This window comes from Schistocerca cancellata, chromosome 7 (assembly GCF_023864275.1).
Source record: "Schistocerca cancellata isolate TAMUIC-IGC-003103 chromosome 7, iqSchCanc2.1, whole genome shotgun sequence".
Lineage (NCBI taxonomy): Eukaryota > Metazoa > Arthropoda > Insecta > Orthoptera > Acrididae > Schistocerca > Schistocerca cancellata.
This window is the reverse complement of record NC_064632.1, coordinates 358,628,099-358,700,187: the sequence shown is the minus strand read 5'-3', so window position 1 is coordinate 358,700,187 and position 72,089 is coordinate 358,628,099. Positions and strand designations below refer to the sequence as shown.

The 72,089-nt window shown below is 43.4% G+C and overlaps 1 non-coding gene across 1 annotated transcript; it reads right to left on the bottom strand.

Annotated features, from left to right (window-relative positions):
* Positions 1-35,437: 35,437 nt before the first annotated feature.
* Trnat-ugu (transfer RNA threonine (anticodon UGU)) lies at positions 35,438-35,512 on the bottom strand. Its single transcript has one exon. It is a non-coding gene; the product is annotated as a tRNA-Thr (tRNA).
* Positions 35,513-72,089: the final 36,577 nt, after the last annotated feature.

Sequence of the window (72,089 nt, the reverse complement as noted above, 5' to 3'; positions counted from 1 at the left end):
GGAGTGGCCGTCCGGTTCTGGGCGCTACAGTCTGGAACCGAGCGACCGCTACGGTCGCAGGTTCGAATCCTGCCTCGGGCATGGATGTGTGTGATGTCCTTAGGTTAGTTAGGTTTAATTAGTTCTAAGTTCTAGGCGACTGATGACCTCAGAAGTTAAGTCGCATAGTGCTCAGAGCTATTTCCAATCTACATTTTATATCCTATCTACTTCGGCCATCAACAGTTACTGTACTAACCAAATAACTCATCTAATACTTTTAGTTTCTCATTTGCTAATCCAATTCACTCAGCATCGCATGATTTAATTCGATTGTCTCCATTACCCTTATTTTTCTTTTGTTATGTTCCTCTTATAATCTCTTTTCAAGAAACTATCAACTGTTCTTGCAAATCCTTTGCCGTCTATAATAGAATTACGATGTCACTGGCAAACCTTAAAGTTTTTGTTTCATCTCCCAGAACTTTAACCACCATTCCCAATTTAGCTGTCCTGTATTTTGCGGTCAGTACGAAATTGCGGTAGAAGGCAGTCAGGAGAACGGAAGTGCACTGGGGCTCACGAAACAGTGCAGCAGAATTCTTCTAATCAGCAGAGAGAGCGCATGGATCGGCAGGCGATGTGCGATGTGCAGCTGGATTGAAAATTTAAATGGATGCATTTTCCTCTCTCTCTCTCTCTCTCTCTCTCTCTCTCTCACTCTCTTTATGAGAAACCAGCGTCTAAGCTAAGGTAGCGTCGAGTGTACCGTAAGAATTGAGTAAATTCATCGTCTATATTCTTTCTTAAGAGTGCACTGACATCAGCAGAATCTCCAGATGTGAGCATGTGTTTTTGTTCTCCAAGAATGGGATGTACGCGAGTACAGAAATCATCAGGATTTGACAATTTCAACAAAAAGTTAACACCTAAAACTGTAGTTGGTTACTACAGAAGAGGAGAATATCCGACGCGTAGAAAAATGCAGGGTGACCTCCGTGAAAAAGTAACTATTCTCGCTCTCAGTTCTTCGTCTTCTCGCTGACTTTGCTTTGGTTTGCAATTCAGAAAGTGTAATGATGGACGAAAATTTTTAATGGAATGCAGAGACATTGCAACAGCGAAGTTTTTGTGTTCATTTCACTTACTGCATACTGAGAACAATACGCTTGCTGTATACCTTGATAAAGCATAGATTTAACAAAAGCATACGAAGAAATCCACTATACTTTGCTCGAAATCAGTTCAAATAGTGCTCTGAAAGTACCTGCAGTTACTTTTGTACATTGTAGCACCAAAGAAACTGGTATAGGCATGCGTATTCAGATACAAATTATGTGCAAACAGGCAGAAATCGGCTCTGCGGTCGGCAACGCCTATATAAGACAACAAGTGTCTGGCGGAGTTATTAGATCGGTTGCTGCTGCTACAATGGCAGGTGTTAAAGATTTAAGTGAGTTTGAACGTGGTGTTATAGTCGGTGGACGAGTGATGGGACGCTGCATTTCCGAGGTAGCGATGAAGTGTGGATTTTCCTGTACGACTATTTCACGAGTGTACTGTGAATATTAGAAATCCGGTAAAACATCAAATCTCCGACATCGCTGCGGTCGGAGAAAGATCCTGTAAGAACGCGATCAACGACGACGGAAGAGAATCGTTCACCGTGACAGAAGTGCAATCCTTCCGCAAATTGCTGCAGGTTTTAGTGCTGGACCATCAACAAGTGTCAGCGTGAGAACCACTCAACGAAACATCGTCAATATGGGCTTTCGGAGCCGAATGCCCACTCGTGTACCCTTGATGACTGCACGACACAAAGCTTTACGCCTCGCCTGGGCCCGTCAACACCGACGTTGGTCTGTTGATGACTGGAAACATGCTGCCTGGTCGGACGAGGCTTGTTTCAAATTGTATCGAGCGGATGGACGTTTACGGATATGGAGACAACCTCGTGAATCCATTGACCCTGCTTGTCAGCAGGGGACTGTTCAAGCTGGTCGAGGCTATGTAATGGTATGGGGCGTGTGCAGTTGGAGTAACGTGGGACCCCTGATACTTCAAGATACGACTCTGACAGATGACAGATACGTAAGCATCCTGTTTGACCACATGTATCCATTCATGTCCAATGTGCATTCCTACGGACTTCAGCATTTCCAGCAGGACACTGCGACACCCCACACGTCCAGAATTGCTACAGAGTGGCTCCAGGAACAATCTTCTGAGTTTAAACACTTCCGCTGGCCACCAAACTCCCCAGATATGAACAATATTGAGCACATCTAGGGTGCCTTGCAACGTGCTGTTCAGAAGAGATCTCCATCCCTTCGTACCTTTGCGGATTTATGGACAGCCCTGCAGGATTGATGGTGTCAGCTGCCTCCAGCACTATTTGAGACATTAGTCAAGTCTATGCCACATCGTGTTGCGGCACCTCTGCGAACTCGCGGGGGCCCTACACGATATTGGGCAGGTGTACCAGTTTCTTTTGCTGTTCAGTGTATAACAAATGTTAGCGTTTTGGGTGATGAGTATAGTGGCGAAGGGTCTGTAACAAATCCAAGTAAAAGTATTCTCGATCATATTAAGACGAGCCGTCGGAACAAAAATCCTAGCGGCGTTCTACCAATCTCTAGAAACAAAATTGCGTTGGTAGATGACACGATACAGTAATGATGTCTCTGATGTTACCAAAATTAATTTTACCGTTTTCTTACCAACTTTCTCGCTGGAAGTTTATACGAGATCCAACAGAACTCAAATTCAACAGCGACGACATTCTTCGTCACACAGAGTAAACAGTTTCACACTTGTTACGGTAGTTTATTTTTTTATCTGGAAATACTTTTATGTTTACACGATAAAATGTGTATCACAAGCGTCTATAAACTTTCAGAATGGTTACAAATTTTTTCAGTCCAAATATGTTAAGTGTTTTTTTCCACGGATCCAAGCAAAATATTATTTTTCGTTAAAATTTCTTGTCACGTTCGTTTTTATTTCTTTCGTAACTACTGGCAAGAACTTTGTTTTGGAAAACACTACATCTTATTGTAGACTAAAAGCAGAGAAGTGTAATATTTTTCATGAATTTTTACTAGCATTTGAAATTAGCGCTAACTGGCAGTGCTGTAAGACGGTAAGATGACCTTGATATGCCCATTTTTATTTCGGCCATTTCAGTTTTCACTGCACATATAAATGGCATCTAAAATAATGTAGGCAGTTGTCCGACGCTGTTCGATAACTACAACATCATATTCATGGATATCGAATCGTTAGAAAATTAATGCGAAACAGAGGAAGATGTGCAAATAATTATCCTAAACTGGCCGGCGATCCCCATTATGTATTTGATTTGATGCAGCTTTCCAAGCTATCCTATGCTGTGCAAGCATTTCCATCTCTGCATAGTTACTGCAACGCTTACCCATTTCAATCTGCTTTCTGTCGTCAAACTTTGCCGTCTCCATGAACAAGTTTTACCCTCCACAACTGCCTACTTTTCCAAATTAACTATTCTTAATGCATCAGGATGTATTCTACCAGCGGATACCTTATGTTAGTCAAAGTGTGCCATAATTTTTGTCTGTGATTCTGTTCCGTACCTATTAATTAGTTATCCGATCTGCTTGTCAAATCGTAAGTATTCTTTTGTAATGGCACATTTAAAATGCTGTTCTTCTCTTTTCTTTATTGTTTATCATCCAAGTTTCAATTCTATTTAAGGTTATACTCCAGGCACTTTGAGAAAAGACTGTCTGATACTTAAATTTCTATCGATTGTCGCAAATCTCTTTATGAGGAAAAATTTCCTTTTAATACCTATACTGCAGTATGTATAAGAATACTAAAGAACGTTGATACTGGAGAGAAATCAAACAAGACAGAAGAATGATGGCGCTACTCCCACTCACCACAGGCAGCGTATTTACTTCAGCTAGCCTACAGCCGTAGAAACTGCAGTTTCAGTTCCCATCGCAAAGAAGAAAACCAAGAATTGGTACCTCCTAGTGTTTTTGGGACACAGATCGCAAGTCACATGGCGGACTACTACTGAATCCCGTTTCTTCTCTCTGGTCACTCTCCGGAATACAGTAGGTGGTCTCTGTCTGCAGCAGAGGCGCCACAGTTGTGTCTCGTACTGAACAACGACGGAAACCTGAAACCGGGCGGGAGACCGCGAGGTCAATGGGGAGCGGACTGCCTCTCCGCAGGGATCCAAAGGAGTTGCACAGAGCAGGCAAAGCACTGTGAAGTGCGTGGCAAAGGGTACTTCCCACTGTGCAGCATACAGTGTAAAGACCAGGGCCCGCAAAATTACAGACTAATATACTTGACATCTGTTTGTTACAGAATTATTGAACGTATTCTGAGCTCGAAAATAATAAAGTTCCTTGAGATAGAAAAGCTTCTATGACAAGTCAGCACGGATTTAGAAAGCATCGCTCGTGCGAAACTGATATCACACTTTTCTTGCGCGACATCCTGCGAACCATATGTAAAGGGCGACTGGCAGACTCCATTTTTCTAGATTGCAGTAAAGCGTTCGACCCAGTGCCCCACTGCGGACTGTTGGTGAAGGTTCGAGCATACAGAATAGGCTCTCCGGTATGTGAATGACTGGAAGACTTCTCTAGCAGTAGAACTAAGTACTTGTTGTAGCTGGGATTCATAGTCATAAAGAACTTTTTGAAGGACATCATCTTTACGCCAGTGACTATTATAAGTTTTTATTACGCACTATTGCAATTTCGGTCTTAGGCCATTATCAAGTTCTGATATTACGGCTTTAAACCATGTCGACGTAATTTAAGCTGACACATTTGTATGTCGTTGTCAGTCCTGTTAAATACATTCGTGTCGCTGTTACACATGCGAGCACACGTATTCAAACATCGTAAAACAACAAAATCTGTAAATGCACATATTCGTTAACCCATCACTAGTCACACATGCATTAGGCCACAGCTAAACGTGAATGTCGTATGACTAGGGCCTCCCGTCAGATAGGCCGTTCGTCGGGTGTAGGTCTTTCGAGTTGACGCCACTTCGGCGACCTGCGCGTCGATGGGGATGAAATGATGATGATTAGGACAACACATCACCCAGCCCCTGAGCAGAGAAAATCTCCGACCCAGCCGGGAATCGAACCCGGGCCTTTAGGATTGACATTCTGTCGCGCTGACCACTCAGCTACCGGGGGCCGACAGACCACAGCTGCAGACTGCTGTTTGCAGGCTACTCAGTAATAAACTTTCTCGAGACAGAAAAGCTTCCATCACAAATCAGCACGGATTTAGAAACCATCGCTTTTGCGAAACAGACCACACCACGTGCAGTAGTCTGCAGCTGTGGTGTAATGCATGTGTGACTAGCGATGGGTTAACGAATATGGGCATTTACAGATTATGTTGTTTTACGATGTCTGAATACGTGTGCTCGCACTGTGTAACGACGACACGAATGTATTTAACAGGAGTGACAACGACATACAAAGGTGTCAGCTTACGTTACGTTGACATGGCTTAAAGCAGTAATATCAGCACTTGATAATGGCCTAAGGCCAAAATTGCAATAGTGTGTAATAAAAACTTATAACAGTCACTGGCGTAAAGATGATGTCCTTCAAGAACAAAGCATGTTGTCCTCGACGGCGAGTATTCATTAGAGACGATGGTATCGTCAGGAGTGCCACAGTAAAGTGTGATAGGACCACGTAAACGAACCGACGGATAGCGTGAGCAGCAGTTTGCGACTCTTCGCTGATAACGCTGTATTGTATAGAAAAGTATCGTCGTTGAATGAAATTTTGACGATGCAGCATAATTTAGAAGAATTTCTATTTGGTGTGGTGGATGGCAGCTTGCTCTAAATGTAAAAAAAAATTGAGTTCATCCAAGTGAGTAGGAAACACAGTCCTGTAATGTTAGGATACAGTATTATTGGTGTGCCCCTTGACAGTCACGTCGATTAAAAATCTAGAAATAACATTGTAGAGCGATACGAAATGGAACTAGCACGTAAGGTGAGCATTAGGGAAGGCTAGTAGTCGACCGGTTTATTGGGTGAAATTTAGAAATGTGTACCTTACTTATAAAGGATATCGATATAAAACACTAGTGCGACCCAGTCTTGAGTACTGCTTGAGTGTTTGGGATCCCCAACAGTTTGGTTTAATGGAAGACATTGAAGCAATTCAGAGGCGTGCTGCTAGATTTATTATTTGTAGGCCCGATCAGCACGCGAGTTATGTGAAAACGCTCCCTGAACTCACATGGGAATAGCTGGAGGAAAGACGACGTACTTTTCCCGAAACGATATTGAGAAAATTTAGAGAACCGACGTTTGCAGTTGACTGCCGCCAGTGGACATCTCGCGTCAGGCCCGTGAAGACGGAAGAGAAATAGGGTTCGTACGGAGGCATATAGGAAATCGTTTTTCCTTTCTTCATTTGCAAGTGGGACAGAAAAGGGAATGACTGGTGGTGGTACAAGGTACTCTCTGTCACTCACTTTATATGGTTGGTAATGTAGTGTGGATGTGGACGTAGAAGAGGTTCTTCACGTTTCCTTCGCATGTGGAGCGCGGGGTGAATGGCTGCTTAATTGCCCATGTAATAAGTATAATTTTGTCCCCGCGGTCATTACAGTAGCGATACTTAGAGAGCAAACAAACATCTTTAGATTCTTCCCTTAATAGTGGTTCTTAAAAATTTTTAAGAAGGCTTTCGTGAGATAAGTTGCCTCCACTACACACTCCCGTGAGTCAAACAAACCTGTGACCAATCGTGCCGCCCGGCTTTGTAAGTCATCTGTAAGCATCGTTCTCTGGAGGCTGACCGCATTTTTCCAAAATCTTGCCAACAAACCGACCTCTGCCTTTCCCGCGACTGAGCCTGTGTGACCATTTCATTTCATGTTCCTACAAATTGTTCACCCAGACATTGGTACGAGCTTACCGATTCCAGTTGTTACTCATTAGTATTGTACTCGTTGGATAGTACATTTTTTCGTTTTGTGAAGTGACAGTTTGACATTTCTGAACATTTTAAGTAATCTTCTAGCTTTTGCACCACTTTGTAATTTTGTCCGGATCTGGCTGCATATTTCTGCAATTCTTTAAAAACAGCACGTTATTATAGATAACCGCATCATCTGTCAAAAGGCTGATGTCGCCATTAATAGTGTGTGCCAGGTCATTAATACACAATATGAACATCAATGGTCCAAACGCACTTCGATAGGGCACGCAAGAAAAATGATTTACTCTGTGTCCAAGACAAAACTATGCGTCCTCCGTACCAAGTAATCCTCATGCCAGTCACAAATATCATTTGATACCCGATATTAACGTACGTTCGTTAATAAGTGTGGTGTGGTGCTAAATTGCAACTATCTGTTTTCCTAAATCCAAGGCTTTCACACTGTCAACAGCGTATGCACGTTTCCAGAAATCAAGGAAAAATCAGGACACTGCAAAAAATAAAATTCTAAATATTACGGAAGTAAGTGAAAAAATGTGCGATACACGCAACAGGAAATTGAGTTTCGTACGAAACGTTTATGTTCCAAATTAGAACATGTTTGTGAATGAAATGCGTGCCTCAGTTATGTAATTGCACACTAAAAACGTCAACAAGGAAATGTTCATCACGTGAGCAACAATGCAGCTCATATATTGACTATCTGTCCTTTTTGTCACCCAGTTTGGAGTTTCTGAATCCTGTGGTCATTCTTGCGAAGCTGTTCTCAGCGCGACAAGCATTATTGCGAGCAGCCACACGCCCTCAGAACACTCTTCCAAAGCGGCAGAAAGTATTTTAGTAGAGCGGAATCACGCATTGTAACACCGTTTTCAATCTGAATGTTCCAGGATTCAGAAATTCTGTTATATTTAGCACGGGTCACGGCCGATGGTCGTCCTGCCACCTGAGCGGAAACTGTCAGGGACGTGCGATGTTATCTGGAAGTGTCGCCCGCCAAACGTTGCGACACCGGGCACGGAAAACAGGTCATACACTCCGCGAGTTGCTAGCACCATGGCCACAGTAACTCTGTTTCTGAGCGATGGTGCCATTTCCTTAAAGTGATGGGCTCCTCACTTCACATATATGTCACCTTTCGGCTGAAAGGAGGTCTGTATCGAACGAAGGGAATACCGTGATTCCATGGAGAAAATCCCCGTGATTGCCGACACCTGTTATCTTCTTGTCTGCCAGAAAGCAGCCGCTACTTTTTATACGTCATATAATGCAGTGCCCATTTAATTAAGTAGGTGGTGTCTTTTAATCACTCCAAGGTCTGATATTTCCACTTCAATGCAGTTATTCGCGATTATTTGAGATTCCCCCCCCCCCCCCCAAATCTCCCCCCCCCCCCCCCCCCCACAGCCACCCATCCACACCCCGGAACAGTCACTCTACATCGTATATCTATAAGGAGTACATGATACGTGAAATGTTATATAGCACATTGAAAGTCGAGGTCAATCCCAATCGCATTAAATGTATATCTTTTTTGAACTCATGCCACAGTAATACACAGTTTGTGAGAAGGTATTTTCTCCATCGATTGTAATTGTTATTTATTTTCCGCTATTGACCAGGTTCGAGTATTATGCCATTTTCAAGCTGTAGTTGATGTTCATGAACACAAGCCACCAAGGTATCCAACAACATACGTTTGGCGTGCAGACAGATTTCTGACGACAAGCAGTCATGCGTACAATTGATATTTAGCGTTTTTTAGGGAGCTGTGAATAATTTGGGTGCCTGTACTTGACCTGTTCGCTTCAGTAAAACTTTAAGAATTTAAATCTAGCGATATAGATAGTCCACACAGGTATGAGTGCTTTGCACTCACACATAAACGTTTTCACAAGTCCATTTTCATATAGCTTTGATATGGGCAAACGCGACGTTCGGTAATTATTACACGTGTGTCGCCGCAATCTCAGTCGAAGCGTAAGACCATTAGTGTAATGCCACTATCATCTTGCTCTCTATTCAGGTCAGTTTATTATGCAAACAATTGTTCTTTTTAATGCCCAAACTCACAGTAACATCGTTTAGTTGCAGATCGCGAGCTATACTGTTGTATAAATAACGTTCTGTAAAACCCACGTCTGCAGAAAATAAGGTAATAATCACAACAGACATAAATTGATCTTATGTCTAATTTCGTTAGAATAATTGCTACTTAAAACTAAATAAAAGTACCCAGTGATCGCAAAGGTGTAAGGCGTTTGGGCATTGCAAAGAGCACTCATTTGCACATAACATATAGACCTGAATTCTCCTCCAAACGCTGCGGCTGTTCTAGCTTCCAAACCAAACAATGATGATCTTAGTGATACTTAGAAGTGGAGCGGAGATTACGACTCTGGTAAGCTTCCTAATCAGTAGGATAAAAGAAAAACTATACCAACAAAATAAAGACAATAAATATTTGTTGTTGACCGAAATGATTTAGTCCGAAGCTGGGGAAGTGCGCCTGTAAAGGGCCCACCCCTAAGTGTCAACTGAAGAAATTATCGATAAAGTTCATAGTTAAGTGATAGAAGACGCTTGCATTAAGACTCGTGAGATTGTTGAACTGTTAAACGTCTCACATAAAAGGACACGCAACATCCTTTATCAGTTACTGGATCGGAAATAGCTGAGTGCACGAATATTTTTGTCTCTCTTGAATTACAATCAGAGGGCTTCGGCGTCATTACGTAACTGTAGATAAAAAGTTGATCTAATATTACGTACGGAAGACAGACTTGCTGTCGAGGCAGTGGGTTTACGAAATTGAGAGTGCACCGATAAAAACTGCTGATTATGTTTCTTCGTCGGGATAAGTTTTAGCGTTTGCTTTTTGGACACACATGGTATTGTCTCAGCGCCCATAAAGTTTCACTTCATACAGGACAATGTGCCTGAGCACATATCAGCCGTGGCGATGACATACACTGCCAACCAGCTGGAAACCCGAGAACTTTTCATCACCACACATGACTTATATTTTGATGTGGTTTCTTATGCACTTTATTCCCTACATTTAGGATTATGTAACTTCTTGTTCCTCAACTTTTAAAAGTACCTTGTAGACAAGAAACTTTAGTTGATAGGAGAGGTTATCTGTGCTGTAAACGAACCTTATGCAGAGACTAAAGCAAAGTTCATTTCGTGAGCAAATGAAAAGAAGTTAAGAAGAAAATTGAATTTCCATTCAGCCAGTGCGCAGAAGAAATTAACTTCAGAAATGAATTACTGGTTTTGCGGAAAAATATTTACAAGGTTTTTACCAAAGTTACCAGTGCGTCCTCATTCAGGGGATATAAATTTGCTTTAGACACCCACAAGCAGCAGAATTTGCTGAAATGTCGCTCCAAACACGCCTGGTAGTTTCCGGTTACGTCGCTGAGCCGCTATATTCAGCCGATCGTCATTCGCTCACATCTTTTGTCTAGTTCACCTGTCAATCGCACACACACGTGGAGGCCCGAAGTTTCTTGCCGGTTAATCGGACTGTCAGCCACGGAGAAATTTCGTCGCAGTAACGCGCAAACTGTTCACAAACTGTGCTATTTGGGTAATACTGCCACCCTTGGCCTGAAATATGATAGTCGTCGACATTTCCTGCCTGCCTGTTTTCATCCACGACAGCAGCCATTGTGTGCAGAAATTTGATTACGGTCGATGTGAACGTAGTAATACGTCTATTAGCAACGCCTGTCACTTATTAGTTACAAGGAAAGTACCACAAATCGAACGGCTAAAAGCGAATAAAATTATTTAAAAGTACGTAGATGTGTCCAGTCTACTGCCCACTAAAATTATTTCCGCAAAACTCGGCACTTGCGTATAGTCACAGTCTGAAGGTAAACGACTGCAGAAGTACTAGTCGCTGACAGTTACCACCACTACATTCACTACACCCATAAATGATATATTTCGCGGAAACCTAAAGATTTCCTTAAAACAATAATGTTAACCAACACATGTAGTAATCACAGGAGTACCATAATACTATATTCTTCCGTTAATCGTCATCGAAGTGCAAATGAGGAGCTTCAGTAATGTTAGTAAAACACAGTAAAATGAAACAGCTCATGGCAACTATCTGAACAATGTCATCATTGTGGATTTGGTATGTCACCACTAAAGTGAAATGGGGATGCACTAAAAAATATGTTGCGCTTATAAAGTGTGCATTCTGCTCCATTTATCCCTTCGTTCCAAATCCACTTATGCACCCCGAAGAGAAAAGGAGAAATTTGGAAAAGGGTTTAAATTTCGGGTAGAATAAATAAAAATTTTGAGGTTTGTTGCCAATGGAATTGTACACCGAGGTGACATACGTCATGGGATAGCGATATGCACATATACAGATGGCGGTAGTAACGCGTAAACAACGTATAAAAGGCAGTGCATTGATGGAGCTGTCATTTCTATTCAGGGGGTTCATGTGAAAAAGTTCCTGGCCTGATTATGGCTACACCACGGGAATTAACTGACTTTGAATGCGAAATGATAGTTGGGGCTGGACGCATGGGACATTTCGTTTCGGGAATCGGTAGGGAGTTCAATTTTCCGAGATGTGCCGAGAATACCAAATTTCAAGCGTTACCTCTCACCATGGACAACGCAGTGGCCGACGGCCTTCATTAAACTACCGAGAGCAGCAGCGTTTGCTTAGAGTGGTCACTGCTAACAGACAAGCAACGCTGCGTGAAATTACCCCAGAAATCAGTGTGGGAGGTAAGACGAATGTATCCCTTCGGACAGTGCTACGAAATTAGGAATGCAGCTGACAACCGACGAGAGTGCCTTTGCTAACGGCACGACGTCGCATGCAGCGCCTCTCCGGGGCTCGTGACCATATCAGTTGGGCCCTAGACGACTGAAAAGCCGTGGCCTGGTCAGATGAGTCCCGATTTCAGTTGGTAAGAGCTGACGGTAGGGTCTGAGTGTGGCGCAGACTTCACGAAGCCGTGGGCCCCAGATGTCAAAAAGGCACTGTGCAAGCTGGTGGTGGTTCCATAATGGTGTGGGCTGTGTTTACGTGGTCCTTTGGTCCAACGGAACCGATCAGTGACTGGAAATGGGTATATTCTCAGCTACTTGGTGATCATTTGCAGCCATTCATGGACTTCAGGCTCCCAAACAACAATGAAATTTTTGTTGATGAAAATGCGCCACATCATCGGGCCAGAATGCTCGCGATTGGTTTGAAGAACATTCTGGGGGATTCGAGCGAATGATTGGCCACCCAAATCGCGTGACATGAATCTCATCGAACATTTATAGGATATAATAGAGAGGTCAGTTCGTTCAGTTCGTGCACAAAATCTTGCACCGGCAGTACTTTAACATTTATTGACGGCTATAGATGCAGCGTGGCTCAATATTTCTGCAGGGGACTTCCATCGACTTGTGGGGTCCATGCCATGTCGAGTTGCTGCGCTACGCCGGGAACAGAAAGTCCGACACGATATTAGGAGGTATCCCATGACCTTTGTCTCACCTCAGTGCAGTTCTGCCATAGACGGCAAAGGACTTTTAAGATCAGTCGAACGGAGTGGACAGTGTCCTGAATAAAGTTCGCTATATGAATATCAAGTAAAGTAAGGGTAATGGAATATAGTCGAATTAAACAAGTGATGCTGAATGAATTAGATTAGGAAATATGACACTAAGAGTAGTAGATGGGTTTTGCTATTTGAGCAGAAGAATAACTGACGATGGCCATAGCAGAAAGGAAATAAAATGCGGACTCTCAGTTTCAAGAAAAGCATTTCGGAAAAAGAGGCATTTGTTACAATCGGACACACATTTAAGTGTTATAAAGTTTTTTCTGAAGGTATTCGTCCGGAGCGAAGTCTTGTATGGAAATGAAACGTGGACGGTAAACAGTTCAGACTGGATGAGAGTAGAAACAGTTTAAATGTGATACTACAGACGAATGCTGAAAGTTAGAATGCATAGATGGAATAACTATGAGGTGGTAATAAGTCGACTTGGAGAGGAACGAAATAAATAGCACAACTTAATTTGATAGGACACATCCTGGGGCATTTTGGAATCTTCAGTTTGGTAATGGAAGGAAGTGGAGGGAGCGGGGGAGGGGGGGGGGATGTAAAGGTGTATAGTGAGACCAAGGCTCGATTCAGGCAGTTATAGATTCGAGTGGATGTAGGTTGGTTGGAGCAGTTATGCAGAGATGAAGACGCTTGAACAGGATAGGCTAGCACGGAGAACTGTATCAGATCAGTCTTCAGACTGTACACTGAAGACCACGACAACAATATCGACGACGACGAATGAGGGAAGAATGCACGACAACACAGCAACTTCTATTTTGGGAAATATTAACCTGTAAGTACCCCACGAATTAAAATATATTGCTTCAAGCAAGTGTTTATCTTTTTGCGAGATAAATACCTCATTTGTGACTATTCTGATCCTGTTGTTCATTACTATCTGTTCAAAAATGGTTCAAATGGCTCTGAGCACTATGGGACTTAACATCCGAGGTCATCAGTCCCCTAGAACTTAGAACTACTTAAGCCTAACTAACCTAAGGACATCACACAGATCCATGCCCGAGGCAGGATTCGAATCTGCGATCGTAGCGGATGCGCGGTTTTAGACTGAAGCGCCTAGAACCGCTCGGCCACTACGGCCGGCGAACCGCGGAGTGTATACATCGAGTAGTATGGTTAGAAAATTTACTAAATAATGGCGAATGACGTTTGTCATGAAAACACTGAACGATCTGTTAGACAATCTTGCAGTGAACTCAGAATCTATGTGTGCTGCTGATCCCTTTAATGGTGCATAGTGATTAGCGCTGTCTTCCTGTTGTGTAAAGTGACTCATTATAGGTACATTTATTTGAATAGCACAATACGGTAGCAGTCATGATCATACCTGCGATGATACGCCTTTTCCCAACCTGAAAGCAGCTCATCCTTCCATTGTGATGCGACCTATAGCTTGACACGGGATCAGAAATCGCGTTACGAATAGGTATTTTTCGAATAACTGAGGGTTTTGCAACAGTAGAAAGCCACATGGTAGAGGATAAGAATTCTCGGACCACTTGGTAATCTGGTCCTTAGATTCCCAGTTGATACGTAACCAGCTACACTGTCGAGGCATATTCCTTCTGGCAGAGAAGGTAGCTCCCATCCGTTTGACATTTTAGCTGTGATCGAATTAAGAAAAAAAAAAGAAAAGAAAGTAGAGTCTCAACGAGCCCAAGTCATTTGTTGCTTGACTACAAGCGCAGACTAGTGTCTTGTTTGTGTTTCAACTATGTACTTTGAAAACGGAAAAAGGAAAGAAGATTAGATTTCAACGTGCCGTCGCCAACGAGGTATATGATGATGAAACACGAGCTTCCTTGCTACGGTCGCAGGTTCGACTCCTGCCTCGGGCATGGATGTGTGTGATGTCCTTAGATTAGTTAGAGTTAAATAGTTCTAAGTTATAGGGGACTGATGACCTCAGATGTTAAGTTCCATAGTGCTCAGAGCCATTTGAACGAGCTTCCTCCGATTTTTGAACAAACCATCCCTATATCTGCCGGAAACAGCGCAAATCTTAAATCAGAATAGCTAGAGGATGGCTCTTTCTGACTATGGCCTTTGAGCTTGGTTGCTCAACTTTTTCGGCGGTAGAGTTTGTAAGCAGAGAAAATTAGTCATTAGCGAGACAAGGCATTAGCACAGTTGGAAAGCGGCAGAGAAAGCAGTTCACAGTGAGTATATCGAGGGAATAAGACCAGCATTCGCTCGAAAGGGATCGAGGATTTGAAGCCTACGCCACGAGTCTAAGAATCCAGTGCCCTGACCAATACGACACCTCGCTCCGTACAAGTAGATTCCAACATGTGGTGTTCTCAAATGGGTAATTGTAATGAAACTGAGTCATGGCCTAATGCAAATAATTGACGATGAGTTATTGTAAATATGATGCATTTGTGTTTAATCGCATTGTATGTTTCCCTGTTTATATGTCTAATTCAACTGACGCAAGTGAACTTAAATAATTAAATATTATTTAATTAACAGTTGATTTTAATACCCACGTTTACTAGCCAATCATAGAATCGAGTACTATCAAATTGAAGCTGTAACAAATAGAAAACAACACTCATTTAAGGTGCTGTCCTTGTACGTAGTGCTACTTAATACTACGTTAAAGGTGATTGCAGGAATTTTGATATTTTCCTTTTCACGTTTGATTATGATGGAATGCTGTTTAGAACGAATAGTACCTAATACAATGATAGCCTGTACGAATCATATGTTTACTGTATCGCGCTTTTTAATATCATTTAATCTTTCCAAAGCTACTGGTTTTGATGATCTTGACACTATGAAACAATATGCACGAGGGTCGACGAATCATCTAATCTGATGTATCTGTTTTTGCTCCTTTACTCCTTGTTCGTGCTATGCGTATGTTATTTAGAAAAAATATTATATGTTTGACAATCCAGTGTGGAGCTGTATCATTATAATTGGAGCATGTTCTCAGTATGTGGACGAGATTGATGTGTAATTACATTTCTGGGAGACCTGAGAATCGAAGGATGACAGCTAGTTACTGTCCAAACTTGTCATCAAATAAGCTATTTCACATCAATCTTGGCTTATAATGTTATAAATTACAACACTACATCGCCCCAACAACATGCGTAAATTATAATGCATAAATTATTCCCATCTATAGCATTTTTTAAAAAATATGATCCAAGTTTCTCACAACATGCCTTTCAACGTAGCGCCACTTTCATATTTATTAATACACATTCCATAGTGCCAGCTCAAAGGCCGAGACATGCATTGACGAAACTGTTACTCGTCGCAAATAAATAAGAATCACATAGGCTTCTAAGAGGCCGGCCTGTAATCTGTACCGTTTTGTCCAGATACCGCCAGTATTGCCCCCATTTTTTAAACGAGACATAGTAATTATTGGCTCGGCACAAGTGGAGTGCAGTAACATTCGCGGCGACTTTGATCAGTAGTTCACGCATCTGCCACAAGAGCTGTATCTTATCGAGAACGTCACGGCTCCAGCGCAAACCTCAAACAGTATGACAGTAAAATTGAAACGTCCCCGCCACTTTATCATTTCGGAAAATAACTGTTGTGCGTTACGCTTTGACCGATGCCTGTAACTACACTTCAGAAGTATATGACCTTTCCAGATGACGTAAATTTTGAATGCGACTTCAATGGGGGTGGACAAAGGCACACCTGCGACTCTACAGATTAACATAATTCGTTGTTAAATTAATTTATTAATCCGGTAGAGATGTTATCATCTTTTTTATTTTAATAGATATTCTAAATTGATAGTGAAACGTTTCTAGTGGTGATAAGAGACTCCGAGGTGCCTCAATTTCGCTGCTTTGCTATACTGCGCGCTTGCAGTTATGATACTGTCTTGAATGCATCGTTTACTACTGTACCCTAACTCGAATAGCTAAAACCGAATAAAAGTCAATTTAAAATTCGAAAATGTGTCTATTCCAACATCAATCGAGGTAATTTATCTGTAAAACTGTGCATTAGCGTACAGTCGTTTGAAGTTTGGGAATCTAAGGACTTAAGACCCAAAAGTCAGTAAAGAAAAATGCTGTGTAAAAATTATGACCATCAGATTCACAGGCGATGTTATCATATGCAGCACTTGATGATGATGATGTCCCATACTTCGAGGAGCGTAGGGGACGATGCGGGAGACACGCACCGCTGTACTAGGCAAGGTCCTAGTGGAGGTGGTTTGCCATTGCCTTCCTCCGGCCGTAATGGGGATGAATGATGATGATGAAGACGACATAACAACACCCAGTCATCTCGAGGCAGGAAAAATCCCTGACCCCGCCGGGAATCGAACCCGGGACCCCGTGGGCGGGAAGCGAGAACGCTACCGCTTACAGAGACATATTTTCCAAAACAGACGCTGCTATGTTGTCGCACGGTCGTGTCTTATTTGCCATCAAAATGTAAAAGTGGAGTCTCAACTACTGAATGAAACACAGCTGAAATGAACAGTTGGCAGCAAAGATTTGGATGATGTGATCACTATGGCTTGTGGTATTGGACTGCTGCAGTGCATATACTCCGAAAATCATGTAGTACGTCCACACACAGCTCTTGTCAGTGGCCCCTATCCATTCTTTTTCATTCTGCTGTGTTTTAATCCCATCACTGAAAAAAGTGAGTGGTCACTAGCTGTCGAGCCAGCCAGTCTGTTTAACCACACCTTTTTCTATATGAATGGATCATCACGTACGTAACTAAATACCTGCAATGGATCGTTTGCTTTTACGTAACCCTTTTTATACGAGTAATTCATTTTTATAGCTATTTCATCAAGTTCCCATTATGCAGGATGTTAAGGGTGTGAGCCAGATATTTCTATTGATGAATGGGAAAATGTGCTGAACAACATTACATCAGTATTTACTTCATTTGCAGACTAATAATTATAGTTATTACGAGTAGTATGTTTTTAGGTTGGTTGGTACCTCCAAGTACGTATGAAGCAAGCAAGCCATTAATGTTTATTTTCTCCTTAGCAACAGCTCAGGTATTGAAGCGTGGACGCAAAACCGTTAGTCTATAATGACAGGCGTAGACCACTTCGTGGCACAGTTACGACAGCGCGCATTTACGACCGTGCAGAAAACATCAGAAAGTAACTTAATGTTATGTCTTCACAGGAAGACTCTTAGACGCAGAAAAAACTATGAAGCGGGTACATATTAAGATACCAGTGATATAACAACATCCGTATCTATACCCCTAACACCCTGCATTGTTGTAATCTAGTTCTCTTCCGGCGGGCGACAGTTCCGGCATGGTACTTTCATTGTCACTTGTTTCTCCTACGAAATGTGTGTAATGTAACTGTTACTCATTTACCCCTTAAAAGTAACTTCCACCTAATACTAGACTTAGGGGCGCTTGCTGCAGATGCTTTTTTTCCCCCTCAGCTAACCGTATTTCAGCGATTTCTGCCCTCCTCTTTAACGTGTTCATTGAGTGACACTCGTCGACAGCCGCTTCTGACACATCACGCGCAGTTGACACAGTTAACGGAAATCAGGACGCGTTAAAAAACGTCCCGCCTGTCGGTCTTTCCTGCCACTCTTGAAAAGTAGCCAAACTGTAGACAGGCGACGAGACTGATACATGTAGTGTTTTTACGCAGAACAGGAAGAGCGTTACAAGCAACACGATGGCGTGCTAATGAACACACTTAAGAATTGCTAAAAAATCATGGTTGCACACCGCTGTATTAATCAATTTATCACACAACCAGTTTCAATCGAAATACGGCACAATTAGTCATTACAGAAACAATCGTAAGTGTAATATTCAACAGTCATAACTTATTAAGAATTCGACATTGTGACATCGTAATCACATATGTAACATCCTGTAACTACCATCAAACAACATGTCACACGGCAGCATCGCCATTCAACTAAAAATCAGGAGCACACATACCTCTTTGGCGAAGCACGTGACAATACTGATGTAAAACTTCCTGACAGATTAAAACTGTGTGCACACAGTTTTAATCTGTCAGGAAGTTTTACATCAGTATTGTCACGTGTGCACACAGTTTTAATCTGCCAGGAAGTTTCATATCAGCGCACACTCCGCTGCAGAGTGAAAATCTCATTCTGAACACTGATGTAGCATGTGATCCTCAGTCATGAATAAATCGTCAAAGATGGTAGACTGATAGGAAGAGCTACTGCACAGAACCAAAGAACACGCTATAATTTTTGATCACTGGTCGTTCTTCTTAAACGTAATATTGTATATAATGTAATCTGACTATAGCTATTACGCAATTTTTTTTTAAGATCTTAACAGAATGGGGTGGTCAACAATTGTGTTGATATAGTGATGTCTTCATGTTTCCACCGGCTCCTATTTATTTTGCGATTGATCCAACGATAGAAAGTACCATATTTCGAGTTGGTACCTGTAATTAAAAATTAGAGAATGCTCTTTGGTTGGTGTAGTATCTCTTCCTACCAGTCTACCATCTTTGATGTTGTATTAATGGCTGAGGATCACTTGCTACATCAGTATTGTTTTATGCTTCGCCACAGGTGTGTTATACGCTCTATGTGCTCCTGCTTTATAGGTATACGGCCTTGTGAAGGGTGGTTATGGATTGTCACACAGTCTTAAGTTTCATAGGTTATGAATATTGAGTACAACATTTGCGATTGTTTTTGTAACGACTAATTGTATCTTATTATGGTTTTTCGTTGTATGTAGTCACCTGAAGACTGTTTATGACTGAAACTGATTGTGTAGTAAACTGATTGATACCGCTGTAATGACTTCAGCAATTAGCAGCACCGGGTAGCCACGCGGTCTTACGCGCCTTGCCACGGTTTGCGCGGATCCCTCCGTCGGAGGTTCGAGTCCTCCCTCGGGAATGGGTGTGTGTGTTGTCCTTAGCGTAGGTTCGTTTAAATTAAATTAAGTAGTTTGTAAACCTTGGGACCGATGACCTCAGCAGTTTGGTCCGATACGAACCACAAATTCCCAACATTTTTTACAAGCTGTAGATCATTACCTAAATAAAGAGGACTTCAAACCACTTTACGGCATCAGGCATGTCCGAAGAATCTCAGCACGTCCTGATAATGCCATGATAATTCTACGACTATCACCTGGATAGTAAAAATATAACATATCATATAGGATTAAACGTCTTCTAAATAAAAAATATAACTGTAACGTCTCCTTTTCTACAGACAACAGTTTAAAGAGAAATCTTATACATTCAGTAGAAATTGCTAACGATTGGTTTTCTAATTCAGGTGTATACAAATTAACCTGTAGTAACTGCCCCTCATATTATATAGGTCAAACAGGCAGAGCTGTTAAAACACGATATAAAGAACATCTATTAGGAAAAAAAGGAGCTAATGTTCACAACTCTACTTTTGCTGAACACCTCTGGATAGCCGGCCATACGCCTAAACAGTTAGAAGACACGGTTATCCTACACAGACAAGTAAAAGGACGGAGACTAGATCTGTGGGAAGAGCTATTTATTTTTAAACATCTAGAGCTGAAAGACGGCAATATACTCAACGATCAGTTGAACCTTGCCTGTAGACAATTTTTTGAAGGCTTTAAACCCGTATTATTTAATTCATAACATTAATGTTGATAACCTCAGTAGTCTTTTTCCTCAGGAAGCTATAATGCACTTTTATATCTCTAAGCTCACTACCTTTTATGCAATGTGATTTACTCATGATGTATGGCTGCCACTACACCGGCCCTCATGTAATTCTCGCTTATCTTAAAACCTCGGATCCCAGTGAATGTGTAATAACTAAATAGTGGACCAGGTTTCGTAATTTATGTCTTAAGATGCCATTACTGTTTATTCTTAAAGTTTTGATTTATATACGTTCTATGTGCTTCACTAATATGGTAATATAATTTTATTTTGGCTGTATATGCCACTGCATGTAACTCATGGCGTATGCGCCACCTGCCTTTTTGATGTATGTTTCTACGTTATTGTTTCTAAGGCTCCCACATTGTTATAATGGGAATGTTAAATGCCTTCCTTTTATTCACTGTCACTCCATATAAAGACGCAACTAATATTTATATTTTACATGTTGCTTCAGTACGCCAATCGGCACATAGTACGCGACCTGAGCGCCACCTGCCCTGGCCGCAGTGCTACCACGCAGGCCGATTTTACTCAGTTGCTTATACGCTCTCCGACTTCCATGTACTTAATTTATCTGACAAACCCTACTCTTAGGGCTATATTGTATTTGAACTAATGGAGCTATGGAGATGTTTGTAAAAATTGCAACGACGTATCACGCCATGTTAATGTAATACTGTAAGTACAAGAAATTTATCTCATATTTTGTAACACAAGATCCTTGTAATATATGTTAAACTCTAAACTTGACCTATGTGTATACCTTTCATATAAAACATGATGTTCATTTTCCTCAGGCCGTTTTCTGAAGAAGATAGGTTTAAACCTATCGAAACCTAGGTAAAGATTACTTTATCCTTTGCAACTGGTCGGCTGTTTTTCATCTTATTACGTGGAACCGTTGCTGTTACGCAGCTATGTTTAAAATAATGAAATATAAATACATTATTTTCTTAAGCTGACTGCAACGCCATTGCAAAAGCTGTTATTTCTAAATGAAGGTAAAGAAAAAAAAACTTTGTGCACTCGGAGTATAGTACCTTAAGACATACAAATTCAACGAACGAAACTTCTACAGAGCGTTTACCTAATTTTACCTACATTTACCTAAATCTTTGTGGGGAAGTATTACTTCTGCTAAATAATGACTGCATTATAGGTAGGTGTTGCTGTTGCAGTATTCAATCAGAAAACTACACTCCTTGAAATTGAAATAAGAACACCGTGAATTCATTGTCCCAGGAAGGGGAAACTTTATTGACACATTCCTGGGGTCAGATACATCACATGATCACACTGACAGAACCACAGGCACATAGACACAGGCAACAGAGCATGCACAATGTCGGCACTAGTACAGTGTATATCCACCTTTCGCAGCAATGCAGGCTGCTATTCTCCCATGGAGACGATCGTAGAGATGCTGGATGTAGTACTGTGGAACGGCTTGCCATGCCATTTCCACCTGGCGCCTCAGTTGGACCAGCGTTCGTGCTGGACGTGCAGACCGCGTGAGACGACGCTTCATCCAGTCCCAAACATGCTCAATGGGGGACAGATCCGGAGATCTTGCTGGCCAGGGTAGTTGACTTACACCTTCTAGAGCACGTTGGGTGGCACGGGATGCATGCGGACGTGCATTGTCCTGTTGGAACAGCAAGTTCCCTTGCCGGTCTAGGAATGGTAGAACGATGGGTTCGATGACGGTTTGGATGTACCGTGCACTATTCAGTGTCCCCTCGACGATCACCAGTGGTGTACGGCCAGTGTAGGAGATCGCTCCCCACACCATGATGCCGGGTGTTGGCCCTGTGTGCCTCGGTCGTATGCAGTCCTGATTGTGGCGCTCACCTGCACGGCGCCAAACACGCATACGACCATCATTGGCACCAAGGCAGAAGCGACTCTCATCGCTGAAGACGACACGTCTCCATTCGTCCCTCCATTCACGCCTGTCGCGACACCACTGGAGGCGGGCTGCACGATGTTGGGGCGTGAGCGGAAGACGGCCTAACGGTGTGCGGGATCGTAGCCCAGCTTCATGGAGACGGTTGCGAATAGTCCTCGCCGATACCCCAGGAGCAACAGTGTCCCTAATTTGCTGGGAAGCGGCGGTGCGGTCCCCTACGGCACTGCGTAGGATCCTACGGTCTTGGCGTGCATCCGTGCGTCGCTGCGGTCCGGTCCCAGGTCGACGGGCACGTGCACCTTCCGCCGACCACTGGCGACAACATCGATGTACTGTGGAGACCTCACGCCCCACGTGTTGAGCAACTCGGCGGTACGTCCACCCGGCCTCCCGCATGCCCACTATACGCCCTCGCTCAAAGCCCGTCAACTGCACATACGGTTCACGTCCACGCTGTCGCGGCATGCTACCAGTGTTAAAGACTGCGATGGAGCTCCGTATGCCACGGCAAACTGGCTGACACTGACGGCGGCGGTGCACAAATGCTGCGCAGCTAGCGCCATTCGACGGCCAACACCGCGGTTCCTGGTGTGTCCGCTGTGCCGTGCGTGTGATCATTGCTTGTACAGCCCTCTCGCAGTGTCCGGAGCAAGTATGGTGGGTCTGACACACCGGTGTCAATGTGTTCTTTTTTCCATTTCCAGGAGTGTAGTTTGTCGCACCTCTCCACGCTTGTCCATCCTGTGGAAGTTCCTTCATCTCTGCAGAACCTGCAGCTTAAAATCCTCTTCAACCTGTTTATTATAACCAAGCCTTCGTTTAACTCTAAAGTTTGTACTAGGACTGTTGATATTTTTTAAAATATCAGGAATCCGATATATCAATATTTAAAAGGATTTCATGGGATCTCGATATAACGAATAAGCGTATCAATACATCGACGGAAAAAATATCAGCTGCACATTGTAAGCATACTGCTGGGTTTAGAGTGTATATTCAAGTATTGATTTATTATTAGATATTCTGTACATCAACAAACTAGCAGCCTGCTTATTCCCCTTAGAGAAAGAATTCAAAGAAAAACGATGCAGGTTCACACTTGGCGATAACTAGTTTTGCTGACAATGGTGACTGCATCTAAGTAGCGCGATAAAAGGTGTCCGACGGATCCGTTGTTCGGTTCCGTCACATATCGGATTTATTTCGAACACTTCATTTCGATTTCCCTGTTATTTAATTTCTGTAAACGCCAGCCGTCTACCAGTTGTAGTGTCAAAACTGCGTGGTGAAGTTAAACGTTGCAGATTCTGTCGGTAGCGCCGAGTGCCGGTTACGTCAGCATTACTCCTAACACGTCTCCGCCCACCGCAAAGACCAAGCTTGTCATTCAGATTTTTGTTCATCATTTTCAGCAGCTATTTTTGAAGAACGCCGATGTGAAGAAACAGCACACTAGTTGCGTGGGGAAAAAAAAAGAAAAAAAAATTCTTCACGTCAGGAATCTTGTTATTCCATTCATACCAACCCCTGCCCCCAGTACAATCAGATACCTTCTTTGTGCCGCCACCTACACTTGCTTCACACAGACAAAGAGAAAGACTGGACGTGATGACAGTTCAAAAAGCAGTAAGACTCCTTCACACAGTGAAAGTAAAATTATGTTCTACTACAATTACGAATATTTTCCGAAAATTGCGAAAAATATAATATAAAATAAAAATATTGAGTCTCGATATTACCGTTTCGATGTATCGATATTTTACAAAAGCCCTAATTTGTAGTTTCCGCAATTCCCACCTTTACCAAATTGACTATTCCTTACGGCCTCGGTACACGTTTTCTCAGTCGGTCGCTTCTAGTCTTGTTGTGTCATAAACTTCCTCTCTCTCCGATTCGATTCAGTACCTCTCCGTTAGTCATTCGATCTATCCCTCTAACATTCAAAATTCGTCTATGGCATCGGATTTCATAAGCTTCTCTTCTCTACTTAAGTTTTTCCATTAATTCTACCCAAGAACTAAAAAGATATAAATCCTGATAACATTGTAGTACAACATTACTTCGAGGTGACTAACTGTGCCGACCGTTGTGGCCGAGCGGTTCGAGGCGCTTCAGTCTGGAACCGCGCGACCGCTACGGTTGCAGGTTCGGATTCTGCCACGGGCATGGATGTGTGTGATGTTCTTAGGTTAGTTAGGTTTAAGTAGTTCTAAGTTCTAGGGGACTGATGACCTCAGAAGTTAAGTCCCATAGTGCACAGAGCCATTTGAACCATTTTTTGAGAATCTTTCATCATCCCTGATGTATTCTGCTTTTTTTTACGTTTATTATTTAAGAATGCATAGTTGAAGGTTATTCGTGGTCACTGACAGTCAACATAAAGCTAAAGATCCTTTCATCATGAAATGGTGAGTTATGTTGTTGTAGTTCCTTTTTCGCACTTTACCTGTTTGAGATTTGAATATATTCTCAATATTTTACAGACGATGCTCTAATTTTATTAGCGTTATCAAGAATTTTTTCGGTCTGTGCCCTGCAGTGCTCTGATGGAATGAAAGTAGTTACGGTCATCTGTGTGTTTACAATCTTTTATTGATTTTACATGTTCGAATGTGTATGTAAGTGGTTTCGATAAACAATGTTCTTAAGAACAAGCTCAATGAATTCATTAGTATTTCTTGAAGTACTTCCACATAACACCGTCCCGTCCGGTTGAAATTAAGTAACGAACAGCCTGCTCGGTCAGTCATTATGTCTTCTAGCGAACTGCGCACGTCGTCCGCTGACCACATTTTTTGGTGTGCTGGAAGTTCATAACGTCTACAATTAAATGTAGTGAACAGTCGTTTAGGTAACGTGCCCATCGATAGTTATTACCAGAACGTTACTTTTGTTCTGTTCATAAAATTCAGTTATGAATATTGCAGTATCTTCAAAAGCCGTTTTATTAACGTACGAAGTACGTGCCCGTGTCTCCCGTGGCTGGGGCTAGCATACAACCAAACCCTGACGCCGCACGTTCTGACTTAACGCTCGCGTGCAATATTGAAGTAATACCTGCGTTCAAAAGTATTTCAAAAATGACTGTGTTGTTCACGAGGTTTTCATGTTGTTGTTGTGGTTTTCAGTCCTGAGACTGGTTTGATGCAGCTCTCCATGCTACTCTATCCTGTGCAAGCTTCTTCATCTCCCAGTACCGCAACCTACATCCTTCTGTATCTGTTTAGTGTATTCATCTCTTGGTCTCCCTCTGCTATTTTTATCCTCCACGCTGCTCTCCAATACTAAATTGGTGATCCCTCGATGCCTCAGAACATGTCCTACCAACCGATCTCTTCTTCAAATCAAGTTGTGCCACAGATTTCTCTTCGCTCCAATCCTATTCAATACCTCCTCATTAGTTATGTGATCTACCCATCTAATCTTAAGCATTCTTCTGTAGCACCACGTTTCGAAAGCTTCTGTTCTCTTCTTGTCCAAACTAGTTATTGTCCATGTTTCACTTCCATACATGGCCACACTCCATACAAATACTTTCAGAAACGACTTCCTGACACTTAAATCTATACTCGATGTTAACAAATTTCTCTTCTTCAGAAACGCTTTCCTTGCCATTGATAGTCTACATTTTATATCCTCTCGACCATCATCAGTTATTTTGCTCCCCAAATAGCAAAACTCCTTCACTACTTTAAGTGTCTAATTTCCTAATCTAATACCCTCAGCATCACCCGACTTAATTCGACTACATTCCATTACTCTCGTTTTGCTTTTGTTGATAGCAGGTGGAAAATGTGAGCTGCTTTTGACATAGAGATTCACAGTTTAGGAGCGTCAGTAAACTAAGGTATGTTTACAGAAGTAGAAAAACCTAGGTCCTGAGGAATATGAAAACAACCAGGGAGTTATGACGCTGACATGATCTGAAACCTATATAAATAATTTAGCACTGTTTAAAAATTACCATTTGAAACCTTCAATTTGGCCAGATCTCAGTGTCGTGTCTTACAGTTTCAACGCATTTAGAACAAATGCATTCAGTACACGTGTAAACAATTTCCTGTCGTTTCATTCCCCTACGTAGGGTTCACACACTAACGGCACATTTAAAATGCACATGATAGCCCTAGAGGGGGCTTAAAACCCGCCTTCGTAGCCGAAGTCACTAAAGCACACTGTGCGATGATGCCCGACTCGGACGTACACGGGTTCGAGTCCTGATGGTGGATGAAATTTTCACTGCCAGTATGTGGGAAGCAGAGGGGAGAAAAGATAGTGACGTAACGTCCCTTACAGCCAGTCTTTGCGACAGTGCCCTGGATTAAATCCCAAACCTCTCCACACTGTCTCACGAAGCGAGGGCATGTGACGCTGTTGATCCGTCGGATGAGGTCGTTGAGCTGGGCTCCTGCCTTGGCACCATTGGAGAGGAGTAGGCTACTTGCCGGCGCCAGATTTCACCCTCTCATCATCATCATCATCATCATCATCATCATCATCATCATTATCATCCAAAACAAACATAACACTACACTATATACGCATACATTACACTCACTCACACTCTACACATACACGTACGACACAACTTAGACATATCCGCAAGGGACGGGGTCAGTGTGCGCGGGAGAACGCGGGAGAAGAACGCCCTTTCCGACAGTGGGCTGAACTCACTCCGTGGGATATCCCAGCCAACAATGCCATACGTTATTTACATTTTACGGCGCTCAAATACGCGTCTTCCGCTTTTTGAGGCAGCTCGGTGCCCGAACTGATTGTATCAGCTTCTGCATTAACGTGCGCGAAAACTGGCTGCCGTAGACGTGGGAGATACGGCCGTAGACGTGGGAGATACGCTGACGATTTGCTCGTTTTCTCCCGCTTGCCCTTCAGCAAGCGGCCGCATAGATGGTAGAATCATTTTGAGCCTACTTGTGCCCTGTTAGTTTTCGTCAGTCGCTCCGCGGCTTGCGCGTGACGCAACATATCGCATGTCTGCAAAGCGGGCCGTGACTTGTTTCCTTTTGTATGTTATTCGGTGTTTGTTAACATATTAATGTCGTCTTTGCAGGAAATGTTAGCTTTTGGCATAATATACTTTGCCTGAAAAAAAGTGAGGCACTCAAAGAGGGGTGGAGGAAAAAAAATGAAAAAAATTGTGTGAATTCCTAAGGGGACAAAATGCTGAGGTCATCGGTCCCTAGACTTACACACTACTTAAACTACCGTATGCTAAGAATAACACACACATCCATGCCCGAGGGAGGACTCGAACGCCCGGCGGGAGGGTCCGCGCAATCCGTGACATGGCGTCTCTAACCGCGCGGCCACTTCACGCGGCAGAAAATATTACTTCACGGGTTGAGAAGGTATGTGAACTCAACGATTACAAAATCGAGTGAAATATAATTACAAAGAGCTTCGCAACATGGGTCCACTTATCACTGTCACGTTGCACCCCCTCTGGCATGGATGCATGCATTGGTTCGATTGGGAAGGGTGTCATGAAGCCATTGTATCCTCTCCTGTTCCAAGCTGGCCCACACCTGTTGTGATTGGTTCTTCACTTCTTGAATACTGACACCATGACAGCGTTGACGTCCGAGCTGGTCCTACTCGTGCCCTATTGGAGACAAATCTGTGGATTTTCCTGGGCACAGGAGTACGCCAGCATCGCGCAGACAGTTCATAGAGATATGCGCCATGTGGGGATCAGCGGTGTCCTGCCAAAAAATGGCACCGTCATACATGTCACATGAGAGGTAATACACGAGGACCGCCGGCCGCGGAGGCCGAGCGGTTCTTGGAGCTTCAGTCCAGAACCGCGCGACTGCTACGGTTGCAGGTTCGAATCCTGCCTCGGGCATGGATGTGTGTGATGTCCTTAGGTTAGTTAGGTGTAAGTAGTTCTAAGTTCTAGGGAACTGATGACCTCAGAAGTTAAGTCCCATAGTGCTCAAAGGCATTTTGAACACGAGGACCCAGGATGCCCGTGACGCACCACTGTCCCATCAGACTTCCCTCAGTCACACCACCGTAGAAGAAGTAATACCCTATGACTCTCCACACCGCAACGCCAGAAGTAACACCGCCCTGCCCTTCCGAAATATTGGAAAAACGGGACCTCTACTTAGGTCTCCGTCGCGCTCTTAGACCTCCGGTTTGAACCGTGTTTCATCACGTAACACAACGTGACGCCATTTGTCCACAACCTATGATTGCCGGTCACGGGACCACTCCAAACGCTGTAGTTTGTTTTGTGGTTCTAATAGCAGCCTCCGTATGGATCCGTAATATCTTAGTCCGGCTACTGTCGCTAGTCTTTGACCAGTGGTGCGGGATGACACAGGATGTTGTTGCGAGTCCATTACTTGTTATTAGATAACAGGCACAGATGTGAATGGGTTACGATGTGCTTGGTGCACAATACGACGATCTGCCCTTTTGGTGGCCACAAGTGGTCGACTTGAACGATGGCGACTAGTATTCCTACCCTCCCGTTCCCATGCAGTCGTTTATCATCGAGCGACCATCACATCTGAATGACTCATAAATTTGCATATTGCGCGATTCAACCAACCGGCCAAATAAAGACCCACAATATGGGCTCTTTAAAACTATGTAATACACTGATAATGCTGTCTCATACGAGTACGCAGCATCTCTTGGTCCTTCAGTGATGTTCAACATCTGACTGTTAATGCCCCTATGCAGGGTGATTCACGAAGGTATGCAGATATTTTAATATGTAATTCTACAAGAAGAACTAAAGAAAAAAGTTCATATAAACATAGGTCCGCAAGTGTTTCGTTACGGGTAATAAAAGATTTTGCCTGAAATTTAGCAACTTCGTTAATGTGAAGCCATCACGAAGCTATACGAGGTTAAATAAAGCACAATTTCCATTTATTTTGTTGTTATTGATCTGGTGAATCTAATAAAACATGTCCCAGACGTCTATCTGCAGTAGGTTTCCAGAACATTCGGGGAAGCAAAGATGTAATTTCGTAAAACTTTCAATTTACACTCCTGGAAATGGAAAAAAGTACACATTGACACCGGTGTGTCAGACCCACCATACTTGCTCCGGACACTGCGAGAGGGCTGTACAAGCAATGATCACACGCACGGCACAGCGGACACACCAGGAACCGCGGTGTTGGCCGTCGAATGGCGCTAGCTGCGCAGCATTTGTGCACCGCCGCCGTCAGTGTCAGCCAGTTTGCCGTGGCATACGGAGCTCCATCGCAGTCTTTAACACTGGTAGCATGCCGCGACAGCGTGGACGTGAACCGTATGTGCAGTTGACGGGCTTTGAGCGAGGGCGTATAGTGGGCATGCGGGAGGCCGGGTGGACGTACCGCCGAATTGCTCAACACGTGGGGCGTGAGGTCTCCACAGTACATCGATGTTGTCGCCAGTGGTCGGCGGAAGGTGCACGTGCCCGTCGACCTGGGACCGGACCGCAGCGACGCACGGATGCACGCCAAGACCGTAGGATCCTACGCAGTGCCGTAGGGGACCGCACCGCCACTTCCCAGCAAATTAGGGACACTGTTGCTCCTGGGGTATCGGCGAGGACCATTCGCAACCGTCTCCATGAAGCTGGGCTACGGTCCCGCACACCGTTAGGCCGTCTTCCGCTCACGCCCCAACATCGTGCAGCCCGCCTCCAGTGGTGTCGCGACAGGCGTGAATGGAGGGACGAATGGAGACGTGTCGTCTTCAGCGATGAGAGTCGCTTCTGCCTTGGTGCCAATGATGGTCGTATGCGTGTTTGGCGCCGTGCAGGTGAGCGCCACAATCAGGACTGCATACGACCGAGGCACACAGGGCCAACACCCGGCATCATGGTGTGGGGAGCGATCTCCTACACTGGCCGTACACCACTGGTGATCGTCGAGGGGACACTGAATAGTGCACGGTACATCCAAACCGTCATCGAACCCATCGTTCTACCATTCCTAGACCGGCAAGGGAACTTACTGTTCCAACAGGACAATGCACGTCCGCATGTATCCCGTGCCACCCAACGTGCTCTAGAAGGTGTAAGTCAACTACCCTGGCCAGCAAGATCTCCGGATCTGTCCCCCATTGAGCATGTTTGGGACTGGATGAAGCGTCGTCTCACGCGGTCTGCACGTCCAGCACGAACGCTGGTCCAACTGAGGCGCCAGGTGGAAATGGCATGGCAAGCCGTTCCACAGGACTACATCCAGCATCTCTACGATCGTCTCCATGGGAGAATAGCAGCCTGCATTGCTGCGAAAGGTGGATATACACTGTACTAGTGCCGACATTGTGCATGCTCTGTTGCCTGTGTCTATGTGCCTGTGGTTCTGTCAGTGTGATCATGTGATGTATCTGACCCCAGGAATGTGTCAATAAAGTTTCCCCTTCCTGGGACAATGAATTCACGGTGTTCTTATTTCAATTTCCAGGAGTGTATTTTGTTTTCCCAGAATAGATTCATGGCAAACGGGAAGCTTCATTACCAAGAACATGGTTATCTGACGCTACATCATCGTACGTATTCGTATCGGCACTGTGGGTGATTTACTATCCCAACTCACCATCGTTGTTTGTCACCACCTACTGTATGAATACTTATTTCCATGACTGTATGGCTCCGGAAGGCTAAGAGAACAGCATCCAGTGCAGCGAGGGCAGGACGAACGCGTCAGTGCGTCGGCACTCGGCTACAGCAGGTTCCGGCCCCGGCATTTTGGCAGGCGGGCGTGCCAGCCCAGCCCAGCTGCTGTCAGCGCGCCAGACTCGTGGCGACACCCGCGGCCGCTCCTAGCAGGCAGCTGCCCATCACGTGCGAATCTACATCTACATCTACATCTATACTCCGCGAGCCACCTTACGGTGTGTGGCGGAGGGTACTTATTGTACCACTATCTGATCCCCCCTTCCCTGTTCCATTCACGAATTGTGCGTGGGAAGAACGACTGCTTGTAAGTCTCCGTATTTGCTCTAATTTCTCGGATCTTTTCGTTGTGATCATTACGCGAGATATATGTGGGCGGTAGTAATATGTTGCCCATCTCTTCCCGGAATGTGCTCTCTCGTAATTTCGATAATAAACCTCTCCGTATTGCGTAACGCCTTTCTTGAAGTGTCCGCCACTGGAGCTTGTTCAGCATCTCCGTAACGCTCTCGCGCTGACTAAATGCCCCATGACGAATCGCGCTGCTTTTCGCTGGATCATGTCTATCTCTTCTATTAATCCAACCTGGTAAGGGTCCCATACTGATGAGCAATACTCAAGAATCGGACGAACAAGCGTTTTGTAAGCTACTTCTTTCGTCGATGAGTCACATTTTCTTAGAATTCTTCCTATGAATCTCAACCTGGCGCCTGCTTTTCCCACTATTTGTTTTATGTGATCATTCCACTTCAGATCGCTCCGGATAGTAACTCCTAAGTATTTTACGGTCGTTACCGCTTCCAATGATTTACCACCTATGGCATAATCGTACTGGAATGGATTTCTGCCCCTATGTATGCGCATTATATTACATTTATCTACGTTTAGGGAAAGCTGCCAGCTGTCGCACCATGCATTAATCCTCTGCAGGTCTTCCTGGAGTACGTACGAGTCTTCTGATGTTGCTACTTTCTTGTAGACAACCGTGTCATCTGCAAATAGCCTCACGGAGCTACCGATGTTGTCAACTAAGTCATTTATGTATATTGTAAACAATAAAGGTCCTATCACGCTTCCTTGCGGTACTCCCGAAATTACCTCTACATCTGCAGATTTTGAACCGTTAAGAATGACATGTTGTGTTCTTTCTTCTAGGAAATCCTGAATCCAATCACAAACCTGGTCCGATATTCCGTAAGCTCGTATTTTTTTCATTAAACGTAAGTGCGGAACCGTATCAAATGCCTTCCTGAAGTCCAGGAATACGGCATCAATCTGCTCGCCAGTGTCTACGGCACTGTGAATTTCTTGGGCAAATAGGGCGAGCTGAGTTTCACATGATCTCTGTTTGCGGAATCCATGTTGGTTATGATGAAGGAGATTTGTATTATCTAAGAACGTCATAATACGAGAACACAAAACATGTTCCATTATTCTACAACAGATTGACGTAAGCGAAATAGGCCTATAATTATTCGCATCTGATTTATGACCCTTCTTGAAAATGGGAACGACCTGCGCTTTCTTCCAGTCGCTAGGTACTTTACGTTCTTCCAGCGATCTACGATAAATTGCTGATAGAAAGGGGGCAAGTTCTTTAGCATAATCACTGTAGAATCTTAAGGGTATCTCGTCTGGTCCGGATGCTTTTCCGCTACTAAGTGATAGCAGTTGTTTTTCAATTCCGATATCGTTTATTTCAATATTTTCCATTTTGGCGTCCGTGCGACGGCTGAAGTCAGGGACCGTGTTACGATTTTCCGCAGTGAAACAGTTTCGGAACACTGAATTCAGTATTTCTGCCTTTCTTCGGTCGTCCTCTGTTTCGGTGCCATCGTGGTCAACGAGTGACTGAATAGGGGATTTAGATCCGCTTACCGATTTTACATATGACCAAAACTTTTTAGGGTTCTTGTTTAGATTGTTTGCCAATGTTTTATGTTCGAATTCGTTGAATGCTTCTCTCATTGCTCTCTTTACGCTCTTTTTCTTTTCGTTCAGCTTTTCCTTATCAGCTATGATTCGACTACTCTTAAACCTATGATGAAGCTTTCTTTGTTTCCGTAGTACCTTTCGTACATGATTGTTATACCACGGTGGATCTTTCCCCTCGCTTTGGACCTTAGTCGCTACGAACTTATCTAAGGCGTACTGGACGATGTTTCTGAATTTTTTCCATTTTTGTTCCACATCCTCTTCCTCAGAAATGAACGTTTGATGGTGGTCACTCAGATATTCTGCGATTTGTGCCCTATCACTCTTGTTAAGCAAATATATTTTCCTTCCTTTCTTGGCATTTCTTATTACACTTGTAGTCATTGATGCAACCACTGACTTATGATCACTGATACCCTCTTCTACATTCACGGAGTCGAAAAGTTCCGGTCTATTTGTTGCTATGAGGTCTAAAACGTTAGCTTCACGAGTTGGTTCTCTAACTATCTGCTCGAAGTAATTCTCGGACAAGGCAGTCAGGATAATGTCACAAGAGTCTCTGTCCCTGGCTCCAGTTCTGATTGTGTGACTATCCCATTCTATACCTGGTAGATTGAAGTCTCCCCCTATTACAATAGTATGATCACGAAACTTCTTCACGACGTTCTGCAGGTTCTGAGGCGCTCAACTACTACGGTTGCTGATGCAGGTGGTCTATAGAAGCATCCGACTATCATATCTGACCCACCTTTGATACTTAGCTTAACCCAGATTATTTCACATTCGCATTCGCTAATAACTTCACTGGATATTATTGAATTCTTTACTGCTATAAATACTCCTCCACCATTGGCGTTTATCCTATCCTTGCGGTATATATTCCATTCTGTGTCTAGGATTTCGTTACTGTTCACTTCCGGTTTTAACCAACTTTCCGTTCCTAATACTATATGCGCACTATTTCCTTCAATAAGAGATACTAATTCAGGAACCTTGCCCTGGATACTCCTGCAGTTTACCAATATTACGTTAACTTTTCCTGTTTTTGGTCTCTGAGGACGGACGTTCTTTATCAACGATGATAATGTCCTCTCTGGTAAGCCGTCAGGTATTTTATCGTTTCGCCCAAGGGGGGTCCCTCTAACCTAAAAAACCCCCGTGTGCACGCCACACGTACTCTGCTACCCTAGTAGCTGCTTCCGGTGTGTAGTGCACGCCTGACCTGTCTAGGGGGGCCCTACAGTTCTCCACCCAATAACGGAGGTCGATGAATTTGCAACCATTATAGTCGCAGAGTCGTCTGAGCCTCTGGTTTAGACCCTCCACACGGCTCCAAACCAGAGGACCGCGATCGACTCTGGGCACTATGCTGCAGATATTAAGCTCAGCTTGCACTCCGCGTGCGATGCTGGTTGTCTTCACCAAATCAGCCAGCCGCCGGAAGGAACCAAGGATGGCCTCAGAACCCAAGCGGCAGGCGTCATTCGTTCCAACATGTGCTACTATCTGCAGCCGGTCACACCCAGTGCGTTCAATAGCTGCCGGAAGGGCCTCCTCCACATTACGGACGAGACCCCCCGGCAAGCACACCGAGTGCACACTGGCATTCTTCCCCGACCTACCCGCTATTTTCCTGAGGGGCTCCATAACCCGCCTAACGTTGGAGCTCCCTATAACTAATAGGCCCGCCCTCTGTGACTGTCGGGACCTTGCCGGAGAATCGGCCACTGGCCCAACAGGCGAGGCATCCTGTGGTGGCTCGGAAACGATGTCATCACCACTAGGAAGCACCCCGTACCTGTTGGAAAGGGGTAAGGCAGCTGCCACGCGGCCAGATCCCACCTTCGCCTTTCGGCCAGGCACGCGAGAGCCCACCACTGTCCGCCATTCACCCTGGAGTGATGGCTGACCGGTAAGATGCTCACTGCCGGAAGACGCAGCGACATCAGGGGTTCCATGTGATTCCAAGGCCACCGAAGTAGGCATAGGTCTCACCACAGTTGCCCCAACGCCACTACGAGCCGACGCCTGCGCCTCGAGCTCGATGAGCCTAACAGACAAAGCCTCCACCTGCCCCCGAAGAGTGGCCAATTCTCCTTGCGTCCGCTCACAACAACCACAGTCCCTACACATGACTATGTTTACCCTACCCTATACGGTGACAAATTCCCAAGATAATCTTCTGATGAGCTACTCTGATAATCAAGAAACACTCACTGAAATACGAGACGCGAAGAGCAACAGCCGGCAGCTAACCGCGTCCAGCAGCATTGTAATTTGCAGTGTTGTGCTTCCCCTGCGACCACTCTAGTAACTGAAAGCGGTTGTGCATATTTGCGACTGACATTCCTCTTTATTCACGAAATCATCGCCATTGATCTAAAATCTATACAACTACGTAAAGTTAAGACGTCGTTTAATGTTGTTAACAAAAATCTCGAAATGTTCTTGTTCTGTATACTTTAAATTTTTGCGTGATGCATTCAGATGGTCAAGTAGTATTTTTTAAAACAACAATGTATAGGTTTCCTGTTAAAACCGATTTCGAGAAAGAAAATCTGTATTGTGCTGTGAAAATGTGCAGTTTCACGTTCTTTCTCGCAGTCTGTTTTAATTACGATAGCAGGGCATTTAAACCATTAAATAAACTGATAATTAATTGAAAGCCTCAGCTGCCGACAGGTTTTATTGAAATACCTTGATGGGGATAGCTAAAATTGTGTGTCTCGACCGGGACTCGAACCCGGGATCTCCTGCTTACATGGCAGACGCTCTATCCATCTGAGCCACCGAGGACACAGAAAATAGCGCAACTGCAGGGACTTATCCCTTGCACGCTTCCCGTGAGACCCACATTCCCAACTGTCTACAATCTACATACGTAATGTTCCTAATAAATACTTTGCCCATCCACTCATTACTCGCGCCAACTATGGTGACGATTCCCGTAAGAGTTCGGGCAACCTGTGCGCATTCGCACAGACGAAGGTCAATAACCGGGTAGCCATTTAACTATATATGAAGATAGTAACTGTTCTCGAAAGAACAGATACCATTAATCATCGTGCAGCTTCTCTAGAATAAATGATAATTAATTGGTATGTCAACAAGACCTGCCGGCCGGAGTGGCCGAGCGGTTCTAGGCGCTTCAGTCTGGAACCGCGCGACCGCTACGGTCGCAGGTTCGAATCCTGCCTAGGGCATGGATGTGTGTGATGTCGTTAGGTTAGTTAGGTTTAAGTAGTTCTAAGTTCTAGATAACTGATGATCTTAAGTCCCATAGTGCTCAGAGCCATTTGATTTTTTGAACAACACCTGTCGGCAGGCCATTCTAGTACCTGCACACCTTTGTCCTTTTTCCAGTCGCTGCAGAGGCAGCTGCTTTGCTTCGGAACATTGTCCTTCTGCAGTATCCAATCTTCATTTCTGTCGACACGTAAGCTACAGACATATCTCTTCTTGTGTGCCTACTTAAAGAGTTCAAAGAAATCTAATGCATTATGGACGTTGCATGAGGGACAAAGGTCCTCCCTGTTGGATTGTGAAAGAAGTAAGGCGATATCTTGTACCATCTGTGTGTAAAGCGGACCCCGCTCTTACTTAACAAACTGTATATAAACAAAAACTTTATACACAACGTCGGGCTTAACAGAAAGCATAAAAGCTGTATTTACGGTTTATCGGCTTACTATTAGAATTCTTGTGCGGAATCTGAATCGTCCGAAACGTTGTGGTCGGACGCGTTCGCAGATTAAAACAATGCAAAACACTGTCATTGAAGCTACCATCCCCACAGATCCGGCAGCTGAAGAAGTCTCTCATAGCCCTTATATCAATGATCCCAACCGATTTACCCATTCATTTTGAGCGACTTTTCAATCAAGGTTTCTTTTGCAGTACTAGTTAACAAGGCTCAGAAAGAGAAGGGGGGGGGGGGGAGAGGAAATGGATAGAGCGGGAAAATAAATCTACACATTGAGAGGGAAAGAGGGGGAGATAGAGAGGGGTGGGGGTGGGAGGAGGAGGAGTAGATGATGGACAAAGAGAAGGAAGAGGAGGAGATGGACTGAGAGAGGGGTAAGAAGGAATTTGGGCGTATATCCAATTCTACTACATATTAAGCAATTGGGAAGCATTGCCAGCTTTGCTAGTAACACTATACTTGCAGCATAGTGGGGGGGGGGTCAATCCGTTAAGTAATCAACATATTCATATAGCATCGAACTAGAGGAGGTCACAGCGCATATGTCCTCTTCACATAGGGGTCGCTGCTGTTGCGTTGTCGTCCTGGGGGAGGTCCGATCAGCGTGCGATTGGCTGACCTCTTCTCACAGCCGTCTCTTCTCTATCGTCCCCGACTGGCGTGCCGGCGCTTGACTTTACACCGTAACATTAGTGAAATAAAATTTCATTAGACTCGCCATAACATGTGGAAGTAAAAGAACACATTTACAAAATGCGAGTACATGTTGCTGGATAGGGTCATCGAAGTTCATCAGTGCTAAGGCGCCCTCTCGGCGTTAAACCGCCTCTGGACTAAGCAACATCTTTGAAGCCCTTGAGAAGGACACTCCTATCGACTTCGTCAAACGCCGTTCGCGATGAACAAAGCACATGTACACATCCCTTCCTGTTAACTTCTTTTCGTTTTATCTTCAAACATCTAAATATAATCACGTGTTCCTTTTCCTCGTCAGTACTTGTCCTTCAAGGGAAGGAGACGTAATGGCGTAATGTTCCTTATCACCAAACTTTGCACCATTGTGCTGGATTAAATTCCAAATCTCCCCACATTGCCTCATTGACGGAGCACATGTTACAGTGTTGATGCTGATCCGTTCGTAGAATGGAGAAGTGAAGCCTGGCGGCCCCCGTGGTGCTATTCGAGAGGAACAGGCTATTGTGCTGGCACCGGATTTCGCCCTCTCTCTTCTCTCATCTTCATACAACACAAACGTGACGGCACACAATACATAGATCCATTACAGCCCTTATACTCAGCAGGTGTATTTAAGACCTGACTCTCACACACCACGAGAAAAGGGGCCATTGTGCACAGAGGAAAAAGGCCCTTTTCAATTAGGAGGTTGTACATGCCCCTTGCATGACATGATAATAGTGTAAGACTTCCATTTCTGAGACCAAAGTTCTTCGAACTCTGCCTCTGTTGATCCCAGTCTGACGAGAACTGTGCTTCGCAGTCTTTCGCGTGGATTATGTGAAAACCTGTATAACTACGACAGTATGTGTGTTGTTCGTTCATCTTGTTCTTACTCAGTTCCGCAGCGTCTGTTCTACAAGTCTTGTATCATTCCACCCACTTCGTACTTGTCTCTGACTGTCAATCATTAACATTGTTAGTTGTGGCGTTCCAAATTCAACAGCCCAGCGTCGTGGAACCGCAATTATGTTCGCTGATTTTCAGTGAAATTATACCCTCTTTCCGCTGTGCAAACATAAACTGCACTTCCACTGTGTTTGAAACTTTCTGGGAAATTAGAACTGTGTGCCAGACGAAGACTCAAACCTGAAACCTTTGCATTTTGCGGAAAAGTGCTGTACCAAATTAGCTATCCAATTATAATATGCCCTCACAGCTTTACTTCGGCCACTATCTTCTCTCCTACCTGCAAACTTCTCAGAAGTTCTCCTGCACACCTACAAGGTTGATTGCCAGGAAGTTTCAAATCAGTACACACTCCGCTGCAGAGTTAAAATTCACTGCCATGCTTATTTACTCTGAAGAAACAAAAGTATACAGGGAATATATATAATTTTGATACAATGTCATACACCGGTATGGTTTAGTTAAAGAGATATTGTCTTTCAAAGAGTGTCAACATTATTCTGTGACATCCTACATCGTAATGGCGCTGATGTCGAGAGAGAGAGAGAGAGAGAGAGAGAGAGAGAGAGAGAGAGAGAGAGATCAGGATCGGCGAGCGATGGAGATGGCGATGCACTGCGTTTATCGATCGGCAGAGACAGTCGAGCTGCGCTTTGCAGTCAGCCAGTATCTGCTACAGGTGAACGAACCCAGGACTCCGCTGTCGGTGCGCGGCCAGACAGGTAGCGGGTGGAGGGAGGGGGGGGGGGCGCTGGCGGGACTGTCCAGCGTCTGCGGAACGATGCCCGATCTCCCACGGCGTACTGCGATTATTTGCACTGCAGCAGGGACGTAGCTAAATAATGGCAGCACCTTACACGTAAACGAATGTGTTTCTACAGTGTTAACTCGTATTTATATCGTTAACTCATATTCATGCGTCGTTACAAATACGACGAGACAAGATGGAACTTCATGTAAAACTGTGTCTAGGGCACAGCCCTGTATGAGTGAAAACGTGGACGATGGGGAAACCGAAATGAAGCGATTGGAAGCCTTTGAACTTTATATTTGCAGGAGACTGTTGAAGATGAGATAGATAGGCCGAGTAAGGAATGAAGAAGGCCGCGAGAAAAAATGCCTACTGAAGAACGTATTGGAACGAAAAGGTAGATGAAAATATTTGGACATTAATTACTCCACAAAGATGGTATTTTAAGTAACGGTGGAAGGAAAGCCAGGCGTAGATACGAGTATGAAAAGCAGATCGGTGATGATTTGTGGTTCAGTTATGCTGAAATTAAGAAGGTAGTCAGGAAACGACTAGAATGGAGAATCATAGGGCTGATGACAGAAACAGCAATTACAAGTACCAGACAATACGAGAGAGACTAGTGCATCTCTGAGAGGTTTACTGTTAAAATTTCGAGAGCGAACCTCCGAAGAAAAGCGGAAAAACACATTGTGTCGTCTCCTATACGTCTCGCGAAGTGATCATCACGAAAAAATTAGGGGAAATTACAGGTCATGCGGGGCATTACCGATATTTATTCTATTCGCGCAACATTTGTTCAAAAATGGTTCAAATGGCTCTGAGCACTATGGGACTTAACTTCTGAGGTCATCAGTCCCCTAGAACTTAGAACTACTTAAGCCTAACTAACGTAAGGAGATCACACACATCCATGCCCGAGACAGGATTCGAACCTGCGACCGTAGCGGTCGCGGGGTTCCAAACTGTAGCGCCTAGAACCGCTCGGCCACCTCGGCCGGCGCGCCATTTGTGAGTGGAACAGTTAAGTGTGAAAAAAAATGACTGTGGCGCCAGAAGTACCCACCGCCATACACTGTAAGGTGGCTTGTGGAATGTAGATTTACAGGATGACTCTCCACTGACAAACTTTTAGAGGTAGTATCGACCAAAACAGAAAAAAAAGTCTCGTAAACATGGTCTCTAAATTGCATAACTTACGAGCTGTGTTGTTGTTCAGTAAGGGAGATGTGTTCACAGTAGCGAAGATGAACAAGTCCTTATAGTTCTTAACGTATGCATTTCAGGGCCCATGTTTACTAGACTTTTTCTTGTTTTGGTGCATACTACCTCCTCTGCAGGTTTGTCGGTGGAGTTCTGTACACGTGTTTCTTGCCGACCGTCGTATACATTGTGAAGGTCCTAACAGCCTCACGACCAAGTTACCGGATCGCTGCAACAGCATAGACACATGGACGTCAAGCGCACAGTAAACACATGAAACGTGCTTGAGTTTCTCGTTTGCTTGCGTTTGCTCTTGACCTGAAGGCGGGACAGTAGTTTTGCGGTGCTGTTATCTTGTTACTATTTCAATTTATGTCGAGAAAGTCCTCTTCGAAGACTCTTTGTAGTGGCACAGCAAAAGAGTGTATAGGTCCATTAAAAATAAAATCGCTGTTGTAATTCGGTAGCTATAAATGTTAAAAATTCCTTGAGCACTTCAGAAAATTCGTTACATTGTCTGCTATAAGTTAACGAAAACGTCAGCCCCATATATTTGCTTGGGGTGTTCCGTATATATGATGGAAAAAAATATTGCTGGGCTATGACACCCCCCCCCCCCCGCCCCCCACCGCTAGCCATCTTCTGGCTCTCCGAGGTGACGTAAAAAAAATTTTAAAGCGAGCTGTACTCGTGACGAATCGAAAGTTTTCGGGTTGCTGGTATGATTGGTGACAGTCCTAAAGATGTGTTAGGAAGGGTTGACATATAAATCGTAACTGTGGATTGCTTGGACCAATTTAAACCAGGCGTGGTCTACATGTGCCTTACTATCTGTAGGACTGGGGTACCGCTAGCTCTCTTAGAGATGAGTGTAGGAGCAGGGGAAGGACGGGTGTGACTTGCAGTCATTTCTCCGGATCGCTTGGTCCAATTTCAACGAAACTTAGAATTAATAAAGTTAGATTCCAGTGACACTTTCCGTTCTCGGTTACGGTCAGCAAAACACAGGAGTAATCTTACTTGCTTTGAAGTTGATCAGAGATATCCATTTACTCCCGCAAGGAATTTGATATTGCTCAAAAGTGATTCCGCTCTGTAATTTATTTATTATTGTACATGGATGGGAATCAAAAATTATTATGTTGAATCAGTGTCTGTGTTGAACGTAATATAAAACGAATTTGTGAAAGATTCTACTGTATAAATGTATACTGAAGTAACTATTTAAAAAACAAATGAACGGAGTTTGTTTTTACACTTCAGACAAAAGTCATATCTTTTTCTATCCCATATAACAAGGGAATAAATAAGTAAGAGACCGACGACGAGTAATCACTTAGCGGTACTTACTTTATTGTTCCTCTGCTATCTTCGATGTGAGCGCGAAGCTCTTCCACGCGGAGTGGCTGTTCTGTTAGTAGGCAGCGAAGGGTAGCTGTAGAAGCGTGTGCGGTTCTCCAGCGGAACTGACTTTCTTGGCCTCATCTCCACGGTTGGCAGCGCGCCGTAAGTGCGCAGTTTTCCTTGAGTTAAGTACTCATTTGGCTTTCTGAAGAGCAGGTATTAGATTTCCTGTCTGCAAAACTGCACCTGCGGCTTGTTAGTGATTGAAGGTGTGGCTTCGCCACCCACTTTGGTATATTCCAGATTAAGATATCTAGCAGCGTTATTAATAATGTAACGTTTCGCTCTGTCTCTCTAACAATATAAATGGAGGCAACATTCGGAAATTCTATCTCGGTTACAGTTGTCACTGTCCCCGATATCGTGAAATACGTATTGCGATTCTGTAGTAATAAATATGGCTTATTGATCAAATCACAACAAATGAAGCCATACTCATTTCGTAGGCGTAAGACGTGTTACTGGGATGAGCAATCAGTGACTTAGCCACGCTGATTTACATTAGCTATTCGCTCCCCCCCCCCCCCTCCCACCCCTCCTCTCGAATGGTTCAAATGGCTCTGAGCACTTAACATCTGAGTTCGACAGTCCCCTAGATTTAGAACTACTTAAACCTAACTAACCTAAGGACATCACACACATCCATGCCCGAGGCAGGATTCGAACCTGCGATCGTAGCAGCAGTGCGGTTCCGGACTGAAGCGCCTAGAACCGCTCGGCCACAGCGGCCGGCCCTCCCCTCTCGTCTGCCCCAAACTTACCTTCGCGATAATTCTTGACTTCTTCTCCTGATGAGAAATTCTTTCAGACTCGGCTGGTTGGTTGATACTAGTGGCCGTGTTTTCGGTTGGCTTTATGGCGTCGATCTGAAACCCATAAAAATCTAGTGTTAGCACGGTGGAATAACGTACGCATCTCTGCGTGGCGTTAATGGCAGTGCACCCTGGCTGCGTTATGCCGGTGCTGCTACATTTCTCCTGGACGTCACAAGTCAGTCGTCTCAACATTTTCTGGAGGCAAGGTATTTCGGATATATAGCGAAGATCCACCGTCAGGAAATCCTGTGCTATACTCAAAGCGGGTCTGAGGGCTCCGTTTTGCACTCGCTCTTGGTGGTCGATAACAGCATCATCGGAGTTTGGTTGGATGGTTGATTTGTGGGAGGGGACCAAACAGCGAGGTCATCAGTCCCATCGGTATAGGGAAGGATTGGGAAGGAAGTCGGCAGTGCCCTTTCAAAGGAACCATCCCGGCATTTGCCTGGAGCGATTTGGGGAAATCACGGAGAACCTAAATCACGATGGCCAGACGTCACCCTCTGACGGATGCTGTATACGCTAGACCAGATCTCAGAAATGTGCTTTACAGTACAGCTCAAGGTCGAGCTTGGCAACGGGGAGAGCACATGTGAAGTGTCCAGTGCTTTGACCTCAGGTCTTTACGGCAGCTTTCACACGTCACAGCAATCTCGTCCTTTTTGTGGGTGATGCAGTTCTAGCCCCTACAAGCCTCACATGCAAACATACATGAAAATACACGGGAGAAAGGTAAAAACCTAACGCTTCATTGACTTCGTACGTTGAGAAAACTAGGTAGTGAGTTCTTCTCGAAGATCTTCGATAAGCTTCATGATTTCTGCAGCTGTCTGCGTTTTCCTTGGGTCGTAGCCTGCCAGGTAATTGGCTGATCTCCTCTTGTGGTTATGGAGAAGCGCCTTCTTACTTTGTCTGTGGCCTCTTGCCGGAATGCAGGTCTCGGCCAGCCCAGACTCCGGAGCGTCTTCAGCTCCTGTTGGCAGCCTGGTTGTGCGCCCAGTGCCGCTCGGCTGCTCCGTTTGGCCTCCAGCTTGACAGCGGAGCCAGCCGTCAGGTCTTCAACCCTGGAGTGAAGATTTCAACCACGTGATTCTAGCGTGTTCGTGATATAATAACAACGGCGTAAGTTTCTGGAGCACTTTACCTGAAAGAGCAGAAGTTTACCGGTCTACGCCTGTGACAAAATTGTTTTGGCAGCTGTCCATGGCGGAATATCTCAGTGTTGCACAGTTTATGATTCAAGCGGATGTACAGATATGACGCAGACGCAAAGGTGACTCACAACAGACCATCATCATACTCAACAGGTCGTCTGTTGAATTCATGCTCCGTCACTTAGAATCCAGCGTGAGAGGACACGAAAAGGGTTGAACAATCGAGACGGTTACCTATGTCCAATAAGCAGTTACCTGTCAATGCAGTGTATGCGGAACTTCATGTATTCAAGATTTCCAGACACGGTGTGTGGGCATGACTTTCTAAAGCACCTGTGGACATTTATTCCTCATTGACATTGTGATATTCCGAGCATTGTAAGGAAATAATGTCTTTCAGTCGGACAGAGTGAAACATCTAGTTTAAATTGCATTAGTAGAAATGCCTTTGTTCCACTAATACAATTTATTATGTTACACTTTGTGCAACTGTACAACTTAAAAATCGTAACAGTTTGCAACTAATCCTGGCTTAATGGGTAACTAGAACGCCCAATTAAATATTTTCCAAAAATCCTCAGGTCTTCGTACATTGACACCTTTGTACAAATGTTCCACTTCGTGACGCAACATTTCGGTTTCACGATACGCTCTGTGACCCTGCACCTCTTCCGTAGCTCAGAGTCACTCAGTCTTCCTCTCAGGGGAAAAAAACCTGCTCCATCTGCCACTCTCCTTATGGTATGTGTCTTAGGGCACGTTTAGTTCCACCATAATTTTCCCCTTTCCTCTCTTTCATTCCCCGTATGAGTTCGAGTTCCTCTGATTTCCCCGTCACGGTCTTTCTCCAAGGTGTATTGAACGTACGCTCTCGGAAATTTTGTAACAGTAGGTCTGTTTGTAACACGCCGCATCTGTTTAGTAGCGTCCACCACTGCTGTTTTAGGAATATTTCCGTGACATTGACAGATCATAAAGACTAGCTTATTTATTTTCCATCTTATCTAATTAAGGATTTCAAAAAGTAAGTTATACACGTCGTCCCACGCTAAGACCATTACGCAAGAGTGGCGCGTTGTCAGAAGAAAGTACATGCTCTGGCTACAGTCATAATTCTGCTGTGTGAAAGTGAAATAGCGCCGCAATTGAAAACGAATTCCAAAGTGGTAGTACGCGGGCAGTTCGATTCTTGTGGGCAAAACGTCTAAATTGCACTCACAATCACCGTTAAGTTTCGGCGCTGTATAGAGCAAATGCAATGTCGCGTCTAGCCGCACTGAAATAATGCCAACAATTTAACTAAGGCCACACAGATGTGGCAGCGTGCAATTTCCATCGTTTCGGCAAGTTGAAAGAACGTGTTAGGGAAAGAGATTTTCTAGGGTTGAGGACGTCAGTACAGCAGTTGTCGAATGGCTCCATAAGCAAAGAGAGGATTTCTGCGTCGAGGAACTGAACTTAGGACAGTTGTTTATAGAGACCTGATAACAATGTCAAAAAACAGCAGGATCCCCCAAAAACATACGTTTTACATATTAGGTGCATTGTGCTGCCACCTACGGCCAGGTACTTCATATCAGCGACCTCAGTAGACATCGTGAGAGAGCAGAATGGGGCGCTCTCCGGAACTCACAGACTTCGAACATGGTCAGGTGATTGGGTGTCACTTGTGTCATACGCCTGTACGCGGGATTTCCACACTCCTAAACATCCCAAAGTCCACTGTTTCTGATGTGATAGTGAAGTGGAAACGATAAGGTACGCGTACAGCACAAAAGCGTACAGGCCGACCTCGTCTGTTGACTGACAGAGGTCGCCGACAGTTGAAGTGGGTCGTAATGTGTAATAGGCAGACATCTATACAGACCATCACACAGTAATTCCAAACTGCATCTGGATCCACTGCAATTAGTATGACAATTAGGCGGGAGGTGACAATACTTGGATTTCATGGCCGAGCGGCTGCTCATAAGCCACACGTTACGCTGGTAAATGCCAAACGACGCCTCGCTTGTTGTAAGGAGCGTAAACATTGGACGATTGAACCGTGGAAAAACGTTGTGTGGAGTGACGAGTCACTATACACAATGTGGCGATCCGATGGCAGAGTGTGGGTATGGCGAATGCCCGGTGAACATCATCTGCCAGCGTGTGTAGTGCCAACAGTAAAATTCGAAAGCGGTGGTGTTATGGCGTGGTCGTGTTTTTCATGGAGGGGGCTTGCACCCTCGTTGTTTTGCATGGCAATATCACAGCTAGGGCTTACATTGACGTTTTAAGCACCTTCTTGCTTCCCACTGTTGAAAAGCAATTCGGGGATGGCGATTGCATCTTTCAACACGATCGAGCACCTGTTCATAATGCACGGCCTGTGGCTGATTGGTTACGCGACAATAACATCCCTGTAATTGACTGTCACTAACGACGCTCAGCATTGAGAAAAAGTTGGTAATGAGACGATCACAGAGGAAGTACTTAGGTTTAAAACAGTAGAATCTCGCAATAATAAAAAAAAGGAAACTTGACCTTGTAGAGGCAGAGCTGATTAAGGTGCTACACAAAAAACCCAATAGGCATATGTCTTTTTTCAACGGGATAGTTCCAACTTTGGAAGCACTTGATGACGATTAGGTAGTCGAGTTTCAGTTAAGGGTTATGCAACTTGTCTCCGAAATTAAGAAACGTAAAAAGTCATTGGAAAACTATAATACAACCGCTCATCCTAGTACCATCACGTGCGTACACCCCAAGTTTACCTCTGTATCAGGAACAACAATTTACAAATGTGCCGGCCGCGGTGGTCTCGCGGTTCTAGGCGCGCAGTCCGGAACCGTGCGACTGCTACGGTCGCAGGTTCGAATCCTGCCTCGGGCATGGATGTGTGTGATGTCCTTAATTTAGTTAGGTTTAAGTAGTTCTAAGTTCTAGGGGACTGATGACCACAGCTGTTAAGTCCCATAGTGCTCAGAGCCATCAATTTACAAATGTTGCAATAAATAGCTAACCATCCATTACCGACGCACGGTATTGCGAACAACCATTGGAACAATTTGCAGGAACATCTTCCGGATCTCCAAGCTCCATAAGTCTCTGAAAATTCTGTATTGGGTCGCTTAATGTTGAGCCAATGTTTTAATTTTTTAAGGTGATAATAAAAATGTACATCCTTTAGAATAATATTTTTTTTTAAATTGTAGCTATTTTCTTTCCCACTCACCTGATTGTAATTGCCAACATTTGTATAGGCTGGATACATTCTCTGAAGGATGTATTACGGTATTTAATGGAACTCTTCATTCGTTCATTTAAATCGTCAAAAGTTCGTAAACTCATCCGAAAATAATTAAAAACTTATCTTCATCTCTCCTTAATTCCTCAAAAAGGACAAAGAATGCACCGACTTCGTCTCTTCTCATATTGAGTGGATGGACCCAATGCACTCTTCTTCTTTTTTGATGTGAAATAAGCCTTAGAGCTGTTCATGAAACGTGTGTTTTTCTTTAGCATCGTGTGTTTGTGAGCGCGCGCTTGTGTGTGTGTTCTAATTTAAGTGTGATTATCATATCTAATGAAATACGAAATAAAAGCGCCAGACACAGGATTCGGGATCCAAACATATTAAGAAAGAAAACCAGACAATAAATTGTAAGTGAACTAAAGGCCGGTTCCCACTAGGACTGCCGCGCGTCAAAACCGCGCGTCAGCGGCGTGGTTGCCATGGAAACGGCGTCAGCGGCATGGCGCGGCGGGCTCTGCGTCGCGGTTTGACCATGTCGAACCGCTTCAGGCCGGTTCCCACTAGGGCTGCCGCGCGTCAAAACGGCGCGGTAGCGGCGTGGTTGCCATGGAAACGGCGTCAGCGGCAAGGCGCGGCGGGCTCTGCGTCGCGGTTTGCCCATGTCGAACCGCTGCCGCTGCCGCGTGACGCGCTCCAGGTGCGCGCCGCCAATCACAGAACGCGCTGAGCGTGACGTCAGGTACGCCACCCCGGGCCACACGAACTTCCGCCGAAGCGCTGGCGCGGACGCGGCGGCAGCTATGAAAAACATATCATCCGATTCCAAGGAAACTATTCGGTAGAAAAATTTGATTCTTGGGCATGTTATAGCCTGATATCTTCTCTCGATAAAGGACCGAATTTCTTTTCGTTATTCGTCGTAGTTACTTGCTGTATCGCATTTACGTAAACCCTATACACGAAATTTTAATGAGTGTGCAGAGGTGAAAACGCATTGCGTGGACTTTGCGTACAGTTCATTTTAGGTTATACATTATTGCGTATGAAATTTAGTCAACATATCGAAATTGTTTTTAAAGCTGAGAGCAGATTGATAGCTATCACCGTTCTCGAGATATTGGATGATATGTCGGCGGACGGGCTGTGCGGTGACCGCGCTAGGCTCGCTCGCGACGCGACCGATACTTCGTCCTGCTCGTCGTAAACCACGTGGTTGTATCAACCGCAAATTTCGTAAACGTTTCAAGAAATCGAAACGTGTTTTTTTGCAAACGATAACTTGTGAAAAGTCATGTATTTCGTCGCATGATAAATATCCTAAATCTGTTTATCTAACGAGATATGAAAGTAACTACAGTTTTTCAGAAGGGATAGATGAATTTTTTTAGACGGCATTAATAGCATGTCGAATGAGAAGTTAAACCGAAACTAATTTTCTGGTATGTCATAAGATGTAATTTACTAAATATGTAGAGCTATTGATTATTTCCTTTCTTTTTTCTTTATCCAGTGTACTTTACTGATTCAAGACGCGTTTCGCCTTTTACTTTAAGGCATCTTCGGTGGAATCTAGAATGATTCAGTTTTGTTTTGATATGTGATACTTGCAGATTATAAAACAGTTAACATCTTTTTTTACGTGAATGACTGATTACTTACAGTGAATCGAGTTTTTGGCGGACATATACGTTTCCCCTCACCTGGTCACATGCTGGAGGTTGAACTAAAACTTAGATTATGGAACAAAAGCACATTTTCATGTTCGCTCTTTTTTCTTCTGTCACTAGCAGTAGACGTTTTACTGAAAACTCTGATTTGACGTCGTAACTACAGTGTGTTCACCTCATGTCCCTTCCTGTCTGGTTTGTTTATGTACATGTTGCCAAACTGCAGAATTATATGCTGAAAACTAATGTTTGTTTATTTTCGTTCTCCTTATATCTGTATGTGTGTGTGGCTAGCCGGTGATAGTTATAGAAAGTTGAAAGTGAATCCAGTAGTTGTCAGACTGTGGTTGAAAGATTTAGTGTTCAGCTGTTTTCAGTTTTGGTTTAAATGTTTTGTGGAGGAGTGCATGGAAGAGTAAATCCACTGCTTACATTAATAGATAAAATAGTAAAATAGTATTTCAACAGATGATTATTATCAGAATAGTATCACCCAACCCCTTTGTCCTCACTCTTTGACGCCCCATAATACGTCCTGTCAACTAACCCCTATTGTGGTCAAAGTTGTGCCGTAATTTCCTCTTCCTCCTCTATTTAATTCCGTACCTCTTCTTTAGTCACACGATCCTCGTATCTAATGTTCAGCATTCTTATGAATCACCACGTTTTGAAAGCGTCTATTGTCTTTTTGACAGAACTGTTCATCATCCACGTTTCACTTACATACAAGGCTGCACTCCACACAAATACCTTTGTAAAATAGTATCCAACCATTAGAATTTATATTCGGCGTGAACAAATTTTCTTTTTCAGCACGCTTTTCTTGCTATTGACAGTCTTCAGTCAGGTTTGCGTCTGCACCAGGAAATGCCTTACAATTTAAAATCTGGTTTCGAAAACTGTTCCAAATATATATTCTTCTTTCGTGATTCTTAAGCAAGGTGCTGGCGATGATTAAATGATGCTCTGTGCGAAGTTCTATCAAGTGGCTTCCACTTTCATCCCTTCCACCTAGCCTTTGTGTTCTTACTGTTTCGTGTACCTGCTACCGTATCACATTTTAAATTTTTGTCTCGCTTAACTATCTGAATAATTTCTTTTGTCGTACATTGTTTCAATGTGTTAGGAGATAGTGAACAATCGTGAACGGTAGTCATGAAATCTGTTCATGGTGAAATGAGAAAACATGAATAATGAAATATGTGAAAGAGTACATTGTACAGAAAATGAAAAATTGGTATGTCTTCACCCAACTTCGTCTTTCCTTCATGTAGGTGTAAGATATAGTTAATCAAACGCAGCGCGCGTTTCAGTAGGTCCTGCCCCGTACCTCAGTGGCTGTCCGTCATTGGCTACCGCTAACGCCTGCCGCTTCCAGATGGGAACGCCAATTCCGCGAGCCGCCGCGTCAACGCGGAAAACGCTTACCGCTGCCGCTGCCGCACGCCGCGCTGCCGCGCTCTAGTGGGAACCGGCCTTTCCGCTGCCGCGTGCCGCGCTCCAGGTGCGCGCCGCCAATCGCAGAACGCGCTGAGCGTGACGTCAGGTACGGAACCCCGGGCCACAAGAACTTTTGCCGAACCGCTGGCGCGGATACGGCGGCAGCTATGAAATACTTATCATCCGATTCCAAGGAAACTATTCGGTAGAAAAATTTGATTCTTGGGCATGTTACAGCCTGATATCTTCTCTCGATAAAGAACCGAATTTCTTTTCGTTATTCGTGGTGGTTACTTGCTGTATCGCATTTACGTAAACCTTTACACGAAATTATAATGAGTGTGCAGAGGTAAAAACGCATTGCGTGGACTTTGCGTACAGTTCATTTTAGGTAATACATTATTGCGTATGAAATTTAGTCAACATATCGAAATTGTTTTTAAAGCTGGGAGCAGATCGATAGCTATCACCGTTCTCGAGATATTGAATGATATGTCGGCGGACGTGCTGTGCCGTGAACCGCGCGTGGGGCGCTTGCGACGCGACCGATACTTCGTCCTGCTTGTCGTAAACCATGTGGTTGTATCAACCGCAAATTTCGTAAACGTTTCAAGAAATCGAAACGTGTTTTTTTGCAAACGATAACTTGTGAAAAGTCATGTATTTCGTCGCATGATAAATATCCAAAATCTGTTTATCTACCGAGATATGAAAGTAAGTACAGTTTTTCAGAAGGGATAGATTAATTTTTTTAAACGGCATTTAATAGCATGTCGAATGAGAAGTTAAACCGAAACTAATTTGCCGGTATGTCATAAGATGTAATTTACTTAATATGTAGAGCTATTGATTATTTCCTTAATAAGACTAAAAACAGCCGACCAGTTGCAATGGATAAAGTAATCTTTATCTAGGTTTCGACAGATTTAAATCTGTGATTACTTACAGATTTAAATCTGTCGAAACCTAGGTAAACAGATTTAAATCTGTCGAAACCTAGGTAAAGATTACTTTATCCATTGCAACTGGTCGGCTGTTTTTAGTCTTATTACGTGGAACCGTTGCTGTTGCGCAGCTATGTTTAAAATACTGATTATTTCCTTTCTTTTTTCTTTATCCAGTGTACTTTACTGATTCAAGATGCGTTTCGCCTTTTACTTTAAGGCATCTTCGGTGGAATCTAGAATGATTCAGTTTTGTTTTGACATGTGATACTTGCAGATTATAAAACAGTTCACATCTTTTTTTACGTGAATGACTGATTACTTACAGTGAATCGAGTTTTTGGCGGACATATACGTTTCCCCTCACCTGGTCACATGCTGGAGATTGAACTAAAACTTAGATTATGGAACATAAGCACATTTTCATGTTCGCTCTTTTTTCTTCTGTCACTAGCAGTAGACGTTTTACCGAAAACTCTGATTTGAAGTTGTAACTACAGTGTGTTCACCTCATGTCCCTTCCTGTCTGATTTGTTTATGTACATGTTGCCAAACTGCAGAACTATATGCTGAAAACTAATGTTTGTTTATTTCTGTTCTCCTTACATCTGTATGTGTGTGTGGCTAGCCAGTGATAGTTATAGAAAGTTGAAAGTGAATCCAGTAGTTGTCAGACAGTGGTTGAAAGATTTGGTGTTCAGCTGATTTCAGTTTTGGTTTAAATGTTTTGTGGAGGAGTGCATGGAAGACTAAATTCACTGCTTACATTAATAGATAAAATAGTAGAATAGTATTTCAACAGATGATTATTGTCAGAATAGTATCACCCAACCCCTTTGTCCTCACTCTTTGACGCCCCATAATACGTCCTGTCAGCTAACCCCTATTGTTGTCAAAGTTGTGCCGTAATTTCCTCTTCCTCCTCTATTTAATTCCATACCTCTTCTTTAGTCACACGATCCTCGTGTCTAATGTTCAGCATTCTTATGAATCACCACGTTTTGAAAGCGTCCATTGTGTTCTTGACAGAACTGTTCATCGTCCACATTTCACTTACATACAAGGCTGCACTCCACACAAATACCTTTGTAAAATAGTATCCAACCATTAAAATTTATATTCGGAGTGAACAAATTTTCTTTTTCAGAACGCTTTTCTTGCTATTGACAGTCTTCAGTCAGGTTTGCGTCTGCGGCAGGAAATGCTTACAATTTAAAATCTGGTTTTTAAAATCTGGTTTCGAAAACTGTTCCAAATATATATTATTCATCACATTTTAAATTTTTGTCTCGCTTAACTACCTGAATAATCTCTTTTGTCGTACATTGTTTCAATGTGCTAGAAGATAGTGAACAATCGTGAATGGTAGTCATGAAATCTGTTTATGGTGAAATGAGAAAACATGAATAATGAAATATGTGAAAGAGTACATTGTACAGAAAATGAAAAATTGGTATGTCTTCACCTAACTTCGTCTTTCTTTCCTTCATGTAGGTGTAAGATATAGTTAATCAAACGCACCGCGCGTTTAAGTGGGTCCTGCCCCGTACCTCAGTGGCTGTCCGTCATTGGCTACCGCTAACGTCTGCCGCTTCCAGAAGGGAACGCCAATTCCGCGAGCCGCCGCGTCAACGCGGAAAACGCTTGCCGCTGCCGTTACCGCACGCCGCGCTGCCGCGCTCTAGTGGGAACCGGCCTTTAATTGATGTGGCAGCTTGGCTACGGCGAACGATTCGGGCGTGGAAGAAATCAGCTACAACGCGTGAAGTGTCAACTATCAAGTAATTTTAATCGAACTGTAGAGTGTCCGGCCTTTTGTTCAGCTTGTGTGGCTTCTAGTCCAACGTCCTTAGGTTTATTCGTAGTATGAATGAGTTTTGTGGTCGAATGATACAACATGGAATGCCAACATCTCGTCAAAGTTAATTCTCTGCACTCACAATGGCGGCAGTCGCATCAGTGGCCAACGGAATTAACCTCAGCTCCACGTCACAATAAGGAAAAACCTAGATAATGATGGCGCTTTCCTTTTAGAGAACCTAATCAAGTGACCTTCCGTGTAACAAGTTATCTGCCGCGACTGTTTTTCGCTTGATTTCGCCGCATATTCTCTTGTCGGAAGTTGTTTTTATTTCTTCATTTTTTTAAAACTAGCCGTAGGTTTATAGATTCTGGTTTCTATGTCAGAAATAAGCGTATTTTCTGTGAACATTTTTCCGTCACGCATTATCATGAAAAAAATATTTATAAGTGAGAGTGATAAGAAGCGGGAAAATGATCAACATTTCGTGGAAGTGAAACTGTAACATCTAACTCGATTGCGCAGTATGCTGATGACAAGGGCATCTTGGGTACCGCTGTATTTACGTCATACAAAAGCTGATACTTCTCAGTGACAGATTTTGAAATGATCCGGAAACGAAGTGTTCCATGGAAACGCCGTCAAATGTTTTAGCTGTAAGGGGTGGTGAAAACGAAACATACAGTTAACTTTCGCTTCTACCATAGAACATATGTTCTTAAATGAGAGCTAGAAAAACTCAGACTTCGAGCCGGCCGGTGTGGCCTTGCGGATCTAGGCGCTTCAGTCTGGAACCGCGTGACCGCTACGGTCGCAGGTTCGAATCCTGTCTCGGTCATGGATGTGTGTGGTGTTCTTAGGTTAGTTAGGTTTAAGTAGTTCTAAATTCTAGGGGACTGATGACCACAGATATTAAGTCCCATAGTGCTCAGAGCCATTTGAACCATTTTTGAAACTCAGACTTCCAAAAGATTTGATTAATGTATATTGCTTATGTTGTAAACAGTTCACGCGAACAACGCAAAAAAGGAAAGCAGTTATTAGTAGGCTGTATAACAATTAAGAAGCAGTTGGCATCGCCAGAGGTCCGTTAATAGTCCCGTTGATGTCATTATAGTCCTTTGCTTATTATTATTGCACAAATAATTTTTATTTTTCAGTTGATTTGTCTGAGGAATGTTTAATCTTCTAAATTTCTTTAACGTTTCATGGAAAAATGGAAAATCAACGTTTATGCTTGCCTTATATTACCGTAGTTCATTGCAGTGTGAAGAATTCTACTTACTGTATTGCATTTGTGGTAAATGATGCATTACATCGTACCACCACCAGTTCCTTAATTCTGAAATCAAATCTAGCTCTTTCCGCAAGACCGCACCCGTATGATCCAACAGTGGTTGTTTCGTGCCGCGAGAGCTAATGAGCAGCTAGTGCCAAAGTGTCGCTGACGTAACGCCTAGTGTGAACCAACTGGTGTTATGACTGGACTTCGCCGCTCTGTGATGCGACGTAAACGTTATGTCAGTGTGAAGAGAACGCCCTGGATTTGTGCAGCAAAGTGCCCACCTTCGGTACAATATACGGGGTGATTATAAATGAAGTTAAATTTTCAAACCGCTGTAGAAATAACACCACTGGTCAGAATGATGTCAAAATGCAACGGACTATTATCGGAGAAAGGGAAAAACGTACGGCTGAAGAAAAATAAATAGTTACAAAATGTAGCAATAGATGGCGCTGTAAGCATCATAAGTTAATAGTGGTCGACCACAAATGACAAATGAATCTTACAACAATACCGCAGGTGTTCGTTTGACGTTAAACAAACTGTACTACTCAGTGTGCATGGGTTTACAGGTGTGTTAACTGTTAGTTACGTAAGCCCATCCACCACGGCAATGTCATATCACATCGGATGGGGAAAATCTGTTTTTAATTGTCCTAAGGCCAAAAACCGCATAAAAAGCATCAGTCAAAATCAAATCGGATTATTAATTTCCGTGTGACTGGCGCAAAACATGTTCTATATGCTGTCCACCGTTTTCTGCAACAAATAGAAATCGAGGAACAGCATGTTCCACAACTCATCGAAGAGTTTCCTGGGTCACGTTCAGAATGTGTGTTCTTTGCAATATAGCAAGGTAGACTACTTTCCCATTTAGGATATTTCATTATTGCATTTTCGTCATCCAATTGTTTGTTGCAACCTACAAGCCATCTCATATTGGTGTCATGAACTTTTGTGTGTATCCTATTCACAATTTACTAGGTGCAGTTATTCGTTCGACAATTGACATATATCTGTGTATTCAAAGAAGGAAATGAGAAAAATTACGAAGAAAACTCATCAGAAAGTTATTATCGGATAATTAACGTAGCTGAAAGATAGTATCTTTTGTTACGAGATGAGTTAATCGTTGTTTCGGAAGCAGATCTGTATCTCGAAACTAATTTACGTATTTCGTGCCTAGGCTGAATTCCTGGCAGGCATATCATAAAATCTTACCTGCAAAGGTCTTTATCTGTAAATTAGTGTATTTAATAACATTCCCGCCCGTATAGTTCAGCGCGCTAGCTTTAACGACCGTTCATCTGGTACACCTACCAGCCTGATGCGGTTCTTAAACTGTTATGAGATCTAGAAGGAAATGGTCGGAAATAAATATTTCAGGTGGTGTGAGGCCTTAAATGAGCAAAGCGCGTGGTGTACGTGTTTGGAAACCGTTTGTCTTTTAACAAAGTGCCTGCTAAATAGAAGCCGGTTGCACCATCTTGAAAAACAATACACAGTTTTACCGTAGCATACAGTTCATGAATGGTTGTCGAGGATGGAAGATTAATTTTTACAGTAACATTCAAACAAATTTTCAGTGTATAGTACAGTATGATCTAGTTCCTTCAGAGAGTTGTTCACACAGCAGAATTTCAGGAGATGGTGTCGGATCCTGGGCTGATGTTTCGTAAGTAATCGCCCATTAACTTTACCTTAAAATGCAAACTTCGGATAGTACGGTGCTGGGAGTCCTGGTGGTGCAGTAATTTCTCTTTCATCTTCAACAACATGTGCATATAGTGAAACAAATTATTTTGATCCGAGATTGCATTTCTGTGAATGTTGTAGTGCTTGCATTCAAAGTAGTGGCCATCGCGTTAGACAGTTGCTGTGTTGTGTAACAATAAATTACCGACGATTAATTTCCTTGCCTTAGGTTTGTCATTTTAGGATGATCAATCATTTGTACAATTTTGACGCAAACGTTTGTGTATTGTGTTTATCTGAAGACTTGCAGTATCGTTGTTAAGATATTCTCGTCCTGAATATGGGACGTTCTCCAGTTAAATATTGTATAGGAAGTATGTAGAGCGTCTAAAAATACTTGTGGTGGCCATAGTCGCAGTCTGTCTTGATAAATGTTCTCTCTTTCTGCAGCATTTCAGTGCGATATGAAGAATCCATCTTGGGATTAGTAGAATTTACACAAGATTCAGATAATTAAAATCAAAGTGCAAGAGTGAGAAAGAAAACAGCTGTCGTGAAACATGTAGCGGGATGAAGTGAGTTGTATACAATGGGATTGCATTGGAAGCTTGTGTCCGCTGCAGTACTGCTGTTTTCAGTTACATATGCAGTTATCAAAGTCGAGTTAGTTGTTGGGCCAAAGCTAAAAAAATTTTAAGGAAATGTTATTTGAAATTTTTTTCATGGTTTGGAAAAATGGGGCCATTTTCTTTGTGCTGTAGTCGGTGGAGTCTCTCAAGATGAGGTAGACGTTTTGCAGAGGGCTCTGGGCTTTTCCAGGTACACGGAAGCTCTGTTTGTGGTTTTGGGCCGTAAATGCAATAATATGAAATATCACCGGAATATGTGTCCATTTAGCAACAATTATCGTCTTAGCTTTCTTCTCACCATACAGTGCAATTTATTCGGCATCCGTTGTCTTTAACAGTGGTTCTGTAATGAAGAAGGTGATATGACAATCTGCCCATAATTGATCGAAACGTTAATATGGTGCCTTTCTTTGAGCTGTTTGCTTTTCGCTCGATAATTGCTAGTGTGTCCTGCATGTGTGGCGAAATGTAGAGCCGTGCTAGCATTAACGACGTGCGTTCGGTAAGTAGTGCAACATATGTTTTTCCTCGGCCAGTTTCGGTTGAAAAAATGTGGAATTTGTTCTGGGATATCGTGGAATATTCCCACTTCAGCCCCTACAGTTTGATGAAGCTCCGACAGGTGGCGGTGCTATAAATAGCATTCAAAATGTGGTTTCTGACAAGGGAACCTCCCCATCGCTCCCCCCTCATATTTAGTAATAAGTTGGCACAGTGGATAGGCCTTGAAAAATTGAACACAGATCAATCGAGAAAACAGGAAGAAGTTGTGTGGAACCATGAAAAAAATATACAAACTGAGTAGTCCATGCGCAAGATAGGCAACATCAAGGGTAGTGTGAGCTCAGGAGCGCCGTGGTCCCGTGGTTAGCGTGAGCAGCTGCGGAACGAGAGGTTCTTGGTTCAAGTCTTCCCTCGAGTGAAAAGTTTACTTTCTTTATTTTCGCAAAGTTATGATCTGTCTGTTCGTTCATTGACGTCTCTGTTCACTGTAATAAGTTTAGTGTCTGTGTTTTGCGACCGCACCGCAAAACCGTGCGATTAGCAGACGAAAGGACGTGCCTCTCCAATGGGAACCGAAAACATTTGATCGCATGCTGCTCACGCTAACCACTGGACCACGGCGCTCCTGAGCTCACACTAAGCTTGATGTTGCCTGTCTTGCGCATGGACTACTCAGTGTGTATATTTTGCTTATTTTTTCATAGTTCCACAGAACTACTTCCTGTTTTCTCGATTGATCTGTGTTCAGTTTTTCAAGGCCTATCCACTGTGCCAACTTATAACTAAATCTGAGGGGGGTGCGATGGGGAGGGTCCCTTGTCAGCATCGCATATATTCATAGGCGCTTGCCGTCTGTCTACGGAGACCTGGCAATATGTGACTCCTACAATATTGGAACTTGCGGACATTCTCCTTCGAAACACCTCGCTGCTCAACTTAAAGTCCCTGTTGGCAGTGTTGACACACCAGTCCATCAGCTGGTGTACTGAAAGGTGTTTACCCGCTGGATTCGTCGCCGCCGAATAGAAAATTAGAAAGAGCAACGAAGGGCCATATGTGCAGAATTACTTTTGCGTTACGTTTCTGAGCATGACAATTGTTTGTCGAACATCGTCACAGGCGATGAAACATGGGTTCACCACTGCCAACCGGAAAAAAGGCAGCGTTGGATTAGACGCCGAGCGAAAGAAGAGATCGAGGACGACCCAAAACACGTTGGGGCTAACTGTGAAGTCGTAAAGGGCAAGAATGCCTAACCCATGACGTGAAGAATTACGAGAGTAATTGACATATTAAAATCCGCTGTGATACGAAGTTATTCTGACGTCTGATGATTTCTTTCTGTTAAGAATGATGTGTTCTCTTCGATTGGTAGAAGTCTTCAACCCAACCGCAGAGCTGGTTCGCCTGAAATATTTGCCCTAACTCTGAGAACGATTCGGAGCGTAGGCGTCGATCGGTGCATGTCTACGCGGTATTGGCCCCCGTGCAGCACCGAATGCAGAGCCTGGATGTGGTCATGTACAGAGTTAAGGAGGGTTGTGCGAAGCTGGCTGGCTGACAGGTTGAAGCGCCGCCGCGCCTCTCCGACGCCGTCGCCGGGCGCCCGCCAGATGCGACACAGGTGGCGGAACCGGTCCGTCCGCGACAAGAATTTCCTCCGAGTGTCCGCGGCGCGGCGAGGCGTGGCCGGCGGCAGCTCGGGGCGCGGGGCGGAGTCCGCCAGCCCTCTGATGTCACCTGCTGCTCTGGGAACGCTGACGCCGGCCTCGGCCCTGCCTGCTTTCCACAAATCACACCGCACCGTTTCCTACTCGTCCGCACCTACATCTGCACTCCGCAAGCCATTTTACGCTGTGTGTGAGGGAGGACCCTCTTGCTGGGGTCAGAAGCTCCTGTTGACGTTTTTCCATATTTGCTAATTAAATTTTTTTCCATTTGCGAATTAAATTTGCGTTTTTAAACGCCGCCTTCTGCAAAACGCAACGTATTTCTTTTTCTGTTTCACCCAGACATTTTTCGACATCTACGTGTCATGTTGTGGGTCTCGATTTATTTCTGTAAAATATCATACAGAATTCATACGTGTTAAAAAATTGTAACAAGTGTATTTTATTTATTTTGTTTCGATTGCTTACCTTGAACTACATTAATTATGATAGTGGGTTTGTACAATTCAGCTTGTTTTTGTGGCTTCTGTCTTCTGACAGTTGGAAAAATTGTGCTTTGAAAAGATCTTAATTTTGAATATGCTTTTTCGTGAGTAGTCGTTTTATACGTCCTGTACTAACGGTTTTCGTTCATTTGTGACCCTTTGGTGTGTTTTCTTTCCTTATTGTGATCATATGCACTGTTTTCCACACGTTTTTATACTTCACTCTCCCCTGTTTTCACACGACTTTTACCGAAAAACGGGATCTGAGAAAACACTTAATGTCGCCATATTCATCGTGAGACGGGGGGTTGTAGCCGCTCACTCACCCATTTGATCATCGTTTTGCTTCTGTTTAGTGTGTTGCTGATTTGTGGTGTGTCTGCTGGGAGAGAATTTACTTCACAAATCTATATAGCATGTGCATAAAGTCCCGGAACACTATCAATTATTTATTGCAAAAGAACCAAACATTGTACAGATATCATACATATGTCATCTTGAAGAGAACTCCAGAATTTTTTTTTTTCAATGTATACCGCCACAGCGTAGTTTGGTAATTTGCCTATAGTCAGCGCTAGTCGCAAACATGGCGAATTCAGGTGCGGAGCGAGCTTTCTGTGGGTTGGAGTTCAACAAAAACAAGTGCGCTACAGCTTTTCAACGGATGTGTAGAGAAAGTACGGTAAGAAGCCACCAACAAGGAAGACCATTTACGACTGGCACAACAAATTCGTTACGACGGGTTGGTTGGGCCCGGCAAAGAGAAGTGGACCTCCGAGTGTGAGTGATGTGACTGTGGAGCGCGTACGAGAGACATTCATAAGGAGTCCAAAGAAATCGGTGCGTCGTGCATCCCGTGAACTCCAAATGGTTCCAATGACAGTGTGCAAAGTCCTGCGACAGAAGCTGTCTATGAAACCATTCAAATTGGAGCTAGTGCAGAAGCTCAATGACGACGATGCCATGCCGGGACGGGTATGGCAAGAATTCGGTTCCCGTATTGACATCTGCCGGGTCACTCATGGTTCGCATATCGAATATTTGTAAAAGAAAAAAACTTTCAGAGTTTCTCACTTTGTGTGTGTGTGTGTGTGTGTGTGTGTGTGTGTGTGTGTGTGTGGGTGGGTGGGTGGGTGGTTGGACGGGCGCGCTCGCAAGGAGAGAGAGAGAGAGAGCAGGAGCTAGAAAAAAAGGGGGGAGAGTGAATTGAGGGGCAGGTGTATATGCGTAATCGAGGATGTTTGATGTACTACGTTTTATCTGGAGAAGTACCCTTGTATAATTCATTAAGTGTTGCAAATAGTGTTTGGTTGCAGGATGTTGTGTATTCTTTCTAGACTTTCTCTTTCCTTGTGTAATTTCTTTATCTACGTGGCAGTTTCCCTCTGTTCTTTTTCATAGAGTCTACTGCTTTCTCAGAAGATTTTGAGATTAGCTTCAATATTTTTTTGGTGGTGTGTTTGCTGTGTGAGATGATCTACAAGAGTGGAGTGTGTACTGTCACTTTTTAAGGCTGCGAGTGTTCAGAATACCGTTTTAGGCGGAAGGTACCTGTGGCACCACTGTCAGGTGCCCCATTCACTCTTCCATTCGCGAATGCTGCGTGGAACGGGCGACTGCCGATAAACTTCCGTGGAGCCCTAATTCCTTTTTTTTTTCTTTCCCCTCCTTACAGACGCCTCGGAATTTCAACCGTAACCATCTCCGTGATACACAACACCTCTAGTAGCGACTGCCACTAGAGTGTGTTCAGCATCTCCGTAACGCTCTCGTCCCGAGAAAACTAACCCATGACGAAACGTGCCAACATCGTTGGATCTTCTCTGTATATCTTTTAATCTCACACAGTAAGGGTCCCAGACATGAAAGTACTCAAAAATCAATCGAAGAAATGTTCGGTAAGCCACTTCTTTCGTGCATGAATTGGATTTCCTTAAGATTCTCATAGTGAAGCTCAGTATTTTTCCTAGTATTTATTTTAGTGATCATTCCACTTTAGGTCGCTTCGGACGGTTACTCCTAGGTATTTTAGGTTGTTACTGTCTACAGTAATTTTCCGTCAATAGTGTATAAGGGGCGTTTAAAAAGAAACTAGCCGGAGGCATAATTACAGAAACCAGTACCTGTATGTTAGAAGTATTGACCCTGGCTGTTGAGACACTTGTCCCACTGTGACACAAGGCGGTGAATGGATGTCTCATAAAATTCCCAGGGCTGCGATGTTAACCAGTTCCTCACGTACCGCTGGACGTCGTCGTCCGATGTGAATCGTTTGCCCCTCAGAGCCTTTTTAATGGAACCAAAAATGGCGTAATCACAGGGAGAGAGGTCCGGACTGTATGGAGTGTGGCCGAGAACCTCCCATTTGAATTTCTGCAGGAGTGCCGCGACTGTGTTGGCCGTATGAGGCTTCGCATTCTCGTGGAGCAGAATGACCCCAGGGGTGAGATTGTCTGGTCGTTTTGATTTGATTGCTTGGCGAAGGTTGGTCAAGGTTTGCGAGTAACGCTGGGCATTCACTGTTGTCCCGTGCTGCAGGAAGTGAATCGGAAGGGGGCCGTCTTGGTCAAAGAAGAACGTCAGCACAACCTTCCTGCACTCGTCTGGATTGCCTTGGCTTTTTGTTGTGGTGGTGACCCTGGATGCTTCCACTGGAGACTTTGTCATTTTGATTCTGGTTCGAAGTGATGACACCATGACTCATCTCCAGCCACCATTCGTGCCAGGAACGCATTCCCTTCCCAAGCATAGCGCTGCAGATGAGCGAGACAGGGGGCCATTCGAAATGCTTCCTGGTGTGGTTGAAGACTGTGGGGTACCCATTGGGCACACACTTCGCGCAGGTGCAGTCAGTCGTTCCTCATGATGGTGTGAACACTTCCGACGCTGAATCCGACCACGGCGGCCACGGTTTTCACTGTCACTCTGCGTTCCTGGGTAATGAGTGCATCCACCAGTTGGAATATGTCATCGGTAATGCATTGTGGTGCTCCAGACCGTGCATCGGCTAACTACATCCGTCTTCCCTGAAGCGCTGCTGTGACCCTTGCAAGGGACATGCAGTGTTCGCCGTACACTTGTGACATTCATATAAATGGTTCAAATGGCTCTGAGCACTATGGGACTTAACATCTATGGTCATCAGTCCCCTAGAACTTAGAACTACTTAAACCTAACTAACCTAAGGACAGCACACAACACCCAGCCATCACGAGGCAGAGAAAATCCCTGACCCCGCCCGCAATCGAACCCGGGCGTCGGAAGCGAGAACGCTACCGCACGACCACGAGATGCGGGCGGACATTCATATATTAATGTCAGTTCCTCCTACTCCTTCTGATGTCAGAAAACGGACAACACCTCTTTGCTCTTCTTTTGACGCCTCGATGCCACTGTTAGCAATGCGACTGGCAGCATTGGACGATTGATGCATGCCGCTGCTAGCTCTGTATAGTCACGTGACGTGCACGCGTGCTCTCTAGTTACGGGCCGTGAACTTCCACGCTCTGGTCGGAACCAAACCTCGTTACACACTTCACGATATTACCTCCCTGTCACCGATTTGCGCATTCCAGACTCCGGGCCGTTTCTTTTTGAACGCCCTTTACAATCGTACAGGAATGGTCACGCTTCATGGCAAAAGTTCTCTTGTTGAAATGCCTATAGGCCTGATACTGACGCTATAGTTGTGTACACGAGTGTCTCACGGAGGATACAGAAGTCCTCCACGTAAGCCTGGCACCAAGGAAGGGGAAGACGATAGCACAGCAAGATAGTAAGTAGAAATATAACGTCAAAGAAGTCAGAATCAACAGACCAGTCCTGTATGAATTTTAGAGGAGTTTCTCTCACCTTTAAGACAAATACCGGGATCGTAAAATCTCCCTTTCCGAAACGAGGTAGTGGAAAACAACAATATAAGATATTGTCGGATAAAATTAAATGAAAAACGTACCCAATAGTAAAAACTCCCGACTCTCAAATCATTCCAGACGATTGCCAGGACAGTTACGTTATGCCATGCCTGTCAGCTTGCCTGTTGTTAGTAATTTGACATAGACATTTTATGCTGGTACCCACAGGTGGGCAGAAATGAAATATTTACATAGAAAATAATAAAAAAACATTGGTCCGTCGCTCATCCACGTTTGTCAGTGCTGTTACGCCAATTGTCTCCGTATGAGGCCACAGACAGCCCGCATTCCTGGACCGCACACACAAAAGTTGGTTGCATTTAATGAAATGGCAAGCAGACCATTCAACACCTGTTATCCCTTGGACTTCCTTTGTGTTACTTTGCACTAGTTTTATGAGAAATAAAATGATTTAAAAAATAAATTAGAGCGCCGACTTTGTTTTAAAAATGAAATGTTGGTGTAGCAGTGGGCAAGACAGTGCCAAGTTTTAACATTTCCTAGACTTAAAAAGAAGGAATCTTCCTGCGACGACACGTTACTTCCTTCGAATATGTTAACTGTATTTTTTTTATTTTTTTTTCTGTGGGAAGTTGCATGTGGCGCGCTACGGTGGATGAACTGCAACAGTAAATCGTAACAATCTGTACTTGGTGGTTCGCTTATTGTTGATATAGAATGCCTTTTAAAGATATCTTGTTGTCATCGTCGTCGTCCCCTCCCTCCCCCGCCACAATAGCGGTCCTTCCCAGTAGGTTATGGCTTCTGACTTAATTATTTTTGAACAGTGAAAGTAAATGCAGTCGTTTCAATAACATTCAAAGTTTTTAATTTAAGAAAAGCGGATACTGCGTTATTTATTTGTCCAGTTGTGTGAAGTAAGGAAAGATACGTACCATAAAATTAAAGCACCGTGAAAGCTACTAAAAACCATAAGTTGGTGACCGTAAAGACGGCACCGAGCACCGTAACGATATCGCCGTCTTTTCTTGAGAGTTGTTTAATATCGTACTAAATGTTTCCCGAGGGACTTTTAACATAAAATATCACTTCTGTATGCAAAACTATAACTTGTTCATTAGGCAACGAGCTATGTTGTAACATCACCGAGCACCAAGCTAGTCTAAGGTGGCAAATAATAATAATAATAATAATAAACCCCGTGGAGGCCCGGGAAAAGAATAGGCCTTCGGTATGTTCTGCCAGTCGTAAAAGGCGACGAAAAGAACAAACCAGTAATAGGGCTAACCCCCCTTTTAGTGTGATTAGTTGGTTCAGGACAGAACTAACGAAGCCTCGGACAAGTGCTGTCATGGTCGGGGACGACGCTTGAACCCCATGCCCGTCCACAATGGTAACGACACTGCTAGCCACACGGAAAATGATTTAAATCCAAATAGAGGTGTTTTGCAGTACATGCTTCCTGCAACCACTCTAGAAGGAAAACAAAGACAGAGGATGAGATGGTCAGATGAAATTAACCGACACCTCATGTTCTGTTATTACCAAGCAACAAACTTAGGATCCAACACAACTGGATATAGATCACAAGTATATACAACATTTATTACCAGATACCCAGAATTAAATTTTTTAACAGAACAACGACTAGCTGATCAGATTCGTGTAATAATCAAAAATAACAGGATACCCCAGTCAGAATCAGAAAACATCAAACAACAAGTACAACAAATACTGGAACAAAATAATGTGCAATCAGAAGAAGAAGAAAATACAGTAATGGACTCAAACATCCCAGAGCAAACAAACAAAGAACACCACGCATCAATTAAACAATCAGAGGAAAATTAAATCTTAAGACAGCCACCAGAACAAGCACAAATAGAACATGAAGTGACACACATGTTAGATATAGAAGAAAAATTTCAGTTGACATATATAGAATACAAAGACAGAAATACAGACATTAGACCATTCTTTCATAGGCCACCAAATAACCCACAAGTTGAAACAACAATAACAACTACAACACAATCATACACAACAAAATAAATGAAAATACAACTATGGAAGAGTTACAATTACTGGTTTATGAAGGAGCACTCACTACACTAAATATACACTAGGCAGAGATCAGAACCAACCAACACACAGAAGAAACCCACAAAACCAGCATGGCAACACAGGCTACAGATCAGAATAGAAACACTGAAAAAAGACATCGGACAGCTAACACAATTTATAAGAAATGAAATGTCAGAAAAAAAAACGAAAAAGGTTAGGCGAAATCTCACAACAAGAAGCGATAGAGCAATTAGATGAAAAGAAGCAGAAATTACAAGCATTGGCCAAACGACTTAGAAGATACAAAAAAAGTGAAAATAGAAGGAAACAAAACCAAACATTCAACACAAACCAAAAGAAATTTTACCAGACAATAGATAACACACACATTAAAATAGACAATCCACCAAACATAACAGACATGGAACACTTCTGGAGCAACATATGGTCAAACCCGGTACAACATAACAGACACGCACGGTGGATATAAGCAGAAACAGACTCATACAAGATGATACCACAAATGCCTGAAGTGATAATTTTGCAACATGAAGTCACCCGAGCAATTAATTCTACGCACAATTGGAAAGCCCCTGGAATTGATAAAATAGCAAATTTCTGGCCAAAGAAGTTCACCTCAACACATTCACATCTAACTAAATTATTTAACAATTACATTGCAGACCCATACACAGTCCCTGATACACTTACACAAGGAATAACTTATCGGAAACCTAAAGATCAAGCAGACAGCAAACCCAGCAAAATATCGCCCCATAACATGCTTACCAACAATATACAAAATATTAACTTCAGTCATTACACAGAAATTAATGACACATACAACACAGAACAAAATTATAAATGAAGAACAAAAAGACTGCTGCAAAGGAGCACGAGGATGTAAAGAGCAACTGATAATAGATACAGAGGTGACATATCAAGCTAAAACTAAACAAAGGTCGCTGTACTACGCATACATTGATTACCAAAAAGCTTTTGATAGTGTACCCCACTCATGGGTATTACAGATATTGGAAATATACAGAGTAGATCCTAAATTAATACAGTTCCTAAACATAGTAATGAAAAATTGGAAAACCGCACTTAATATCCAAACAAATTCAAATAATATCACATCACAGCCAATACAGATTAAGCGTGGAATATACCAAGGCGACTCATTAAGTCCTTTCTGGTTCTACCTTGCTCTGAACCCACTATTCAACATGCTAAATAATACAAATTATGGATATATTACTGGAACATAACCACACAAAATAACGCATTTGCTATACATGGATGATCTAAAACTACTGGCAGCAACAAATCAACAACTCAACCAATTACTAAAGATAACAGAAGTATTCAGCAATGATATAAATATGGCTTTTGGAACAGACAAATGTAAGAAAAATAGCATAGTCAAGGGAAAACACGCTAAACAAGAAGATTACTTATTGGATAACCACAGCGACTGCATAGAAGCGATGGAAAAAACAGATGCCGATAAATATCTAGGATACAGACAAAAAATAGGAATAGATAATACAAATATTAAAGAAGAACTAAAAGAAAAATATAGACAAAGACTAACAAAAATACTGAAAACAGAATTGGCAGCAAGAAACAAGACAAAAGCTATAAATACTTATGCTATACCAATATTGATCTACTCATTTGGAGTGGTGAAATGGAATAACACAGACCTAGAAGCACTCAATAGACTTACACGATAACAATGCCACAAATATAGAATACATCACATACATTTAGCAACAGAAAGATTCACATTAAGCAGAAAGGAAGGAGGAAGGGGATATACAGTGAGACGGAAGGATTCATGATTGCAATACAGGATCAAACAATAAACACCAGATATTACAGCAAGCATATTATTAAAGATCCCAATACCACAACAGATAAATGCAGGCTTTGCAAACAACAGATAGAGACAGTAGACCACATCACAAGCGGATGTACAATACTAGCAAATACAGAATACCCCAGAAGACATGGCAATGTAGCAAAAATAATATATCAGTAGCTTGCCATACAACATAAACTAATAAAACAACACGTTCCCACATACAAGTATGCACCACAAAATGTGCTGGAGAATGATGAATACAAATTATACTGGAACAGAACCATTATAACAGATAAAACAACACCACATAACAAACCTGACATCATACTCACCAATAAAAAGAAGAAATTAACACAACTAATCGAAATATCCATACCCAATACAACAAATATACAGAAGAAAACAGGAGAAAAATTGAAAAATACATCAAAATGGCTGAGGAAGTCAAGGACATGTGGCATCAGGATAAAGTTGACATTATACCAATTATACTATCAACTACAGGAGTCATACCACACAATATCCACCAATACATCAACGCAATACAGCTACATCCAAACGTATATATACAACTACAGAAATGTGTAATTATTGATACATGTTCAATTACCCGAAAGTTCCTAAATGCAATGTAACATATACCGTACAGTTAAAGAGAAGTCACGCTTGATCAAGGTCCACGTCACTTTCCATTTATAACCAGACATAACGTCTGAGAAAGGAAAGAAATAATAATAATAATAATTACTAAATAAAAAATTTAAAAATCACCACACTCAACGGTTTTCAGCTATGCTGCTCAGGCACATTTCCACCAGAGGTTGGACATCTCCGCCGACATTGCTCAACGTCAATTCAATTCAGTTCTTCAGAAAGTTCTTCTTAATAAATAATATTGCAAAAACGAAACATCGGTATGACAAAGGATTCCAGTATGGTGAGCTTGGTTTTTTAATAAGTTATTTATTAATTATTAGCGGTTGACGTTATGCAGAACTCAGTATTGAAATAAAATTATGACCTGAAATATGACGTAAACATCACGAAGTACTAAACGTTGTCTTCTTTGTTTCAGGTGAGTTTCCAGAGCTACTTTTCATTACATCGTTATTCGTAAGTATTCAGCATGAAGTTTTCCGCATGCAATCTGTACCCGTTGTGAATGAACGCTTCAGTAGTTAATAATGTTCACCTTCCGCCTTCGACGCTGGCGCGAAGCAAGCGATGCTTGATTGGAAGGTAACCGTTTCGAAACCAGATGATGGAGAAAATATATATATGTTCAGCTCCAAAGCTTGGAAGGCAAGAAGGGGTACGCTAGTGGGGTGCAAGTCCTTATTACCAGACAGCAATCACCTCCATTCCAACATGAACATCTCATAACGAGGTTGCAAAATGCAGTGTCAGAATGCTTGGACTTCAAATTTAACAGAATTCCAGATTATTTTCGGGAGAAATTTTAGGGGAGGCGTGAAAATGCGTTATGTCAATGTATTTCTCTATTCAATACCTATCGAATGCCGTTTAAGAAAATGTGTCAGTAAAACTGTAAACTAAAAGAATATCATTTGTAGGTAATATTAGGACTGGACACTTAACGTGAGATACTGTGTATGTCAGAGCACAAGGTTTCACTGCTAGCCGTTAAAAAAATGTAAATAACCACTATGACGGAAATAGTAAAAATTGGAGCAAAAGGTTGTAAGCCTGTCAACCGTCCACTATTCGTTCCTTACAGGGAGTCCCGCTATTCCGTTTACAGGCTGCTGCCGGTGGTCGCTATTTATACAAACAGCAGCTCACGTTGTGCTGGCTGCTGCGAAACCACAACAGGATGTGACAGTTGATTGGTAGACGGGCGACAAGGCCCTCCTGCGCGCAACGTGCACCCAGCGCGAATCGCGCTTGCGAAACGGCCACTTCGTAAATGTGTAGGGCCGCACCGGGTTAGTCGGCCGCTGCAGCATCGGGTAGAGATCATCACTTGCTTCGTTCCGTTTGAATAGCAGACTGCAGACGGATCTGTGGCCGTACTGTTTGAAACGTGGGCGGTTCACTACTTCCGATGTGGAAAAACAGAATGCTGTGAGAGCAGACGACTGAAACCCTTTTCTGGAGGCCCGTCATTCATTTTACTTTCACGAATTCTGCGGAATATTATTTTCCTATGCTAGCAGAATCTCAGGACAATCGTAATAACAGACACTTCAAGGGCACAAGCCTCTGTTCATTTTTTTACCCGCAAATGTTTCACCGCTTTTTATATTTTCAGCGCGTAACTGTTGTATAAAGTCGAAGGATATACACAAAACAATGATAACTCACAAAGTTATGTGACGAATATAAGGAACTTAGTCAAAACATAAAACACTGGACACGACAAAATTAAATATGAATATCCAGTTCAGGCAAAGAATTTACGTTCTAAATTAGAACACGTTTGGAATGTATCAGCTTGGCGTATCCCAAATAACGCCATTGCAAAATGTGCTAATCTCGAGTTGCCCGAAAGCTCATTCGTGATATGTGACGCGTGTAATGAGGGATTCTATCAACTCTATAGAATATTTATACGATTATTGTTCCGAAGCTGCATCGTAGCGCATTAACGGTGTGCATAGTGCCATTCCGATGTTACTGAGGCAAGTAAGTATGTATACTTGTGTTTCAGTACAACAGTATCGACAGGAAGCATTAAAAAAATTCTTAGTATCAGAGTATCTGTACTAATATCAGGGTACCGGCAACTGAACTATCAAGTCGTGGTGGAGAGGTAATAACCTTTCGATACTAGTCCGATTAACATAAAAATATATGCGTTTTATGTGTAGTAGAGGGTCATTCAATGGTTAAAGAGACAAGTTGGTCCGGAGAAAAAAGCGTTTATTTTTACAAGACAATTCTTTTTCTATTTTTCAACATAATCCCCTTGAACATTTATGCACTTGTTACAACCGGCTAGAAGTATTTTTATTCCGGCTGCAAAGAATTCTTTATCCTGATGTTCGAACCAATTTCCCACAAACTTTTTCACGTCCTCGTTGTCCTAGAACCTCTTCCCACGTAATGCCTCCTTCAGTGCACCAAACAAATGGAAAATCACTAGGTGCTAAATCAGGACTGAAAGGGGGATAAGGTAGTAATTTCGAGCCCATTTTGTCTATGGTTTCACGGGTTAGGTGAGCAATATGAGGACGTGCGTTGTCCTGCTGGAGAATCACTCCTCTCCTCTGAAATCCACGATGGCTCTCTTTCATGGCTGGCTTCAATTGTTTTAAAGCAAATCCTAGTAGTATTGGCTGTTTATTGTACGCTGCTCCTCGAGATAATCACAAAAAAAACTGGACCCTCAGCAGTCCAAAAGACCGTCAACTTGACTTTTCCTGCTGATGCTCGGGTTTTGAATTTTTTCTTGACAGGTGAGTTGGTGTGCTTCCACTCTATGCTTTGCCTTTTTGATTCTGGATCATAATAGTGAACCCAGGTTTCATCACAAGTCAAAATTTTGTTGAGGAAGTGTTCACCTTCTCTTTAATAACGTTCCTTAAGCTCTGTGCACACTCTCAACCCTATTTCCTTGTGTAACCGCGACAACTCCTTTGGGACCCATCTTGCAAATGTTTTGCGGCACTTTAGCTTCTTATAGATAATTTTATGAACTGTACCAGTACTAACCTGAATCTTATCAACTATCATTTCCACAGTCACACGGCGGTCGGTACGAATAATGTCACTGATTCGGCTGCAACTGGTCGGCCGGAACGGTGTTCGTCAGTCACTGATTCGCGACCGTTTTTGAACTGCTCTGCCCACTTGTAAAAATTTGCACGATTCATACAATCTTCACGATAAACTTTAGATATTACACAGTATATAGTCACTGGTTTCTTGCCTTCAGCAAGTAAAAAACGAATAACAGAACGTTGTTCAACTAATGTGGACGGTTCAAGCGGACTCACCTTCTTGAAATCTATTTTTGAGGTGATAAACACCGTTGATACATCAACTGATCAGGACTCATTCCAGTGGTGCCAAATTAAAGCCATAAAAGTACCAAACTTGCCTTACTAACAGTTTTTTTCCCCTAGACCAATTTGTCTCTTTAATTATTGAATGACCCTCGTATATTATGGATCCATAGGGCTCACTGGCAACCGTCAGTTAGTCCGCCATCCGCCGTTGTTCCCACTGACAAGTTCAACAAAAGTAGGAGTAGTGTACAGAGGAAAGGATGCAAAAGTAAAAATTACAGTCGATCCACTGTCAGCTACATATAATATTAAGTATCTGATGCAGCCAGACACCCCTCTATAATGCGGAATTAATTACTACTTGTCATTAGAACTGGACCCGCCAGTATAAAAGAAGGCGGGGAGTACGAGGCCTGTCTAAAAAGTATCCGACCTTTGGCCAGAAAAAATATTTCGAATACCTGACGGGGTTGGGACCCTAATGTCCTTCAAAGTAGGCCCCTTGTGCTTGCACACACTTAGCCCACCGATCCTTCCACTGCCGGAAACATCTCTGGAAGTCTTCTTTTGGAATGGTGTTCAGCTCCGTACTCGTGTTTCGCATTATCTCTTCTCTACTCTCAAAACGGGATCCTTTGAGTGGCGTCTTCAATTTTGGAAACAACGAAAAGTCGCAAGGAGCCATGTCTGGACAGTAGGTGGGTTGGCGAACGGCTGTAATTCCATGTTTGGCCAAGAAATTTTGGATCAAGTGGGATGAATTTGCGGGGACATTGTGATGCAGTTACCAGTTTTTCGCCGTCCACATGTCTGGTCTTTTGCGCCGAACTGCGTCACGTAGTCGCCGGAGAACATCTTGATAGTACTTCTTTGTGACTGTTTGGTGTCCGTGGAATTGTGCATCACGAATACGCACCGGAAGGACAGTCAGCATCACCTTGATTTCTCTTCGTACCTGCCGCATTTCCTTCGGCCTTGGAGACTCGGGATGTCTTTTTGTTTCTGGGTTGTACCCGTACACCCATGATTCATCTCCGGTTATCACGGTGTTCAGAAACCCAGAATCAGTGTTGGTGGTGCCGAGAAGGTCTTGTGCAACGTCGAAACGCAGGTCTTTTTGTTCCGGCTGTTCAAATCATCACGCAAAATTGCATGTGCAGAATATTTACTCACTCCAACCTCTTTGGCAATCTCCCGCACGGTCAAGCTACGATCTGCCATCACCAAATTTTGCACCCTCTCAACAACAGTTGCACGCCGAGCAGTTTGGGGCCTGCCAGAACGCTGGTCACTTTCAGCTGATGTGCGGCCATTTTTGAATCGGTCGAACCACTCCTTAATTTGTGTTACACCCATCGCATCTTCTCCAAACACCTGCTGAATCTTACGAATTGTTTCGCTTTGAGAATCACCAAGCTTTTGACAAAATTTGATGCAGTGTCTTTGCTCAACACGTTCAGTCATCTTGAGAGAGTCGGTAATCCGACGAACATGACGTGCAGCACCTCACTCAGCGACCGACAGGCTGCGACTGACGCGCTGGAAGGCGGGGACAAAATTCA